This window comes from Enhydra lutris, unplaced genomic scaffold (genome assembly GCF_002288905.1).
Source record: "Enhydra lutris kenyoni isolate GAN:26980312 unplaced genomic scaffold, ASM228890v2 scaffoldscaffold22, whole genome shotgun sequence".
Lineage (NCBI taxonomy): Eukaryota > Metazoa > Chordata > Mammalia > Carnivora > Mustelidae > Enhydra > Enhydra lutris.
The window spans coordinates 9466278-9520283 of NW_019154106.1; the positions used below are offsets into that span (position 1 = coordinate 9466278).

The 54006-nt window shown below is 48.0% G+C and overlaps 1 protein-coding gene across 1 annotated transcript; it reads right to left on the reverse strand.

The window, feature by feature from the left end:
* Positions 1–29076: 29076 nt before the first annotated feature.
* Positions 29077–52401, reverse strand: LOC111150026 (inner centromere protein-like). Its single transcript, XM_022507342.1, has 19 exons — positions 52255–52401; positions 48962–49112; positions 48458–48571; positions 46762–47561; positions 41149–41200; positions 40550–40604; positions 40364–40466; positions 39386–39437; positions 38787–38940; positions 38563–38697; positions 38036–38047; positions 34243–34352; positions 34024–34144; positions 33677–33799; positions 32480–32655; positions 32188–32272; positions 31904–32032; positions 30965–31115; positions 29077–29470 (listed from the first exon to the last, which is right to left on the reverse strand). Exons 2-19 carry the CDS (start codon positions 49099–49101, stop codon positions 29256–29258), a joined length of 2727 nt encoding a protein of 908 aa, XP_022363050.1. The 5' UTR covers positions 49102–49112; positions 52255–52401; the 3' UTR covers positions 29077–29255.
* Between the last annotated feature and the right edge of the window lie 1605 nt (positions 52402–54006).

The window sequence follows — 54006 nt, forward strand, 5'->3', positions numbered from 1 at the left end:
TTTTTTTTTTTTTTTTTTTTTTTTTTTTTTTTTTGCACTGGTTCTTTTTGTACTGTCATCTATAATGATCTTTTCTTCAATTCTATTGCCACTTCCTCATCATCTCTTATCTGGACTTGCCTAGGAACCTGTGTCTCTCTTTGATCGTCCCTTGACTGGGTGCTCCCTCTGACCGATTCTTATATGAGGGTCTTTCACTCACAAACCTCTTGTTGAAATTGCATTTTGTAGGGGTCAAGGGCAAGCTGCCCTCAAATGTGACACTTTGGCATATTGATTATTTTTATTTTCTGTAAAGAAAATTCTTTTCAGCTTTATTAAAGTTTAACAAAATTGTCATATACATAAAGTGTACAACATGATGATTTGATAGATTATTATTTTTTAAAGATTTTATTTATATAGTTCATAGAGACACAGCAAGAAAGGGAACACAAGCAGAGGGACTGGGAGAGGGAGAAGCAGGCTCCCCAATGAGCAGGGAGCCCAATGCAGGACTCGATTCCAGGACCCTGGGATCATAACCTGAGACGAAGGCAGACGCTTAACCAATTGAGCCACCAGGTACCCCATAGATTATTTTCAATAAAAGTTACTTGAGAGGCAATCAGTGCATAAGGGCACTCAGACCACATTCTGTTGCCCTGAAAGCAGGAAAAAAATCTTCCCATGTAAGGTAAGATCTCTGTGTCAGGAGAAGACATCCTTATCACCAAAGATAGAAAATGTGGACCTAGAAGGCTATAGAATCCTTGTTACTTTTTACTACTTTACTACCCCAGTGGAATTCTGTTTAGAATTTTTACATTTTGTAGCTCCCAAAGTTGTCTTCTTTGTCCTGTAAATTCCTCAATGATTTATTGTCTCTTTGTTTAAAATTTATAAAAACTGTCAGCCGTGGTTATTCCTTTAGGTCTCAATTTTATTACTGGGTGTTATTTATTCCACATATATAATAAAAGTTTGTTGTTTTTTCCCCTGGTAATCTGACTTAAGTAAATTCTATTGTCAGCCCAGCTAAAAGACCTAAAGGGAAACCATATGATAATTGACTCTCTCTGCTTGACTTATTTCACTTAACATATCTGGAAGAGATTATGCTAAGTGAAATAAGTCAAGCAGAGAGAGTCAATTATCATATGGTTTCCGTTACTTGTAGAGCATTAAGGAATAACATGGAGGACATGGGGAGATGGAGAGGAGAAGGGAGTTGGGGGAAATCAGAGGAGGAGACGAAGCATGAGAGACTGTGGACTCTGAGAAACAAACTGAGGGTTTTGGAAGGCAGGGGGTCGGGGGGTTGGGTGAGCCTGGTGGTGGGTATTAAGATGGACACATATTGCATGGAGCACTGGGTGTGGTGCATAAACAATGAATTCTGGAACACTGAAAAGAAATTTTAAAAAATAAATAAAAAATAAAAAACATATTCATGGGAAGAAAAAAAAAAGACCTAAAGGGTAGAGGAAAGATTTTCCTTCCCTTCAGTTTCATGTCAGCACTGTTTCTGGTATTGTGGTTACCTCAGTAAAGGAAACAGGCAAAAATCTGTGCCCTCATGAAGCTTTTATTTTATTGAGGGGAGAGAAAAAATATACCAAATAAGGAGATAAAATAGATGGTATATTAGAAGGGAGTAAGTGTCGTGGGGAAAAATTTAAGTAGTGGTAAGGGTCGTGATTTTAATTGGGGTGGACAGGAAAGGACTCACTGAGGAGATTAACTTTCATCCCAGATCTGCAGGAGGTGAGAGAGAGAAGGTGAGGTGTCTAGGAGGTGAGGATTCCTAGTTGAATGACTCCACAGGGTCTGGCCAGACAATTCTCTTAGCTCTTATATAAACACATATTGTCCTTAATTATTCTAGGGAACAATATTCCTAGTTACAACAGAACCATTCTGCTCTGTTAACCAACATATGGAACAACTATCACAAGACCCTGGAGAGTGTTGACTTTTCACCTTCCATTCACTCCTCATCCAGAAGCAATCTGACTTCCATTCTAACTATTTAATTGAAACTTCTAATTTCTTACATTTTAATCTTAAACCAGTTCCATTTTTTTTACATCATAAGAGGTAGAAGTCATGTTTTCTTTCTCACAGATAGATATTAGCAGTGTCTGCCCCAAAGATCATTTTTTAACTATTTAATACAACTGTTTATGTTATATATTCAGTTCCCTGTACATGTGGGTCTATTTTGTTTGCACATTGATCAAACTATAAATTCAGTGGATTGACATTTTATCTACATTTCTGTTTGTATTTGACAAAAGGACACAAAGTTCACCAAAAAAAAAAAAAGAAAGAAAAATACCATGACATTTTGCAAAAACAAGAATGAATGAGGTAGAAGCAGCCTTATCTAATTAAAAAACCATGAATCAAGTTGCTGTCATTGGAACAGCTTAAAAATAGAGAACCAACAGGTTATGAGAGAGTGTCCCCAAATTCTCCAGATCAGAGATAACAGTGGTATTCAAATCATAGGGAAGAGAAACCTTATTCACTAAGTGATGTTGGGAAAATGGGATCCAATTTTGAGCTCTCCATTATGTTCCACTTTATGTTTGTCTATTTCTCTGCCAACAATAACCTGGATCAAGGTGAGTTCTTTTTCAGTAGGTTTCAGTATCCAATATAGCAAATCACCACTCAGTGTTCTTCTTAGTCTTCTTGGCCATTTTCAGACACATATTCTTCCACATGAATGTTAAAATAATTTTATTCAGTTTCTGCTAAAATTCCAGTGGAATCCAGATTTAAATTACATTACTTTTATATATCAGTTTTGGAAAGATTGACATTTTTATAACCTCGTCCAAAGACATGGTATATTTACTTATTAGATTTGTTCTTAGGTATCTTATGATTTTGTTACTTTTGCAAATGGGGTATCTTCTTCCATGTAAAATTCTTACGCATTCTCTCATACAACATATAAGCTGTTGTATTTTTATACATTGAGTAAGTATCCAGCCACTTACAAAGTATCTCATCATATTATTTTAATAATAATTTAATAAATTAATTATTTTAATAAAATTTATTTAAAATAAAATTAATAAAATAATAAAAATAAATAATTTTAATAATTAATTTAATACATTTTCCAGTGGTACTTTGTGAGCATGTCTCATGTCTTCTGGTGAAAGAATTGCACTGTCTGCAAATGAAAGTGTTTTATCTCAAATTTGGAAATATTTATGATCATTTTGACTTCTTATTTTAATTGACACTTAGGACTTACAAATCAATGTTGACTAACAATGAATATATCAGGCATTTCTGTTTTCCTGACTTTGATAGAAGTATCTTTAGAACTCATTATTTTGGAATGATGTTTGCTGCTGACTTTGAAAATGGATTTTTTTGGTTCTAAATAGTTTTCTTCTATTCTTTCTTTACTTAGAAATTTTACTAAGAGCTCACCAGATTTTATCAAATAACTTTATTGATATATCTATGAGGTTTTCTTTATTCATTTGCTGAGTAATAATAATAAGGTTAAGTAACACTTTTGTGTTCTTTCTGGAATCCTCTACATGGGCTTAACCTTTGAAGTTAAGAGTCCTCTCTGGCTTTCACTTTTTGATAGGCAGAGGAGAAATTTTACCATATATACGCACACATTTACATATTGCAGTGCTTCCAGGAACTGCTAAGGGGACCCCAGCAGTCTTTCAGGGATCCTGGTAGGAAAACCTATTTTAATAATAATATTAAGATTTCTTTTCCCAGGTTACTCTCACTCTTTCACAAATGTACAGTGGAATTTTTCAAAGGTCCCATGACATGTGATGTTGTAACGTTTAAGCCTGAAACAAATATGTAAAACCAGCTGTCTCCTATTGAGCCAGACACAGAGACTTGTAAAAATCTAAAAACCCTATTCTTCTCAGTGAGAAAAAGGCATTTGAATAGAGACCAAAGAAGTGAGAAAAACTGAAGGAAGAGAAAAAGACGATTTAAGAATCACGATACACTGCATAGTCCTATGTGTTAAAAATGCAATAAAAGTAATTCTTAAAAACCATTATTCAGTTGTTGGACTGTGTATTTTTGGAATATACATTGTTCGGAATTAGGGCCAAGTGGCAATCTATTCCATTTGGTTGCAGAAGTAATTTCTGAGTCTCTGATCTTCCTTTACCTCCAAAATACAAATATACCTCCATTTCCTGTTTATTTTTTTTATCTCAGTGGATTAAAAAATAATGGGTTATTATTAATATATCTCAGTGCAATGTAGTTGGCCAGAACATGGGTGATGCTCCATGACGCGCTGGAGGTGGAGGATGGTATGGGGACACAGGTGGGGGAGTGTTCCCATGAGGTATGGGCAATAAATGGGTACAATTTTTGTGGAGAGTTTTAAAATGACAATGAAATTGAATAAAAGTCAACTGCTTTGAATGATCACTATGAGCTAGTTTTTCTACATGACATCACGGATAACATGCCCCTCCTTGCTGGGAATCCTAAATAATTGTTACACTGACCCTGAGCAGGGTGTTCCCAGTGGCCAGTCCATGACATATCCTGACCACATCTGGTCATTCAGGAGTCCTGGCTTTTCCCATTGAGTGGCTCTGTCATCTCTAAGGGACTTAGAGTTCTGCTGGATCTCTGCATTCAGTGGCAGAAATTCTGGAAGAGTCAAAACAATGGGGACATAAAAAGAACTGTCCTTGGGACAACTGGGTGGCTCAGTCACAGAGTCTGCTTGTCCTTCTCTGCCCCTCCCCCTGCTCTCTCTTTCTCTCACATAATAAATAAGTAAAATACTTTTTTTTAAAAGGGCAGCAGTTGTCAGAGGCCTGGGAGAGAAAGGGAATGTATAGGCAGATCTCAGATGATTTTAAGTATAATGAACCCTTTGGTACTATAAGGGAGGTGTTCATCACATACATTTCACAAAAGGCATAGACTGTTCAACACCATGAATGAACCCTAATATAAACTGTGGAATTTGGGTGATAAGGATGTATCCATAGATGCTCATCCAGTGTAACGTACCATCTGCTGGGGACTGTTGTTAGTAGGGGAGGCTGGGCATATGTGTGAGTAGGGGATATGTGGGAATTCTCTGCACTTTCTGCTCATTTTTGCTGTGAATCTAAAACCACTCTAAAAATAAACTCCAGTCCCAGGGTTCGACAGGGATCGAGCCCCACATCAGGCTCCCTACTAGGCGGGGAGCCTCCTTCCCCTCCTCTCCCTCTGCCTGCCTCTCTGCTTACTTGTGATCTCTGTCTGTCAAATAAATAAACAAAATATTTTTAAAAATTAAATTAAAAAATAAAAATAAAAATAAACTCCATTAAAGACAGAAAATGAGGAAAACATCCATATAAGAAAAGCAAAATAATGAATAGGTCACTATTTATAAATAGTCGATCAACTGTCAGGGAAATCTAAGAGAATCTACAAAATAAAACTGGTAGAACTGGTAAGAATTCATAATATTAACTGAATATATGGTCAACTATAAGAATCTACTCCTTTCCTACAACCTAGCTATTACCATTCTGTGACATTATGGAAAAAATGATGCCACTGCCAGTAGGAACTACAGTAGCAACATAATACGGACATGTACCTATCAGAAATATGCAAGCTCTTTTAAGGGTAAAATCAGACTTAACGCACAGGTATCTGAAAGGAAATATTTAAAAATTTATATGACCGTGGAATTGCACTACTGGGTATTTACCCCAAAGATACAGATGTAGTGAAAAGAAGGGCCATCTGTACCCCAATGTTCATAGCAGCAATGGCCACAGTCGCCAAACTGTGGAAAGAACCAAGATGCCCTTCAACGGACAAGTGGATAAGGAAGATGTGGTCCATATATACTATGGAATATTATGCCTCTATCAGAAAGGATGAATACCCAACTTTGTATCAGCATGGATGGGACTGGAAGAGATTATGCTGAGTGAAATAAGTTAAGCAGAGAAAGACAATGATCATATAGTTTCACTTACTTGTGGAGCATAAGGAATAACATGGAGGACATTAGGAGAAGGAAAGGAAAAGTGAATTGGAGGAAATCAGAGAGTGAGACGAAGCATGAGAGACTGTGGACTCTGAGAAACAAACTGAGGGTTTTGGAAGGGAGGGGGGTTGGGGGGTTGGGTGAGCCTGGTGGTGGGTATTATGGAGGGCACGTATTGCATGGAGCACTGGGCGTGGTGCATAAATGACGAATCTTGAAACACTGAAAAAATAAAATAAAATTTTAAAAACTTTAAAGATGTCAATTATTTTTAAATTATTTTAAAAATTCAATGCTGTCCCAACCAGAATCATAATATGATGGTTTTATGTTCTGTTTTGAATCTAAAGTCCTATTTGGATCATTCTAAATTAGAATGTTGTCATTTATTGAGTCATGGGGAGGAGGTCAACTTTCAGCCCAGACTACCTGGGTTCAAGCTCAGCTTTGGCATTTTCTACTTGTGGGGACCTCAGCAAGGTGGTCTGTGTGAGGATAAACAAATTATTACAGGAAAAATGCTCAGCACAGTGTTTGGCAGTAAATGTCAGCTATTACACTTGTGTAAAGAAAGGGGGAAATAAAAGTAGAATGTCAAACAAAGTAGATCACCTCATTCCCAAAATCAAATATGAAACTGATTCTAACTGCTTCTGCCAACAAGGAATGTTTATTATTCCAAATGGTAACAGAGTGTGCTTCAGTTTCAGACTCCAGGTCAAGCAGACGCCTCTCACTTAGGATAATTACTTTTCTTTTTTTTTTTTAATTTGAATTTAATCAGCCAATGTATAGTGCATCATTGGTTTTTGATATAGCCTTCAATGATACATTACTTGCGTATAACACCTGGAGCTCATCCCATCATGTGGCCTCCTTAATGCCCATCACCCTTGTTACCCCCCCCCCCCACCCACCTTCCTTTCCACAACCCCGAGTTTGTTTCCTGGAGTTAAGAGTCTCATATGGTTTGTCTCCTCTCTACTTCTTCCCTTTAGCTTTCCCTCCCTTCTCCTATTGTCCTTTGGGCTCTTCCTCATGTTCCACATGTGAGTGAAACCATATAATAACTGTCTTTCTCTGATGGACTTATTTCACTACTTTTCAGTCACTTAATTCACTGTTTTATGGTCATGTCTAAGTGGCTGTTATTGTGATTTTTAAATCCTAAATGATGACTATTGGAACTAAGGATACAGGAGGGTGGTGGGTGGGATTAGATATTAGTTATCCACAAACCCCACAGAGTCCCTGGTCTCCTGTCCTCAGCAGGAAATGCTGGTCACACATGTCCCTTCTGGCCCAGGTTGAAATCCCAGGGATTCTCTAGGACTTTAGTCTTCAACTGTCAAGCACCTACCAGCGGGATAAGACTTGTAATGGTCACGTCTAGATCATAACGTCCATATATACTGTAACCATACACATACATGTGATCACCCAGACCCTCTTTCCCACATCCACTTACATGATCCCTCCTGTTTCAATTACCAAAGGCAGAAGACATATCTTTATCCATCAAAATCTTCATATAAAACCTGGATTGTGCCTGTGCAAATCTGCAGACCTAAAAAAACCCAAACAATTTAAACTATTTTGTGGACGCAAACATTTTTATATATGAAATTGATTCTAATTCTCTGTTTTTATAAAATCAAACCTAATTTAGCTGGGACTGAAAAATCATTAAAAATAATTTTAAGTGCTATATTACAGTGGCATAAGAATTCAAAGGCGAGAGTGCCATCATTTCCACAAACTCGTTCTTTTCACATCTGCGAGAAGTGGTGAGTATTTTCAGAATTTACATTTATAAAGATAAAAACTGTGAATAAAACCACCTCGTTTTAAGAATAAATGATATTCTGCATAGACACATAATATCAAAGTAGGGCTTTTTCTGCTCAATAAGGGAAGAATTTATCAATAATGTTTATATCATATATTTAAGAAAAAGAAATTTACCTTGGATCTTTATCCAAAGGTATAAGCATCTCTACTGGCACACATCATACTCTATGTTATAAACTCCTCAAAGCCATTTTGTTACTTCTTCCCTTGCCATTGTGCATGGTGGAGCCTACATGTGCGATTAATCGCACTAAATCTGCGATTTTATGTACCACCACTTACTACTTAGTGAAGACCACGTACCCATAATGCATACTCAGACTTCCTGCTGCAAGCTGTGACCTGCAAAGGGAGGTCCATGACATGGGAAAGTCCATTGGGCATCAGAGACTGTGGGTTTTTTCACCTTATGCACCAACACTTGCCATGAAGTGGTAGTCCCATGATGTCTCCATGTCTTTTCTGTGTCCTAACCTAGAAGGAAGGTAGGAAAATATCAGAAATACTTGGTTTGCTCCTGAATTTTCCATAACTGTTTCTCATTGTGTGCACTCCCCTACTTGCACAGCTCATAATGCTAGGAATCCAGCCCAGGTACCATTTGGGACACAAGAGTTTGGGGAGGCTTTGTCTACCTGTAAACTGACTTCATATATCATCTCCCAACAGTAGGTACTTCCATGGCCCAACTATGTCATGTACACGCTCTGGATGGCCTAAGGCCTCCATTCCTGAAAAGGCAGAAGCTGTGTTAGACACAACACATTTTGCCTTAGGAGCACAGTTTTCCTTTTGTATTTAGAAATAACTTCAAGGGGCACCTCGGTGGCTCAGTTGTTAAGTGCCTACCTTCAGCTCAGGTCATGATCCCAAGGTCCTGGGATCGAGCCCCATATCGGGCTCTCTGCTCAGCAGGAAGCCTGCTTCTCCCTCTCCAACTCCCGCTGCTTGTGTCTCTCTCCCTGTCAAATAAATAAATTTAAAAAGAAATTTAAAAAAAAAAGAAAGAAAGAACTTCAAACTTACAGAAACATTGCAATGACCTATCCACTGGAAGAAGACCTTTCACCTTTGCCCAGATCCTCTTATTTTTATATGTTGGTCCATTTATTTTAGTAAACAGTCTTTTCTGGTGAATTCTACTCAACAATGACTCAGGCTGGCCTCAATTTATGGGGCACATTTCCCAATAGATATGCAAAGTCAAACATCAATTTACATCCATATATTCCACCCAGCTCCAGAGCTCTGACAAGGTCATACACAAACCAATGGCAAACAAAAACTAAGAAAATTGCAGTGACCAGGCCTAATGTGGTCTAAAGCCCTCTCAATGTCATGATGGCATGCAGGCTTCATTGAAGTGACCGCAGAGCTCTGTCCATAGGAAATTGTCATGGGCCCATGAGACTTCCCTCCAGCGATTTTCTTCCATGAAAACACATTTGAACGTCGAGGACTCTCCTTTCATCCCAAGTTCCTTTTAAGATGGAGTCAAGGCTACCAGACCAAGGTGAGACTCATGTCAATGCATCTGTTCTTCCTTGGGAACTGTTTTCACATAAAGCAATTCCAGTGGCAGGGGCCTTGTCGCCCTCAAGCCAGGTGCTAGCAACTCTTCTTGACCATCCCCAGAGTCAGGCAGGTGTGTTGGTCCATCCCTGAGGTACATGCTCTTCACTGGAAGTCAGGCCCACATGTGAACAGGAAACTTGAGGACAGCAAGTCACAAACCCACCAAAGGTACCTCTTAGTCAGGGGGTGTTTGAGTCCTCTGCAAACACTCAGGTACATGGCACTCAGATGCCACTTAGGATGATGTCAGCAGATTTAGTAAGCAGATTTTTTCCCATCTCTAGCCTAGGGAGGAAAGTAGTTACCCTGTGGCATCAAGTTGTGTCTAAATTTTGGAAGCCTTGCATGAAGAAGGAGGCCAAGTTAACCTCAGGACTTCAGAGGTGCCAGGAAGCTAATGAGCAAATACTCACCATAATGTCCTCAAGACTCTTTATTTGTCAAGTTGATTAAGTTTGTTTATCATCTATGGGAACAAACTATTAATATTAACTCTTTGAGGGATCGGACAAATGGCTTCCAGCAGGCTGGAGATAATAACTCTGTAGATTAAATCACTGTGTGGCAGATAGTCTCTATGTCTTCTTCTCTTTTTTTTTATACTTTTTAAAATATTTAATTTTTTAAGTAATCTCTACACCCAACATGGGGCTTGAACTTACAACCTCAAGCTCAAGAATCCCATGCTCTACTGATTAAGCCAGCCAGGTACCCCAGAGATCATCTGTATTTTAAATATTTGTAACCGTCTTCAGAGCCTCTCCAAGGCATTGTACCACTTCACAATTCTGACAGCAAAATTAGAGAGTACCTGTTTGCTACTTGATTAAAAATACCAACCCCAACCAATGTGATAGCTCTTTTTTTTCTACACATTTATTTTTTTACAATTTTTTTATTATGTTCAGTTAGCTATGTTTTCTTAGTTCCACAGTTGCTTTGTACTACTCGTGTCTCTATCGCTAGAACCGAAGGCCTGTGAGTTACATATCCCAGTCTCTCTTGCCAGTGCTGCCTCATGTCGATTCGATCTCCAATGGAAGGCACGGATGGGAATCCGAAGGAGGGAAGAAGGCAGAAGGCAGTGTCTGCAATGGTGGCTGTCATGTATGGGCTCCTGAGTTCTCACTTGGTAACAAAAAAAGGAGCCTACACTTCACCTGAAGTCATGAGGTCTGGGCAACACCGTTTTTCTTTTTCTCTTCCAATTCTAGGTTTGGAAATGTCTTCCTGCAATTTTCAATCAATGGATACTTTGTATTCCCTACTTTCTTTTTTTTTTAAATTTTTAATTAAGTTTTTAACCTTAATTCCAATTAATTTTAATATAATTAATTTAATTTAGTCCAATTAATTTAATTTAATTAAGTTTAATTAATTAAAATGTAATTGATTAAGTTTTTAAAGTTAATATAGGGTGTTGTATTAGTTTCAGGTGTACGATATAATGATTTAACAATTCTATACAATACTCAGGGTTCATTGTGATAAGTACACACTCTTCATCTCCTTCACCTATTTCTCCCATCCCCCACCCACCTCCCCTCTAGCAACCAGCAGTTTGTTTTCTTTTTTTTTTTAATTTTTTATTTCTTTTCAGCATAACAGTATTCATTGTTTTTGCACCACACCCAGTGCTCCATGCAATACATGCCCTCTCTAACACCCACCACCTGGTTCCCCCAACCTCCCACACCCCTGCCCCTTCAAAACCCTCAGATTGTTTTTCAGAGTCCATAGTCTCTCATGATTCACCTCCTCTTCCAATTTCCCTCAACTCCCTTCTCCTCTCCATCTCTCCTTGTCCTCCATGCTATTTGTTATGCTCCACAAATAGTGAAACCATATGATAACTGACTCTCTCTGCTTGACTTATTTCACTCAGCATAATCTCTTCCAGTCCCATCCATGTTGCTACAAAAGTTGGGTATTCATGCTTTCTGATGGAGGCATAATACTCCATAGTGTATATGGACCACATCTTCCTTATCCATCCGTCCGTTGAAGGGCATCTTGGTTCTTTCCACAGTTTGGCGACAGCAGTTTGTTTTCTATAGTTGAGTGTTTTTTGGTTTCACTCTCTCTCTCCCTCTCTTTTCTTTTGCTCATTTCTTTTGTTTCTTAAATTATGCATAACAGTGAAAATTAGCGAAATCACATGGAGTTTGTCTTTCTTTGACTGACTTATTTTGCTTAGCATTACATCCTCTAGTGTCAGTCATGTTGTTGCAAATGGCAAGATTTCATTCTTTTTATGGCTGAATCATATTCCATTGTATACATATATACCACATCTTCTTTAAGCATTCATCTATTGATGGGCACTTGAGCTGCTTGTATAATTTGGCTAGGGTAAACAATGCTGCAGTAAGCATAGGGGTGCATGTCTCCCTTGGAATTAGTGTTTTTGTATTTTGCGGATAATGTATTCCCTGCTTATTAGTCCTTCAAACACCTTTATTACCAATTCCTGGATGAAGTTCTCTTTATCCAATATACCTAGAATGCTTTCTATTTCCTTTATTGGATACTGAAAAACACTAGAAAAGTCTATTTATAGCTAAGTGATGTATGTGTGAAAATGTCTAACTTGCAGAATTACAAAGGTAAGAGAGAAACTCCATCAAGAACAGGACTATGGGTCATATTGAGAAAAAAATTAAAGTGTCAACAAACTCTAAGGTCCCAGTATTCTACATTTTCTTCATGAATGCTCTCAACATCTTCAAAAGCATGTGACCAACACCATTACCATTGGCCAGAAATTCTGCTAATTCACGGGTCATTGGAAATTGATCTACACAATATTTTGTGATGTTGTATCACTTCAGCCTCCTCAGCTGCCCTGGTAATTAATGTACCTAAAGAAAATCTTTACCTAAAGAAAACTGTACAACTTTTACTTCTGTCTTCTCTGGTGAAACACCACATGCTGGACAAAGACAGAGAGAATGGATGTGAGGTAGTTGTCCCATTCTGGTCATGTGTCTCTACTTTCATCCTTTCCTATATTCTGCTTTAATAATTATTCAAATCCTACTGTAAGTCTTGATTCCTCATTTGTACAAAAAGCACCTCACTCTACAGGGTTTTTCTCCAGCACGCGCTTGGACTTCGGGCTCCTTTGAATTCATTTCTCTGTAGACTTTGTCCTATCTTCTCTCTGTTGACCAGGATGTCTTAAAAACTTGTAATCAAACATTGTCACTCCCCTCACGCACACTGTTGAGTTTACTGCTTTGCTCTTTTGTTATTTTAACATCATTTTTGTTATTTGGGGGGATTGTAAAGGATAGGCAGTGATTAAATTCACCCTCAGTCTGTGTTTTTGATCCAATTTCAGGTGATGTATTTGATTTCCATTATGGACAGTGCTTTGACTGAAAGATGAACTTGGATGATCATAGGCTTGTGGTGACAGAGTTGCTTTTTTAAAGCCAATATAACTCCTTGACATCTGACATTTGTTTTTGTACTGAGAAATCCTAATTTCTTATGTTTGATGGTAGTGACAAAGATAAAGATAATTCCAGGGAAAGGAGTATAGCAACAACAGGGAAATAGTTGGGTATTATTTAAGAGAGAAAAGTGGTCCATCATTACAATTTTGAATCTGTCTACCTGTGAGACAGCCCGACCTGGGTGTCCTGATGCCTTCCCAACATCACGAGGCAAGATGCAGTGAGACTTGTGAGTAAATCAAGGATTTGAAGCATGAATCTACTTCTCCCACTCTAGGGTTTATGGACTATGTTACCTTCGGACAGTCATTTAATCTTTTTAAATTTCAGTATGTGGAAACCACTCTTTCTTTAAAAGAAAATTATAGAAATTAAATAATAGTATCCATGTAAAACATGAAGTATGGTGTCTTATTCAGATCACCCCTTTAAGAGGAACCATAGATCCAGACAGTGTCATTCCCCTCCAAAAAGGGCACTTTGAGTAATCTGCACCTCCTCCCTAGCTTTATTCCCTAAATCTCCCACCCTCTTCCTTCCACACACCACCGAGACGATCATTTATCTATTACTTCTACCTTCAATAGTCAACCCTCAACTTAAGATCTATTCTGGGGCTCATAATTTCATGTCCTGCTCTGTGGGTGTAAAATCTGAAGAGATGGTCATTAAATACACCTGGCATGACTGTGTAGAGCCCTCTTTTATAAAAAGAGTTGCTTAGTTTTCATGAACTAGCACAAATCCGACTGAATCTCACTTTTAGTCACTTGGATCACTGCATCCGGGAATCACACATAGGGACTCATCCTGGTGGCCAAAGGTATTCTGCAAATGTTCCGGGAGATCCCAGATTGGACACAAAATGGCACCACCTGAAGTTTCAAACCTTAGAGTTGTGTTTAGTTTAAGAAAATCTCACTGATCACTTCCTATATTATATGAGAGTCCCACCAGTTGACCTGACTGTACCACTCCTTGCTCTGTGGTCAACTTAAAAAGTTTAACATGTGAATATTTATAACCCACAAGGAAATGAGTAAAAATAGTGGCATAATAAATATTTGAAATGATAGTCCGTGAGAAATTTCCAACATGATGAAAGACATCAAGTTTCAGAAGAAAAGTCCTATGAACTTTCATTCCTACCTATGATGGTATAGCGTTTAGAGACCAACACTTCCTCCAAAAACAAGTAGGAAATCTAGATAATACAGAAATCGGATGTTTGAAGGGGTTGGTGAGCAACCAAAGCAGTATGACCTGAGGGTCAAGATTCTAGGAAAGGGGGAGCTACAGAGAAATGAGCATAACATTCTATACCATGTTTCCCCTTCAAACCCTTGACAGTTTCCAGAAAGACAAGGTATCAGATGTCGAAAAGCCAAGCAACATGATGCAGAGAAAGCCAGTTCCAAGGCAGAAGTGACATTGGCAATTTCCGCCGAGCACATTTACAGACTCAGACTTGTGTGGTGAATTAAAAATTTTAGGGAGATCTACACTGATGCCTTATTAGTAAAATCGTGTGGGCTTCTGCTTGAAGACTCATTGACTCTACGCCATTTTCAACCAGACCTTTTGCTTCCTCTGCAGCAAGGTATAGTCAAGTTTTTTATTCCATACACTATTTTTCTATTGAAATACAATTTAGTTAATATATAGTGTTTTATTAGTTCCAGGGGTAGAATTTAGTGATTTATCAGTTGCATATAACACCCAGTGTTCATTACATTAAGTGCCCTCCTTAATGCCCATCACCCAATTACCCACCCCCCAATCCTCCCTCCAGTAACCCTCAGTCTGTTCCCCAGAGTTCAGCATCTTTTATGGTTTGCCTCCCTCTCTATTTTCATCTTATTTTATTTTACCTTTCCTTCCCCATGTTCATCTGTTTTGTTTCTTAAATTCCACATATGAGTGAAATCATACGGTATTTGTCTTTCTCTGATTGATTGACTTATTTTGCTGAGTGTAATATCTCTAGTTCTATCCATGTTATCGCAAATCGCAAGATTTCACTCTTTTTGATGGGGTCATCAGCTCCTGGCGTGAAGCTCAGCTTAGGGACAGAGCCAAGTCTCTCAGACTGTGTTTACATTGTTGTAACAACTGAATTGGAATTTGTGATAGAGAAATGTGCAGGCCACGGTGATAAAGAAAGAAGATGGTGCTCTGCCCTGGGTCCCAGGCCCAATGTGATGCAGCCCCAGGGAATTTTTCCAACTCTGCATGACTAATACTTAGTGCTTACCACATGTATTAGTTTCCTATTGCTGCTGAAACAGACTGCCACAATTACGAAGTTTAACAACATGAAATTATTACCCTACGATTCTAAAATCAGTTCTGCTCAGCTAAAATCAAGGTAGCAGTAAGCCAGCATTCCTGCTGAAGTCTCTAGGGAAGAATTCATTTCCTTGCATTTTCCAGTTTCTAGAGGCTGCCTGCATTCTTTGCCTCTTGGCCCCTTTCCTCACATTCCAGGTCAGCAGCACTGCTGTTTCCCTCCTCTCTGATCTCTGTTTCTGACCTTATGGCTCTTTGACTATGATGCTCCTGCTTCCCTCTTGCAAGGATCCTTGTGATCTATTGGGTATCTGGATAATCCAGGATAATCCTTATCCCCAAACCCTTAACTTAGTCACATTTGCAAAGTCCCTCCAGCCTATAAGGCAACATAATCACAGATTCCAGGGATTGAGACATGGACATCTTTGGGGGACCATTATCCAACCTGCCACACCACATGACAAACTCCACTTGAATATGAAGACTTCAGTAAATTTCAATTCCTCAACTGGCTAAGTTCAGGTGCCCTGTTATATACCTTTGGTTCACATAGTGGAAAAAAAACAAACTAGTGGGTGGGAGCCAAGCTATGGAAAAGAAATGGAGCACAGTGTATGTTTTCCCATCAGCCACTTAATATATCTCTTTTGAGGAACTCGTACAGTCTGGGAGGAGAAATCTGTGGCTTTTCTGAGACACACAAGGATTTGGGGAGTTATAAGTTATAAGTGCGCACGCACACACACACACACACACACACACACACACAGAATCTGGTTGGATAGCATTCATTGAGTCCTTACCTGAGTCCAAGCTTGGTGGCTCCACTGGGAACAAGAAACATACTTGACCTGTCCTGAATCAGGGGAGGGGCTCTGAGAACCCAGTTTTCCTTTTCCCCAAGCCCACCCTCAAGACTGACCCACACAGATTCACCTGAATCCCCCTCCCTCCTAACCTTCTCCCAATTAAAAAGGCAAGAAAATGGAACTCACCAGTTGGTCCCTAAATGTCTCTTTTGCATCATCTAAGAAGCCCTCAGGCAGATTAAGTCAGTCTTCATGGCCTGTTCAAGCACAGAACAGACGGATTGAAGAATCGCCATATCAGGTTGAATAAATTCAGAGCAAATGAGCCAGTAAAGGGCAGTGGGTAGCCATATCTTATCGCTTCTGAAGAAAATCCCTGCGTACACTGGGCATATTAGCTAGAAGATTAGCGGGCATGCATACACACACACACACACACACACACACACACACAGTCACCTACATGCATTCAGTTGAGAGATGGAGGAATCAGATTTCTTCAGAACTTAGATTTGGAAAAGGCTCTACAGACATCTTGTTTTACATCCTTGGTTAGGAAATAAGTATTCACAGAGAAAAGAAGTGACTTGCCAAGGCCACAATGCCACTTGGAGATAAAATTAGGACCAGGAGGCAGGATGCCTGGTTCCTGGTTCAATGCCCTTTCTACAGCTACCTCCCTTGGTGGGTATTGTTACAGAAGCCTTGGGGCCAGGACACACTCTCTGCCTGTGCCCTCTTCTCTCACCAGCCCCACGGCACACCACACCTCATGGTCCACCACAAACAGTGCCAGGCCCTCTGCCCTGCAGCAGCACAGACCTGGCCCTGAGTTGGCTCCTGTGGTGGCCCGGGTGAGCCCAGCCCTCCCTTCCAAGGAGGCATGAGCAGCAGGGCTGACCAACAAGAGAGCTACCAGAAGCCAGCCCCAGAGCCATTGTCAGCTTCATCACTGGGTAGGTGGCAGTTTCTCCAGGCGTCACAGGGCAGCTGCAAGAGGACACTGAACTGGAAATGTAGACTCAGACTGAGTTAAACTCTTAGAGCTTCCCTGGGGCTCCTCACAGAGGAGCAGGGGAAGGGGCCTTCCCTGAGTGAGGCTGGCAGCCAAGTCCTTTTCCTGTTTCTATGAAGAACCTGAGTGTGTGTGTGTGTGTGTGTGTGTGTCTTGGTATGTCTGTGTGTGAACCTGTGTGTTTGTGTCTACATGTGTGTTTGCATGTATCTGCATGTCTGTGTCTGAGTGTATGTGTGTGTGTGGGAAGGGGACGCTCACAGGTGCTCAGCAAGCAGATGGGGTCCAGGAAGATAGATGTGATGGGGCGCACTGTAATTAGATGGTGAGCCTTGGGGGAGATTGGTCAAGGGTGGTAACCACAGCGATCCATGTGCTCATGGGCTGATTCAAGATTTCTGGGTTTTTCTCAGCCTCAGGCCTAAGATCTGAAGATGAGACCCCCAGCAAATCAGACCCTCCAAGCCACGTTACTGTCCCATGTGGATGGGGAAACAAGGTACAGTTTGTCAGAAGCTGAGGCCTCAAGGTACCAGAAAACAAAAAATGGTGGGAAATAAATGCTAGGAACAACACACCTCCCTGGGTCTGACTGCCAAGAGCCCTGTGATTCTGTGGAAGAGGTCAGTCAGTGTGACCCTGCTGAGGGATCTCTGGGCCAGCGTTGATTTCTGTGTGAGTCCAGTGCTCTTGAGCAAGATTTAATCATAGCGCCAAGCTCAAGGGGCCAGCCTGCTCCCCATGGCCTGTACTCAAGAGGGGTTGACACAGATGCTGCTCTCCTGCTTCTCTAAACAGCCCCCTCCTGGTTCCTGTGGTCCAGGATGCATGGCCAGTGCAAAGGAACTTCATTGCTTCATGTTGGTTCAGAGTCCAGGGGCAGCAGGGCCCAGTTTTCTCTCCATCTCTCCATGTCTCTGCTCTGTTTTCTTGCCATTGCCTGGTTGTCCCACAACGTCTCCTGTTCTCCCACGATAACCCCGCAGCTCCTTCACCTCTGGCAGTGTTTTGTCCAAGGAGAAAGTCTTTCCCAGGAGCTGAAACAAAATGTTACAAGTGAGTCCCATAGACTTCATCATGCATAGTGCCAACTGACAATATGATGCTCGAATTGGCCAGGTCTGGGCCAGGTGCCTCTGCCCGCCTCCCCCTCCCCTCCTGGAAGCCAGTGCTGGGACTGAGAGTGTGGGTGGGGCAGAGGGTGCAGATCCCCGCAGGAAACAAAAATGGCGGGACCTATCTCAACGCAACAGCATCTCAGGATGTCCTCCTGCCTCGTGTCCTAACCCACTCTGATACTGTGCCTGTATTCTTTGATTCACCCTACAGGATTAATAGAGAACTTTCCTTGGGCCGCCCCCAGGAGGCGGTCCTAAGGATACAGAGATGAATGAAGCAGACCTGATCTCTAGTTTGATACAACTTATGCTTCCGGGGATCACCTCTCATCTGGGCACCCCCTTTTTCCAGAACCTATAAAAGTATTTGATGCCTTTATTCATCAAACCCAAATACCTCTCCCTGGCCTTCAGACCACCATAAGCCATGGATAATACAAGTGGCCACACTGCCCACTCTCTTCAGTCCCTCAGGTGATCTACTCTCCTCACTCCCTACCAATTGCTATGCCCATGCTTATCCCACACACCCACCCCAAATGCCCTCATCCTTGTTGCTGCCACCAACGCTCCTGTTCCAGTAACTCGGCCAATATGGTACACCATAGTGAGTAGGAGCCTGGGTTTCAGAGTTGGCCAGCTGCTGTTCAAATCAGCCCATACACACTGTGTGACCTTGACGTGTCATCCAACTTTTCTGGGCCTCAGTTCCTTCACCTCTAAAATAGAGATGATTATACCAGAATCCCCCTCAGAGGAGCAAATGTGATGATGATAGGGTGTGTTATGGGCTGAATTGTGTCCCCTCAAAAATAGATGGAGTCTTGGGGTGCCTGGTTAGCTCAGTCAGGTAAGCATCCAACTCTTGATCTTGGCTCAGGCCTTGATCTCATGGTCATAAGTTCAAGTTCCACTTAAAAAAAAAAAAAAACACGGGCCACCTGCGTGGCTCAATGGGTTAGGCCTCTGCCTCTGGCTCAGGTCATGATCTCAGGGTCCTGGGATCGAGTCCCACATCGGGCTCTCTGCTCAGCGAGGAGCCTGCTTCCCCTCTCTCTCTGCCCATCTCTCTGCCTACTTAAGATATCTCTCTCTCTCTCTGTCAAATAAATAAATAAAAATCTTTTAATAAAAAAAAAAAAGGTGATGGAGTCCTAACCTCCTGGTACCTCAGAATGTGACCTTATTTTGGTAATAGGGTCTCTATAGAGGTAATCAATAATGACCTTTGTAGAGGTCATAGGACATTAGAATGGGTCCTAATCCATATAACTCGTGTCTAAAAGGAAAAAATGTTGGACACACATACACACACACAAGGGGAACCTCATGGGAACTGAAAGCAGATATTGCAATGAAGCAGCACAAACCTAGGATTCTCAGCAAGCTACCAGAAGCTGGGAAAGAGGCACAAAGCAGATTCCCTCTCACAGCCTCCGAAGGAATCAGCTGTACTGACCCCTTGATTTCAGACTTCTGGCCTCTAGAATGAGGAGACAAGACATTTCTGTTATTTAAGCCACCCAGGTAATAGTACTTTGTTATGGCAGCCCTGAATCACCAGCCTCAGCAATGATTTCTTGGATCTGACTCCAAAAACAAAGGCAACAAAAGCAAAAATAAACAGGTGGGACCATACCAAACTAAAAACTTCTCCATAGCACAGGAAATCATTAACAAAATGGAAGGCAACCTACTGAATGGGAGAATATATTTACAAATCACATATCTGATAAGAGATTTCCTATCTAGGATATACAATAAACTCCTATAGCTCAGTGGCAAAAATAATAATAATAATAATAAAGTAATTCCTTTAGAAATTGGCAGAAAACCTAAACAGACATTTTTTTTCCTTGAAGAAGACATACAGGTGACCAAAAAGATGAAAAGATACTCAACATCACTGGTCACCGGGGAAATGCTCATCAAAACCACAATGATTTATCACCTCACACCTATTAGGATGGTTATCATCAAAAAGGTAAGAAACAACAAGTGTTGGCAAGAATGTAGAGAGAAGGGGACTCTTGTGCACTGTTGGTAGGAATGTATATTGGTGCTGTGGAAAACAGTATGGAATTCCTCAGAATGTTACAGGTATAGCCACCATGTGATACAGTGATCCCACTTATGGTTATTTATCCAAAGCAAATGAAAGCACTAACTTGAAAAGATTATCTATATCCTTGTGTTCATTGCAGGATTATTTACAGTTGTCAGGATATAGAACCACCTAAGAGTCCATTGATGGATGAATGGATAAAGAAATTGTGAGAGGTCTCTCTCTATCTGTTCCAGATAAATATATAAATTGGAATATTACTCAGCCAAAAAAAAGAGTGAAATCTTGCCATCTGCAACAACACGGATGGATTTTAAGGGCATCATGCTAAGTGAAATAAGTCATAAGTCAGAAAGACAAATATTGTATGATTTCACTTACCTGTGAATCGGAAGGAAAAAAAACCACTCATAAGATACAGAGAACAGATTGGTAGAGGCAAAGGTGGGGGGTTTGGAGGAAAAGGTGAAGGGGATCCAAAGGTACAAATGTTCAGTAATAAAATAAATGTCATGGGGAAGTAGCGTACAGCATGGTAAATCTAGCTAGTAGTACTGTATTGCATATTTGAAAAATTGTTAAGAAAATAGACCTTAAAAGTTCTCACCACAAGAAAAGAAGTTTTCTAACTGTGTATGGTGACGTGTTAACCGGATTGTGGTGGTCATTTTGCAATACGTACACATATGGAATCATTAGGTTGTCCACCTGGAACTAAGATCATGCGAAATGTCAATTATACCTCAATAAAGAGATAAAATACTAACACATGCTATGCTATGACATGGATGAGCCTGGAAAACATGCTAAGTGAAAGAAGTTGGATACAAGAGACCATATGGGGCCTGATTTCACTTATATGAAATAATCCAGAATAGGAGACTTCATAGAGACAGAAAGCAAGATAGTGGTTGCTAGAGCTTGAGGGGTGATGGATTTCGGTATGAGGTTTCTTTTGAGGGCAACGAAAATATTCTGAAACCAGAGATAGGTGATGGTTGCACAGCATTATTTTTTCTTATTTTTTAAAATGTTTTATTTTTTATTAATATATAATGTATTAGTAGCCCTAGGGGTGCACAGCATTTTGAATTCACTAAATGTCACTGAATTTTACAGTTTAAGTGGCTGAATGGTGGGCCACCTGGTTGGCTCAGTAAGTAGAGCATGGGATGCTTGATCTCAGGATTGTGAGCTCAAGGTCCACATTGGGCATAGAGCTTACTTTTTAAAAAAATGGGTGAATTGTGTGGTACGTGATTTGTATTCCCCAAAAGCTGTTTAGAAAGAAAGAGGGAAATCCTAAAGAAGGGGAAGGATTAGATTTACTACACACCAGAACAAGTGAGGCTGGGTTAGGGTTAGGCATGCCCCTGATGATGGCATCATTAAATGTTCCTGGTCACCCCACGGGATTTCATGGGCTCTGGATTCTCATGCTCATGGCTGCGATGAATAATCATGATTGCTTGGGAATGTTCTTGTCATTCCCTCAAAATTGAAAGTCTTGGATGAGAGCATGCCCTTGGCAAATCTAGGCCACCTGCCTCGTGTCTAACTAAGCACTCTATGCCAGAGAGCAGGAAACATGACCCTGTCACTTCTCAGCTTCCAAAAGGGGAGGGGGAGTGGGTCTTGTCACCCACCTGTGTTCAGATTCCTATCAAATAAGAAGGGTCCAGATGCTGAGCAGCCAAAAAGTGACAATTGCTGACTGCATATGGATGGCCCTTCTGAGACCCTGGAAGTACCCCCAAACCAGAAAGCAGGAGCCCCCACTCCTCAGATTCCAGATCCATAAACACTGAATGAGCAAAGTCCTTGATGCTGAGCTCTACAGGAAGCATGGTGATGGGATTTCACTTAATTCTCTCTGTGAGAGCGCTATTCTTACATTCATCTGACAGATAAAGCTCACAGAGGTTGCTTGGAGGGTAAGGAACCACTCCTATATCCCTCACCCAATCCGCTGTGCAGGTCAGAACCCCTGTACACCTGCAGGCTGCTCCCCACCTCACCTACCTGACCCACTCCGATGCATTCTTCAAGCTTCCGCTCAAGGAACCTCCCCAAAGCATGCCTTGATTTACCCAGGTAGTTTGGGGGCAGGGAATAGGACACAGAGGGTAGGACTGGCCAACCTCCCCTTTGTGTCCCCACTGAAACCTATAACTTGCCCAAGGCGTTGCACACACTATGTGACCTTGAACGAGTGACGAACGTTTTCAGTCTCACTTTCCGTGAGCTTAAGAGGAAGATGAAAATAATACCCGCCCCCAACTTGGGGAGCAGATGTGTTTGAAGAACATAGCCAAGTCCAAGCACCTTGCACTTTGCCTCACACACAGTAGGGGCTTTATTATCCACACTCCTACACTATTCCCCAGGAGGAGTTAGGTGAGACTGGATGAAAACCCCGTGTCCTTGGCCCCGACAGAGTGTGTTTACTGGATGAGTTACTGCCATGTTGTGTTCTCCACCCGAGTCTCTCTTGGTCTATTGCAGCAAAATGCGACACAGCTGGTGAAGGGGCAGTGGCACCCAGTCCTAAGGACAGCAGCTCCGCAGAAAATGCACCTCCCACTGGAGCTCCTAAGGCTGGTCCTGAGTGGGGACAAAGTCCTGCTCCCTCAAGGGTCACCATCTTCTCCTGGACACACTTCACTGCCACCTTTTCTCGGCTCCTCTCAATAAAAACACTGCAACTGCTTTCTTGGCAAGGCTCTTCCCTGCTGGGTTCTCCCACAGAGGTGAACCCAGTGAGGGTTGGGTGCTGCTGGTGGAAGAGCAAGGGATCTGGGTAAGAGGGAGAGGATTGGGAGCCACAAAAGTTGTCCATCCAGGGAAGATGGTAGGCACCTAGATCAAGCCGGGGCTGCCCACGTGGCTATTAAACTGGGTCCTTTTTAGCCCTGAGGGGAATCTCTGATGAAATGCTGACCGAATGAAGCTACCGTCACTGCCCAAGCTTGTAACTCCCTGCGTCTCCTCAAACCTCGCTCTCTCGGCCACAACATCCGCAGTCCACTTTAGTCCAGTGGCATCATAAACATGCAAATAACATCATGACAAGTTCCCCGGGGCGACAGCCTTCCAAGCTGACGTCTGTTTTCCTGCATTCCTTCAGAACTGACTGAACCTTCAGCCCTTGCTGCTACCCCAGCACCTCACGGGGCTTCTGAGTTTGAGCAGCTAGAGGAGCCCTCACAGGTGATCCTATGCTTGTTTTGTTAGAGTCCCAGGGATCCCAGGTGCACGTGTGGTAAGAGCCCCTCAGAGGGCCGCTGCCTCTGCTACTCTCAAGTTGCAATTCAGAGACAAGTACACTCCTCAAGTTCAGATCAGTGGAACTATACGGAGTCCAGAAGGAGAACTACACACAGCTGTGGGGAGTCGTACATTTAGGCTTATGATGTATCATGAATTAAATCTGATATATGGTGTGAGGAAGGGTTGCAGATTCTTTTAACATATCCAAATGCTCCAACACAATTTGTGAAAAGATTTTCCTTCCCACACGGAATTGCTTTTCCACTTTTGTCAAAAACCAAGTGATCATATGTGTGTAGTTCTGTTTCTGGACTCCGTATTTTTCCACTGATTTGTCTATCCTTACACCAACACCAATACCGTTCTTACCACTGTAACTGTATAGTGAGTCTCGAAGGTACGTATGTAATACCTCCAAATTTGTTCTTCCTTTTCAAAGATGTTTTGGCTATTGTAGGTCCTTTGCAATTAAATACACATTTTGAAACTGAATTTTTCATAAACTTCTGCCCCTCCAAAAAATCCAATTTGGGCTTTGAGATTGCATTGCATTAAATTTATAGGTCAAATTGGAGGAAATTGACATCTTAAGAAAATTGCTTCCAATCCACGAACATTATGTATGTCCCATTTAGGTCTCCGTTAACTGCTCTCAGGAAAGTTTAATGTTTTAATGTATAGGTCTTTCACATCTCTTGTCATATTTATTCCTAAGATTTTGATAATTTCTGGCATTGTCATAAATTGCAATGTTTCTTATTATTGATTTCTGATTTTGCAAGGTAAGTATACAGAAATGCATGTGATTGATTTAGTAAATGTTTTGAACATTATCAACAATTTTGTTTTATATTACAAAACAATATTTGCAAAAATACTATTACATAGGGGCGCCTGGGTGGCTCAGTGGGTTAAGCCTCTGTCTTTGGCTTAGGTCATGGCCTCAGGGTCCTGGGATCCAGCCCCCACATAGGGCTCTCTGCTCAGCAGGGAGCCTGCTTCCCCCTCTCTCTATGCCTGCCTCTCTGCCTACTTGTGATCTTTCTCTTTCTGTCAAATAAATAAATAAAATCTTTAAAAAAAAATACTACTACATACTTTAGGGGAAAAAAAGTTTCACAGTGGACTCACTGTACTTATTTTATAATTTGTTGTTGTTTTTTTTTCTTTTCAGATATCTAGGGTAAATTTTCATGGTATTTCATTATTACACTTGGCTTATCTGACCTTACACTTAATGGGCCATATGAACTATTTCCAATTAAACTGTTGAACTTAAAAGAAATACATGCGGGGTGCCTGAGTGGCTTAGTGGGTTAAAGCCTCTGCCTTCTGCTCAGGTCATGATCCCAGGGTCCTGGGATCGAGCCCGGCATTGGGCTCTCTGCTCAGGAGGGAGCCTGCTTCCTCCTCTCTCTCTGCCTGCCTCTCTGCCTACTTGTGATCTCTGTCTGTCAAATAAATAAATAAAATCTTAAAAAAAAAAAAAAAAAGAAATACATGTAATTTTTCATATTAATATTGTATCCTACAACCATGCTAAACTCACTTATTAACCCTGGTAGACACTACCAGATTTTCCACAAGTCATCTCTGAACATAGTTGTAACCCTTCCTCTCTCCTGCCTCTTTTTCTGTCCTATTGCACTGGCTAGAACCTCCAGTAAAATGTTCAGAAGTAATGACAGTGGACATCTTTGCACTGGATCTGTTAGGAAGACATTGACCATGATGCTTGCTGGATTTTTTTTTTTTTTTTTTTTGTAGATATGGTTTATCAAACTGAGGAAGTTCCTTTTAGATTCTAATTTGCTGTTTTAATTCACTCACTCATTTATGTTTTGAGATACTTTAAGTCGTATCATCGACCATACCTTCAGCTTGGGCACAGAATTGAACAGGATACCCCCAAAATTTGTAATTTGCTTAGAGCTTTTATCACAAATTAGCACTGAATTATCAGATGCACTCTGCGTCTATTAATCACACAATTTTCCTCCTGTATTAATATGGCAAATTACATTAGTTGACTTTCAAATGGTAAAACTACTTTGCATTCTTGGGAAAAACCCTATTTGTTTGATATGTATTATTGTCTTTATAGAACTTGTGTTTAATTTGCTACAATTTTGTTGAGAATTTTTGTGTCGAGGTTTATGAGGGATAGGTGTCTAGTTTTCCCTTCTTGCAGTGTCTGTTTGGTTTTGGGATCAGGGCAATGTTGGCCTCATTGATGGAGGGAGAAAGTATTCTTTCCTCTTTAATTTCCTGAAAGAGGTTATGTAGAATGGGTATTATGTCTTTCTTGAATATGTGGTTGCATTTACCACTAAAGTGACCTAGGCTAGAGTATTCTTTGTGAGATTTTATTTTTTAAGATTTTATTTATTAGAGAGAGAGAACATGAGCTGGGGTGGGGGTGATAAAGGGGAAGCAGACTCCCCACTGAGCAGGGAGCCCATCATGGGGTTGGAGCCCAGGACCCCAGACTCATGACAAAGGCAGATGCTCAACCAACTGAGCCACCCAGGCAACCCCCTTTGTGAGATTTTAAATTCAATTTCTTGAATTTTATTTATTTTTTTTTTTTAAAGATTTTTTTATTTATTTATTTGACAGAGAGAGATCACAAGCAGGCAGAGAGGCAGGCAGAGAGAGAGGAGGAAGCAGGCTCCCTGCCGAGCAGAGAGCCCGATGCGGGGCTCGATCCCAGGACCCTGAGATCATGACCTGAGCCGAAGGCAGCGGCTTAACCCACTGAGCCACCCAGGCGCCCCCAATTTCTTGAATTTTAAATTGATATTTTAAATTCAAATTCTTTAAATTCAATTTCTTCTTACAAATTCAATTTCTTTCATAAGTAGGGCTATTTAGGTTTCTATTTCTTCTTGAATGAACTAAAATAACTTGGATCTTCCAAGGAATTTGTGTTCATCTAAATTGTCCAATTTATTATAAATTGCTTGTAATATTCTGTTGTTTTACTATCTATAGACTATACTGGTTTGTACCTCTTTCATTCCTGACAATGGCCATTTGTTTCTTCTTTTTCTCCAGATCAATCTAGTTAAGAGGTTTATGATTTTTTTTTTTTTTGAGCTTCTCAAAGACTCAGCTTTTGGTCTAATTAAATTTTCTCCATTATCTTTCTTTCTCCAGTGTCATAGATTTCTGTTCCACCCTTGTTCTGTCCCTTCTTTTGCTTATACTTTTATTTGGTCTTCTTCCTCTAATTTCTTTTTTTTTTTTTTTTAAGATTTTATTTATTTATTTGGCAGATAGCGAGAGGGAATACAAGCAGGGGGAGTGAGAGAGGGAGAAGCAGCCTTCCCGCCTAGCAGGGACCCTGATGCAGGGCTTGATCTAGGACCCTGGGATCATGACCTGAGCAAAAGGCAGACGCCTAATCACTGAGCCACCCAGGTGCCCTTCTTTTTCTAATTTCTTAAAGTGGAAGCTGAAGTTATTGATTCAACACCTTTTATCTAACAGACATTTAGTACTATAAATGTCCCCCCACATACTGCTTTGGTTGCATCACAAAATACAAGGTCAACGCACAAAAATCATTTGTATTTCTATATACAGGAATGAACAACTGGTAACCAAAATTAGAAAAACAATACCATTTACTGTAGCTCCAAGAAAATAAAATACTTAGCTGTAAGTTCAACAAAACTTGTACAGGATCTGTATGCTGAGACCACGAAACCACTGACGGAAGCCCCAGATGCAAATAAACGGAGAGACAAGACACATGACGGTTTAGAAGACTCACTATCATATGTGAATTCTCCCCAAATTTATCTATAGATTTAATGTAATTCCAATCAAAGTCCCAGTAGTGCTTTTGTATAAATAGGCTCATTCTAAAATTTAGATGGAGAGGCAAAATTGATGGACAAGTCAAAATAATTTTGAAAAGGCAGAATAAAGTGAGAGGAGTCACACTAACAGGTTTTTAAGATGGATACAAGCTACCATAACTTTGATGATGTGGTACTGGTAACAGGAGAGACTCACAGATCAGTGGAAGAGAATACAAAGTCCAGACATAGACCCATACAAAAACGGCTAATGGACTCTTGACAAAAATGCAAAAGAAATTCAGAGGAAAACAAAGTCCTTTCAACAAATGGTCCTGGAACGACTGAACATATAACCCTATGCCCCCAAAACCAAATACACCAAAAACATAATCCTCACACTTCAAAAAAAAAAATTAACTCAAAGTAGATCATAAACCTAAATGTAATATTGGTAAAACTATAAAACATGTAGAAGAAAATATAAGGGAAATCTTTGACAACTGGGGCTAGACAAAGATGAAGAAGATGGAACACCAAAAAGTTCAGTCCATAAAAGAAAAAAGTTGATCAGTCCTAGGTAAAGACACACTCGCCAACGGACTCCACACAAGTTTCTAGTCCAAGAGCATATGGAACCAATTTGGGCTGTGCGCCATATTTGAATGAACCATCAAATGTTATCTTTTTGTTTTTTTAAATGGGTGGAGTCCTTTTGAACTTCAGTCTATTGTGTCTGCTCACTATTTCCTCATTTTCAAGTACTCTTGAATTTAGCCTTTATTCAAGGGGGTCAGCAAAGCAGGGGTCCTAGAGCAGGGGTCACCAAACTTCCTGTAAAGGGCCAGAGTATTTTCAGCGTGGGGGGCCGTAAGGCCTCTATTACAACTATTTACCTCTGCCCTCAGCAGAGCAGCCAGAGACAACAGATATTTGTTTCTATTAGGTGGGTTCCAGTGAAACTTTACAAAAACTGCCTGAGGTTTTATTTGGCCCATGAGGCCATAGTTCACTAACCCCTGTCCTAGAGGCTGGAGCGACGAGGAGCTGAGCAGGCAGCTCTCGGGCACAACCACAGCTGCTAAGCGTCAAGCACTAAGCAATGAACGAGCAGCTGCCTGGACTGTTGGAGAAACCTCAACAGCATGAAAAACCTCAACAGCGTGAGAAACCTCAACAGCGTGAGAAACCTCAACAGCTTGCAAGCACTGGTCCCAACGTGGTTTCCCGAGACATCTTTCTAATCAGAACTCCCGCTTTAGCAGTGTGCACACCTTGTCAAGTCCTTTGACTAACCACGCAGCAAGGGTGGAGCCTGTGGGGCTAGGTGGTAGAGCTGTGTCAAGAGCCCAGTCCTCCTGACCTCAACCTCCACGTCTTTCCCACCGAACAAGCCTCCCTTTACAAGGAAGGAGCTCCCCAGAAACTGAGAAAGAAGCTTCACCTGCCCCATCGTGCAGGTAACTGACTTGAGTCTCAGCATTGCTCAAGGACAGGATCAGAATCACCCACTGCGTCAGCATCTTGACATGGGAGACCCGGCTGACCTGGAAGCACAGCCCAGGAGAAGAAACAGTGCCTTGGCCCCCAGCCCACTGGTGGCCTGAGACACGGGGCGGCAGGGCCAGGGTCCAGGACATTCTGCCAAGGCCCCCCATCCCCATAATACCCACAGCAGGCTTGAAGGAACAGACTTTATTATTCTAGCTCTCGAACACTAGAGGCTAAAATTCCGCTGAATTCTACCAACCTATTTACAGAGTGCTGTGTGCAGGCCAGGCGGGGCTGGGCTAGTTCTCCCCCCACCCCCCACCCGTGCAGCCTCCAAACAGGCCTGGGCCCCGTTCTGCCTGTAGCACACAGAGGACATTTATATACACACGGCAAACCCCCGAGACAGGACACCAGGCAGGATGGCACCGAGCGACAGAGGGGCGGACAGGCAGACACACACACAGGGGCTGAGACCACTGAGAAGGCCCGGGGGCCTCAGTACTTCTTCAGGCTGTAGGCCAGGCTGCTGGGGACCCTGGCACCCAGCAGGGGCGGCGAGTTCCAGACAGCAGAGCTGGTGCGCTTGTGGTAGCGGGGTTTGCTCTTTTTGAAGATGTCCTCCAAGTCCAGTGGGAGGATGGTTCCAAAGAGCTCGAGCAGGTTCAGGGGGTGGTAGTACTGGTGGATGATGGCCTGGCTTAGCTGAGTGCCTGCGGGGGGACACGGAGGGTCAGGTCACTGCCTTGGGGCTCCTCGTGAGTCTCTCCAACCCCCGGCCCCTTGTCGCCTTCTCCGCCCCAGCATGACCCCACGTCTGCCACACTGGCTCCTCTCTCAGGGCCCTCGTTCCCTGAAAATGCTCTTCCTGCCTGTTCCCACCGCCATCCTCTGGAAGCTTCACCTGAACACAGGTCCCCAGGTGCTCACGTGGGCCAGGCCCTGGGTCACTGCATGACCTCATTATCCCCACAGCCACCAGGGAGGCCGCTCCTTCATCCTCCCCGTTTGATAATGGTGAGACTTGCCCAAGGGCCCACGGCTAGTGACTGGGGGGAGCTGGGGTCTAGAGACCAGTCTAGCTCCAGAACGTAAGCACATACTGCCATCCCCGACCGCTGTGCTCGGGTGCTTCTCCCCCTGCACTGCCACGTCCCGTGGCACAGGGAGCTTACCAATGGAGCCCCTGGGCCAAGGCTATGGGTGGCACACAGCCCAGTTAGGGAGTCCCTGGGGGGGCATTAGGAAGTGGAACATGTGCCTGGCACTTATAAACACTAACTCACTTCATCCTAAATAACCCTTCTCAGCAGGCATCACCCCCACTTCACAGATGAGAAAACTGAGCCAGGTTAAGTTGGTGAAGGTCAAGCACCATTAGGGGGCCCCTCGGGCATGCTGACCCCCATGCATGCTGCCACCTCCCAAATGACCTGATGTCAGACGTTAAGGAGACTAAATCAGATTCTGGCCAACATGGAGTTCAAGCAAGGTGACACCAAAGCAAGCTGTCTTCTGGAGAGAGCTGACCCCTATGGGGCTCTGGGCCCTTCTCTCCGGGCAGTGAGACTGCATCCCACCCTCAGCCCAGCTCAGCTCACTCGATAAAGTGCCCATGGTACACACGGGCCCCGCCCCTTTCCCAGTAGGCCTCGCATCCCGGTCTTCAGTGGCCTAGTCACCCCCACCCACGCTCCTGTTTAAACATCGCAGCTTGTCTACTCCGGGATCAAATCCTGCTCAAGCGTCCCTGCCTCAGACGTTCCCCAGCTGCCCAGAACTGCCAGCTCCAGTTCTTGGGTGCTGCCTAAAACCTGTTAGCCCATCTTGGTGTTACTCCTACCCGAAGCTGCTTATTTGGGTCTACCTCCAGCTGGCCCATTGGGTAGGGCTCCAAGGGGGGGGCACAGAGCCAAGCGGGAACAGCCAGCACCATGCCTGCGGGCAGCCAGCCATAATTTAACTCATTTCTTAAGAAGAGAGGCGCCTCCCACCGTCCAACTGGTCCTCAGATAAGCCCACTGGCCATACAGTGCCCGCCCTCCCCTGGCACATCCCAAGGTCCACCACAGGCTTGTTGGGCCGAGTAGCCAGCCCGTGAGTACAAGAGCCTCCTGGCACCCACAGCTGGCAAGCCAGTATGTCCAGGATCCAAGATGTCACAAGAGAGGACCTAGGTCTTCTGGGGAACTCTGAGCCCTGCTTACCTCTAGCCCAGGTGGGGATAGGCTTCCGGGGATGGGCCTCGTCATCGGTGGAGTCATCGCTATTCAGGTCCATCCCGTAGTTATCTGGGTTGATCTTGGGGGGGGCCCTGTGGCCCTGTGGCGTCATCTGATAGGAGGTACAAGCTGGAGACTGGAGAAGACGAACATGGCTGTCAGTTCCCCCGGCCCGCCTTCTTGCCTCTCTCACCGCCGAGGGCCGCTAGGGCTCTAGTCAGCACCCCTCATTTCATGGGGAGTAAGAAAGGTTCAGGGGCTCACTTTTTAATTTTAAAAAAGTCATACCATAATGACTGTATCTTCCCTTTCTTTTTTAAAATTTTTTTTCATTTTATTTTATTTCTTTTCAGTGTTCCAGAACTCATTGTTTGTATCTTCCTTTTCCAAGTTAAAGTGCTTTGCAAACATTCTTCCTGGTCAATGTGCCACCAGCAGCCAGGGATATCCCCCTGGGAGCCCCATGACTGGTGCTTACTTTAACCATCTGTTATAGATGAACATTTGGCTCCATGCATCCTCATAAGCTATACTGCAATGAAAACCCTCCCACGTACGTTGTTTGTAAGAGCATTATGCTGTTACAAGGGCTCGTTACAGAAATTCTGGTACAAGGGGCATCTGGCTGCCTCGGTCGGTTGAGTGTCCAACTCTTGATTTTGGCTCACGTCATGAGCTCTCTCCTGTAAGGGTACCTTTCTTTCACTTTATACTCTCTAAAAGAATTTAGTTTCTTCTTCTTTCCCTTTTTTTTTTTTTTCTTAATAACAAATTCTACTTTTAAGAATAAGAAAATGGTAAAAACAACTGGGCCACCTGTATCCTTCCTCTTTCTTCCAGTCCTAGTACATAGTCTGTGCCTCCAGCTACTGGGAAGGGAAGGACCAGAGACCAGAGCCTCTCCACTCGGGTGCCCGGCCTCACCTGCACATCCACAGTCACATTCAGGCCTTTGCTGGCCGCTGCCGCCGTCGCCGCTACCGCCGCCGCCGCCCTGGCTTTCCTCTGCTGTTCCTCCTGCAGCCTCTCCTCGGCCAGACGCTGCTCCTCTTCCTGAGGCCGGTGTCGGAGACTGAGCATGTCCTCACCACCCCCCACGCCAACCCCATGCAGCCAGGCAGGCGAGGCACCTGCTGGGCCAGCGACCCCCAGGTCGGCCCAGAGCTTGGCACGGACCCCACGGGAGCCCCAGGCCCACTCCCCTTTACCTTCTTTTTCTTCTCCTCGAGCTCCCTCTGCAGCCGCTCCTTCTGCAGCCGCAGCGCCTTCTCCCGCTCCCTCTCCTGCAGCTCCCTGAGGACCAAGCGAGAGCCTGTCAGGAAGCTGAGTCCTAGCCCAGTTCCCAGTATGAGAAGAGTCTGCCCTTTCGCAGACCCCCAAGTGAAGGGGGCAGCTGCCTCCTGGTGACGGCTCTGCATGTCTCCCTTCCACACGCCCACGGAAAGCAGGTGGCACGATGCCAGGACGCCGCCTGGGCCAGCGGGGGAGTGGGCCCCTCACCTCTCGGCCTGGAGCCGCTCCTGCTCCCTCCGGCGCTCTTGCTCCCGCTGCTCGGCCAGCTGCCGCTCCTGCTCCCGCTGCTCCGCCAGCCTCTTGGCCTCCGCAGCTCTGCGTAGCCGCTCCTGCTCCTCCTCCTTCTTCTTCTGCAGCTCTTGGTGCCGCCGCTCTTCCTCCTCCTGTGAAGGGAGAGCAAGGTCGGGGGCCTCGGGCCAGCCTCAGGCAGGCGAGGGGAGGGGGCTGCAGAAGGGGCTGGAGAAGGAGCGAGGACAGGGTGGGAAGAGAGCTGCTCCCTCCCAGCGGCGAGAGCCAGGGCAGAGCTCCACCAAGAATCACCAGGAAAAGTGCCTGTCGTGCAGCAGCAGAGCCGGCAGTCAAGGGCAGAGACTGGAGACAGACTCCCCTGCTGTGTGACCCCAGCCAAGTGCCTTAAGCTCTCTGGCCTCGGTTTCCTCATGGATAAATGGGAACAACAGTAATACCCACAACCGCAGGAAATTGCTGAGTTCATACACCGAACGTACTTCGGTGTCTGGCACGTAGCAGATACTAACTAAATTGTAGTTATTTGGGGCACCTGGGTGGCTCAGTGGGTTAAAGCCTCTGGCTTTGGCTCAGGTCATGATCCCAGGGTCCCGGGATCGAGCCCCGCATCGGGCTCTCTGCTCAGCAGGGAACCTGCTTCCCTTCCTCTCTCTGCCTGCCTCTCTGCCTACTTGTGATCTCTGTCAAATAAATAAATGGAATCTTAAAAAAATAAAATAAAATAAAAAATAAATTATAGTTATTTGTACTTAACCCCCTAGTGACAGATTTGTGCTCCCTGTCGTTCATCCGCACACCAGCCCTATCAAGTAGATACCACTGTTACCGGAAGGACCTGAAGCCCAGCAAGGTCGATTGACCTGCCCAGGGTCACACAGCTGCCAAAGTGGCAGAGCCGAGACTGGAAGTCTGGCTCCGGGGTCTGTACGCTTAACTCTCGAACTGTCACCTCCACAGCAAACGGGAGGGAAGTTCCTGTCACCATCCACGTCTCCCAGGCATTTGCTGAACCTCCTCCGGGGCTGAAGCCACGGGAGCCCCCAAGACCAGCCCAACCAAGTGGGGTGCGCCCAGCCGTGCTGGGGGACTGAGGCACGTGCCAGCCTTCCCCACCCTTCCTGAAGCCCGAGCCCGTCGGCCCACCTGCCCTCATACCTGCTGGAGCCTCCGGAGCCGCCGCGCCTCCTCCTCCTGCTTCCGGCGCGCCTCCACCTCCTCCATCTTCTTGGCTGCTGCCTTCTTCCTGGCTTTCTCCTCAGCCAGCCGCTCCTCCTTGGCCTGCAGAGCCCACCCAGATGTGTCCATGAGCACACCCCTCCTCACTCAGCCCTGCAGAACGGGCGCAGAACTCTGCACCCCCTGCCCCTGCAAGACCTGCTTGCTCCCCACGGCCCAAGGGAGGGGCACCCGGAAGCCACGGCCCCCCCAGTCTGACCTGCTTGGGGCCCACCGGGGTGCAGCCCAGCCCAGAGCGTGGCCGCCCACCAGCCCGAGGCTCGCACCTTCTCAGTCTTCTCGTCGATCTGAGCAAACTTCTGCTCGATCTGCTTCTTCTTCTCCTCCTTCATCTGCTCCACCCGTTCCCGGGCCTGCAGCACCTTGCGGAGGCGCTCCTCACGCTTCCTGCGGGCACAGGGCAGTGGTGGGGAGCCCAGCCGAGTGGAGCCGAGGCCGAGGCCGGGGCCGGGGCCGGGGCCGGGGCCGGGAGGCAGAGCACTTACAGCTTCACCTCCTCCAGCCGCCGTCGCTTGTCTTCCTCCACCTTCTGCCTGCGGAGCAGCTCAGCCTCCTCCTTCCGCCGCAGGTTCTCGAGGCGCTGCCGCTCCTTCTCCTGGGGCGAGGTGGGGTGGGGTGGGGTGGGATGAGGCGGGGTGGGGGGGGGTAAGTGAGACCCTGGTGCAGTGAGGGTGCCCCTTGGGCCCCTGCCAGAGTGCTAGAGAGGCAGAGCCGCCCCCAAACGTGCCTCCCTCTCCAATCAGATTGAGGTCTGGGGCTACAGTCCTTCTGGGGGGGCCCTAAGGCCTCCTGAGTGCCCTTGACTAAACCCTGCCACATCGCAGCAGCACAAAAATCGGGCTCAAAATTGGATCTATGTTTTTTTTTTTTTTTAAGATTTTATTTATTTATTTGACAGACAGAAATCACAAGTAGGCAGGGAGGCAGGCAGAGAGAGAGGGGGAAGCAGGCTCTCTGCTGAGCAGAGCCGGATGCAGGGCTCGATCCCAGGACCCTGGGATCATGACCCGAGACAAAGGCAGAGGCTTAAGCCACTGAGCCACCCAGGCGCCCATGGATCTATGTTCTGGTTACAACCATGTTAAAGTGCACTCGCGAAGCGAAGGAAGGGTAAGACCGGGAAGGGACAGACTGCTGTAGAAGTTGCGGTTAACATTCTACCCGGGGCATGGTAGGTACATAATGTTCATCTGTTAGTACTAGGCTGTCACTTTTATGCTATGTGTACACACACGCGCGCGCTCTTGTGTTTCTCAATATTTGAAAAAAATGGAATACAGCCAAATGCTAACAAAGATTACTATAGGCTGGGGAGATAAAATTAAGGATGGCGGATTCTCTGTGATACAGGAACATTGTGATTTTTACCACTTTTTAAAAGTACTAGTTGGTTGTTCAGCAAATCAGTGCTGAGACCCTCCTCCTCCGAGTGCCCAGAAATCCCCAAAGGCACAGCAGGGGGCAAGCAGAGGTGGGGACATGGAGCATTCCCTGGCCAAGGACAAGAGCGGTACTTGCCCCCTGGCAGCTGGGACCTGGACCCCTCTCCTGCCTCCCATCAGACTCTCACCTCTGGGCTCGGCCACCCAGAGGCCCCTCTCCGCGCATGAGTGACTATCCATTTCCCCTTGGCCTCTGACTGCAGATTTCCCACCTAGAAATCTGGGCCCAAGGTAATACGGCCCTAAAGATGGAGAGCAGGGCTCCTCCTGGTTGAGAGCAGACACTCCGCGAAGCCTCTCGCACTGAACATGGCCATAAACGCCTGCATGGAGCAGCTGTGTGAGGGCTATGCGGGCAGACAGAAGGGGAAGAGCAGGCTTTGGAGCATCACCGAATCCACAGTAAGTTTATTATTTTTCCTCTCATCTAAACTCAATGAGGTCTGAAACCCCAAAGGGCCCTGCAGTGCAGACAGACAGAATGTGGGAAAGGCCCTCTCGTTCTGACTCAGGGAGTGGAAAGGGGACATCTAATGCTCAGAGTATGCAGAAAGCCCGATCTTGGTTTGTCCTTTTCTTCCTCCTCTCATGCCCCAGGCCACAAAAAACCCTGTGACAGTGGGGACAGCCGCAGTTAGAAGAACCTGCAGTGTCAAAACCCTGAAGGAGGAGAAGCTTCCCCTCCCTACTGCGGGGCTGTGATCCCAGAAGCTTGAGACAAGGCTGCTGCTCCTTCCTCTCCCGCCCAGCAGCTGACTCCAGATGTGGCCGTGTAAGCGCGAGGCAGAGCAGGGTAATAAAGCCTCAGCTTCCTGGCTGGGGGACGGAGAGGGAGAATCGCAGAGACAGGAAACGTACAGTATAGATGGAGAAAACAACACTGTCGGGTTGTGTGCGAATGCCGAGGCTCAGCTGCGAGGGGCAGACGCATACACAGGACCCTGACTATCACACCGCTATTCTAAAAATGTTTCGACAGTAGTCACGTTCTTGAGACAACTGGCAAAACAGAAAATCTCAGCAGACAGAAGATCCAGAAAAAAAGTAAATTGGAAATTTGAGAGCTCAAAATACAGTAACAGAGATAAAAAAAACAAACTCAGTGCCTAGGTTCAAGAGCAGAATGGCAAAGACAGACAGTTATCAATAAACGTGAAAGTAAGTCAATGAAACACCATCTGATCCAGAGAGAAAAAGCTACTGAAGAGAAACGAATGGAGCCCGAAGGACTGCGGGACACACAGGAAGGCCCGCCGCCAGCATGGGTGTCGTCGCCACCCACGATGGAGAGAAAGAACTTAATACTAAAAACTTCTTAGCAACAGTGGCTGCGGACACTCCACATTTGGTCAAAGATGTAACTCTGCAGGTTCAAGGTCACCCAGGCAGAAGTCAACTCCCACCCCCTGCTGTCTGGTGAGGAACACACCTGGGAGGCAAAGTTCACGTGGTACCTGGAGCGCCCACCACCCTGTGTTCCTGCCCCAAGGGCTGAGCGGACTCCTGCTTCCCACAGGGCTCAGCAAAACTGGTTTTGTTCTGAAAGTCTGAGTGCTAAAATTTCCCAACACAGGCCAGGGAACCTGTCCTGGGCATTGTGAACTTTACAGGAGAAAGCAAGAATTGTCCGTGTCATAGAATCCATGTGTGCCCTTTGTCCCAAGCCTCCAAGGTGGGCTGGATTGTCCCTGCTTCCCAAAGGCCGCACTGAGGCCAAGGCAGCAGGTGAGAAAGCCAAGCTTGTTGAGCCCCTTCTGTCTCCAGGAGCCTCAACCAAGCAGTCTCTCTGCCTTTTACTCAAAATCACTTCGTACCAAGCCCTGTGCTGGGTGCTTGGAACGCAGGACTTTGGCTCATCCGTTTCTATGAAACGACCTTGATCTCATTCTGTAGCCAAAGGAAACTCAGCCAAAGGTTAGGAAAGGAGTCCAAGATCCCGAGGTCCCTGTGACCCACTTATGCCCTCTGTCTCCGAATGGAGAAACGGCCCACCAGCCCCAGATGCTCAGCTGAAGGGGACCAGCTTCCTTGCAGGAGAGGCAAGTTCAGGGCCTACCTGTCTAACTGCTGGGAAGCCCCCTGACCTGTCTAGCCCGAGGCCCTCTGCTAAGAGGTAGAAGCCCTCCTAGCAGTAGGCCCTTCAAAGCACCAGTGGGAACCAAGGAGACCCCAGGAAGCCAAGACTCCAGGCTGAGCCGATCCTGGCTATCTGGGGCTCCTTCCTCAGGGCCCGTGGCCCGGCTCAGCTCTGAGGTATCTGGGAAGAGAACAGCTTCCGTGGCCTTCTCTCCAGAGGCTGCTATCAGCAGTTCCACTGCTACGCCCACAAAACTCAGCCTTGAACCCTGGCTTCCCCCACAGTTCCGCCCCTCAGGGCAGTAGCGAAGGTCTGTGACCCAATCCATCTTGGTGGCTCTGGGGTTCAGAGACAACTTATCTGTTCTCTTCACAGCCCCAAACCCTGAGGGGGAGCCCAGAGCTGGGGAGTAGGGAGGGAGGTGCTGTGGGGAAATCCAAGCTGTGGCCCCCGCCAATGGGCGCAAGCCGCACCCCTTCTGCCGCCCCTGGCTTCAGGGAGGTTCTGAGATCAACATACATCCTCCCGGGAGCAGAGACAAGGGCAGAGAGGATAGGGCCCGCATGGGGAGGGCACCCGGAAGGGCTGGGCGTCTCCAGGCAGCCACCCAGCGCCTCCGGTTCCCCCACTCCCTCGGCCGCACCCCTCCATTTCCCATGTTAGTGCTTCTACACACGCTGGTGGGTTTGCAGGAGCAGGGCTAACCAGGTAAGTGCTAGGGGGAGCTAGGTTACCAGGACAGGAAAAGGCTTTACTTACAACGAAGCTGCACTGTGGGGAAGAGGAGACAAGGAAAAAGCCAGGAGTTAATGGCAGGCTGGAGGACGCCCTGAAAGCCAGCCACCCTCTTGGCCATGCCAGCATCGGTGTGTGGCCCGCAGCCTCTCATCAGCAGCCCCCCGCTGCCTGCCAACTCAGCAGCCCCCACCCCCAGCAAGCACAGCATCCACGTGTGTCCCTCACCCTAACTACTCAAGCCCCCAGAGTGGGCGTCGGGATGGACGGTCATGGCCTTGGCCAGCTAGCCATTTCTACTACTTCTCAGCCCAGCGGCCAAGGCCCAGGTGTCACGGGCAGCCAGCCAAGCCTGTAAGCCGTGGTGCAGAGCCCAAGGAGCAGGGACAGTCCTCCAGTGGCCATAGAGGAGGGAGCTGGCCCTTGGCCAGGGCCAGGTCACGGCTGCCTTGGTCCAGACCCATGCTCCTCCTGGCAGCCGAGGGGACTGGAGCCTCCGGCCGCACCAGCCGGCTGGAGCAAAGTTTGGCCAGGGCCATGGGCTCCCTCACCTTAGGGTCCATGCGCACGGGAGTGTTGCGCTTGATGAAAGACTTCATGACACTGCTGCGGGGCGCCGAGGTCGGGGTCATGAGCATCTGGTTCCTCTGCACGGTGTGCAGGAAGGTCCGGAGGGGCCGCACCACCTGTGGGAGGGGACCAGGGTAAGGACAAGGCCACAGGGGGCGGGGCACCGAGGGAGGGAGGGCGGGCGGGCAGGCTGGTGCCTGCTCACCTTGCTGGCAGGGCAGGGCGGGGAAGGGGTCTTGCTCCTGGGGGCCTGCGGCTCCCCGTCCTCCAGCTGCGGCTCCCCGTCCAGCTGCGGCTCCTCGTCCAGCTGTGGCTCCCCGTCCAGCTCACTGACCGCCTGCTTGTAGCTGCGCTTCCTCCTGCCGCAGCGGGGCCACAGGCACGGCGCAGGGCTGAGCCCAGGACCCTCCCCAGAGCCCCAACCTCATCCTGTAAGAGGTCCCCCATGAACAGAAGTGGGCCCAGCAGAGGGCTCCCGACTAAAAAGCTCTGCTGAGGTGGGGTCTCCCTGACCGACTCTCTGCTGCCCAGAGGAAGGGAAGTGGCCTGTCCCAGGTCACACAGCCAAGAAGGTGCAGAGGACAGGGTCTGGGATTGGGTTATCCACTCCCAGACCAGGTCTGTGTCATCGCAGTGAGCCAGCTCCTTCATTCAGCCAGAGTACTAGGCTCCCCTCACCTCCTGGCTGAGAGGAAACAGAGGCCCCCAACCCCATGCCCACCCTCCCGAACAAGGACTCCAGGTTCATGCCCCTCTGGGCCCCTCAGAATTGTTGCCTGCAAGGCCCCCTGCCTGGATGCAAACCTGACACTCTGGGGGCGCTCCTTGGGGCCATCTGCTTGGTCAGTCTTGGGCTCTGTGAAGAGAGCAATTTTGGTGAGGCTGCAGGAACAGCTTGGAGGGGCCAGGGTGCCCCCCCCACCCCGCCCCAAGCAGCAGCCACGGCAGGGGCAAGGCTCTCTTCCTGGCAGACCCCAAGGTGGCCAGTGGCAGACACCATCAGCCTCAGCCCCGAATGGCTTCAAGCCATCTGGGGACATCCGGAGCCCAGCATGCTATGCCCTGCTCGTGGACTCCCTCAGCCCCCAGCCTGGCCCCGTGACAAGAACGGCAGGACAGTCCTATCGAGGTGACCCCAACCATGTCTCTCCACCAACACTGAGAGTTGGTGGGGGTGGGTACCCTTCAGGAGCAGAAGCCTGTGGAAACTGGAAACTCTAACAGACCCCTCACCCGGCTTCGAAACCGCACTCCTATAGGGCCTATGGGCTGGGGCCGGCATGACGGGAGGAGGGAAGTGCTCCTCACACGCGGTGTGGGGGTAGTACCTTCTGTTTCACTGCCCTAGGAGAGCATGCATCTCCCCCTCCTGCTTAATACTCTCCCACAAAGGGACCTTAGAGTTCACCCATGGGCTACAGGGCTGGCATGGCCCTTGTCCCTGACCCCCGCACAAAGCTGAGAAGCCATGTTCAAAGACCTCATAGTTCTCGTGCTCTTCCCACTGAGGAGACATAAGCTAGGCCTTGGACGCCTGTGGCAGCTAGTCGGGGGGTGCCAGAGCCCAGAGCTCTCCTGTCCTCTTCACACAGGGGACCCACAAAGGTGAGAAGTGAGCCAGTGGCCGAGACATAACAAGGCCAGGTGTTCACACCCCAGCTCAGGGTTCCTCCCACTGCCTCCAGGAGGGGGGGCACAAGCCTCTGACAGACAGACAGAGTCAGGCCAAGGCCACCAAGGCCAGCGCGGCCCTGGTCTCAGTACACGACAGGTCAGACTCACCTTGCTGCCCTTCAGAGGGCGTTTCCTGGCCACCAGCCACAGGCCGCGAGGCAGGTGTGCTAATGGCGATCTTGGTGGCACTGCGGGATGCGCTCTTGGGGACCTGGGGGAGAAACCAAGGCTTCGGGGTCTCACCTGGGACTCCCAGGCCCTTGAGCGCTCCTCTCCCTGGCCTGCTCGCCTTACCTCCGGATCAGCTGCCTCCACGGGCTCAGCCTCCTTGCCGGGCTTCTGCTCAGGGCTGAAAGAGCAAGAGGCATGTGGGACGTGCCCAGCCGGCCTGGGTCCTCCTCACAGGAGCCCTTCCCCACCCCATCAGATGCACTGGCCTGGGTCACAAACCCACAGTGCCAGGCAGGCCAGGAGGACAGTAGCCAGAGCCAGCAGCTCCCCGGAGTGGCTGCCGCCTGGGCAGACGAGGATGGTCAGCTTCCGAATTCAGCTGCATTCGGGATGTCAGCCCCTTCCCGGCTCTACCCCAATCCTGCATGCCCCGATAAGCCACTGTCTCTCGTGTCTTGTGAGACCACCTCTTGATTCACAGAAGGGCCAGTAGACCCTTTGGATTTGCCAACCCATGAAGCCCACGCCCCCCAGGGTAAGGCTTGGAAGAGTCAAGGCCAGGACAGGGCTGACAACTGTGTGCGGCTATAGTTGTGGGCAGTCCCCACCAGGAGGGAAAGCTCGGGCACAGGAAATGCTTCTAGCCTGGAGCTCCCGTACACAGGAATCCATGCGCCCTGCCCAGCCCTGGAAAGCTCCCCAAGCCCTAGAACTGAACTCACCCTACTTTCTGGGGCACCTCAACATTCAGGAGCCTCTCCAGGTAACTGTGACCTGAGGGGAAACAAATGAACGAATGATGCCTCAGAAACTGGCCAGGTGCCACTCCAATAGGCCCAGAGAGCCAGGTGCTGGTTGGGGCTTGGCCCCCCTTCACCAGACCCAGACCCGCTCCACCCCAGAGACCCCTCCCTTCACCAGACCCAGACCTTCCCCACTGCAGAAACCTTTCTCTTCACCAGGCCCAGGCCCTCTCCACCCAGAGACCTCTTTCTTCACCCAGGCCCTCTCTACCTCAGAGACCTTTCTCACTAAACACAGACCCTCTCCATCCCAGAGATCCCACCCTTCATTGGGCACAGAGGTCCTGAGCACATTCTCCCTGCTCCTAGTGCCCTCAGTAGAGCTGTTGGCTTATGTCTCCTACTACTCCCTAGCTGGCAACCTGCCCATCTGAGGGCAGGTCTTGGCTCCTTCACAGGGCTATGAGTATCTAGTGAATATCTGATTCCAGGCCCCCAACATCCAGCATGGGGCCCAACAAAAAGCAGCTCGTTCATTCAGCAATTATTCTTTGAGGGCCTACTATGTACCAGGCCCTGAGCCAGGCCCTGGGGACCTAATGGTGAGCAAAACAAACAGAGCCACTCTCCGGTCTATATAACCATCAAACAATGTAGTGAAAGACAGGTGGTATGTGTGATGACAGGAAAGAGCAGAGGATTTTGAAAGACTATAAGGGGGCCAGGACCTGAGCTGGTCTAGGGGCTGGGTCATGAAGGAAAACAAGGACACAAAGGGGCAGGGTTGGCAGGGAGAAGGATGTCCAGGTCAGTGGTTCCCAAAGCGTACTCTCAGATTCCTGGAAGTCAAGTGCCCAACCCTTTCAGCCAGGATCCGTGAAGTCCTGTTTCCACTGCAACACAGAAACAATTTTCCCTTCTCACTGTGCTGGGATTTGCCCTGAAAGAGCAAAAGCAATGCTAGGTGAGACTGCTGGAGCGTGAGCGCTCGACAGAAGTCACAAAACCAGCTGTACGCCACACTCAGCACAGAAATGTCGTTTCCCTTAAGAATGTCCTCAATGAAGGAGTAAAAACTATTAATTTTATCAAATCTAAACTTAAGTGTGTGTCTTCTGAACCTCTGTGTAGAGGGTGGAAAGTTTGTGCAGTGCCCTCTGGTGCACAGCCATGTCCCTCGGAAGGTGCCCATGTTTGAGTACCCAGCTCAACTAGCCACTTTTTCACGGAACTATTTTTCATTGAAAAGGCAACTGGCAAACAATGGCTATTCAGTCTTGGATAGTTGGCAGTACCCAAGTATCTTAAAAAATGAAGTGAGCCTGTCGCTTCATGTGAAACAATAAATATTTGTTGCCAATAATTCAAAAAAGGAGGCCCCCCCAAAAAGGCCAAAAATAGAATTTTGAAAAATATGTATGCACTATCATGAGCTTCATAGCTTCCCAATACCTAAAGACTTTTCAGGTAAGATCAGAAAGCAAATGTGCTCCTTTTAAAGAAACAGATGATGAAGGGTGTCGACGTTTAGAAGATGCACGTAACTCAGTAACACATCCAAATAATCGATGCACAATGCTACAAAATCAAACATGGCTAAAAGTTCCATTCAAAGTGAAAGACAGACCAGGGTGGGATCAAGGATAGTTTCTGATTCTACACTGCAATGAGCTTCTAAGAAGCCACCACTTGTGTTAAGAATGCACAAAATTGGGGCGCCTGGGTGGCTCAGTGGGTTAAGCCTCTGCCTTTGGCTCAGGTCATGGTCTCAGGGTCCTGGGATCGAGCCCCACATCAGGCTCTCTGCTCAGCGGAGAGCCTGCTTCCCTTCCTCTCTCTCTCTGCCTGCCTCTCTGCCTACTTGTGATCTCTGTCTGTCAAATAACTAAATAAAATCTTAAAAAAAAATAAAAAAATAAAAAATAAAAAATAAAAAAAAGAATGCACAAAATTATCTGGAAAAAAAATGATTGTGCACAATTATCTGAAAAGACTTTTAAAGTACTCCTCTCTTTTCCAACTACGTATCTGCGTGGGGCCAGCTTTTCTTCATATGTTTTAACCCAAACAACATAAGCCAGCAGATGGGAGTACAGAACCCAGATGCATCTTTTCGAGCCACACATGCAAAAGATCTGCAAGATGTAGAGCATGCCCAGTCTCCTCCTTACAGTTGTTTTAGAAAAGAGTTACTTATTCTATTCATTAAAAAAAAAACTAACGTTAATCAACAATGGGTTTTTTTAATATCAAAGTATTGAATAATATTCTTAATCTTTACTGTCGAAATAAGTAATAGGACTACAGAGAATATTCAATAGTACTGAAACATTTTACATCCCTCAGATTTAGTTTCTAATATGGTAGCTATCAATGGAAAGAACCCTCATCATCAGAAGCTCTTTGGGGTCCTCCTTAATTTTTAAGACTGGAAGCAGCTGTTTAGACCGAAAGTTGAGAGCTGTTGGTCTAGGTGGAAGGAACAGCACCTGCGAAGGCCGCGAGGCAGGAAAGGGCGGACTTTCCTGAGGTGACGCTGAGAGGCAGCTGAGGTGAGGCCATGCAGTGTCCATGGGCATAAGGGAAGGCGGGAAGAAGAACAAAGGGCTGGAGCAGCAAACTTGAGGCGCAGAGAGAAGAGCAGCAGGACCCTGCTTCCGGGAGTGTAGCGGGGCCTGGGGCAGAGCCCGCCCACAGTCACAGGTGGGGCCTGCTCCCACCTGCGGGGGCCAGCAGCCTTACAGCTCCCCTCCTCGTCTCCCATCCCAGCTCAGCGCTCGCTGAGGGAGCCGAGGGATGAGGAGACACCACATGACCGCACCTTCCGCCAGTGCAAGGACTCCTCCGGAATGTTAAGTGCCATCTCCATGCCATTCGGGCCTCGGGCCAGGTGTGGTGGCAGGGAGATGGCGTCAGTCCCGGCAAAGGGACGGATGGGCTGTTTCCCAACACAGTGGTGGTTGGGGGGACCCCAAAGAGGAGCCTGGCCCAAGGAGCAGGACCCTTCAAACACGCTGAAGCAGGCTCTGCCTAACAACGTCCCAACCCACCCCCCTACCCCGCCGCCAGCCCAGTGGCTCCCTCTGGCCAACGCGCACCAGGCCAAGAGTGCAGGGAATGAATGCCCCCGCCCGGCAGCCCCTTGCCTCAGTGCCCCACCTGACTTCCAGGGGTGCCCTCCACCCCGCCCCCCACAGCACCAGGCCCCTTCACGGGCAGGCCTTCCTGTCTCACTTCCCCACGACCCTGCTGTAGGCGTTTCCCACACCTCCAAAATTAACAAGCTGCACTCAAATCCTGACATCAAGGCTGCTTCTGGGGGAACACAAACTAAGACACCCCCCACCCCCAAGTTGCCTGTCAGCCAAGACCCAGAGCCTAGGCATCAGGAAGGCCTCCAGGAGGCCTGTCTCCCTCACTGTTCCACATCCTTGCAGCCCAATTCAGGTCAGGGTCAGCCTGGCCACGACCAGACGGAGCTTCAGGAACACAGGCCTTCTGCGGTCTTATGGTTTAAGACTGATCGAGCCGGTACCCTCCCCTCGCACTAAGATGAGGTCCAACACTCAAGGCAAGTGTTCTCACCATTCAACGGACGGGAAAACTGAGGTCCTGAGAAGGGTGTGCCCAGGTCACCGAGGCTCTGTGTGACTCCAGGGCTTAACTGCCAGGTTTTACCATCTCCCTCCTTTCCCTCCTCCTTCCACCTCAAGGTGGACGAGCCCTGCACTCAGAGTGAGGAAGACTTGTCTAGAGTCTCTCCCCCGCCCCCGCCCCGGCTCTAGAGCTCCAGGCTCAACCACTCCATCAGACCCCTTCCAAGGATCAGATTCAGGAGTGAGCTAACCAACGAGGCAAGTCAGACACCTCAGCCACTCTGAGAATCCAAACACGGACAGTGGGCCAGGTGCCTGGACTGCGGTCCTCAGGCCCCATGACCCGGAGCAAGTCCTTCCCCAGGGAGGGAAGAGGCCTGGCAAGGGGAGACGGCCTTACCTGCCGGACTGAACCCCACTCCAGGGCTCTCCACAAGGCCTCCTCAGCCAACAGCCTGCCATTCCAGAAAGGTTGAAAAGGGCTCAAGCCCGTTTCCCAATCTTATAGATTAGGTGCCTGCCATAAGCTTCGGGTTCCTTCTCTGTAAAGTGCAGGAATTCTAACAGGCTAACAGTGTTGCTGCAAGGGCCAAATGACAACCTAGCGTTTCACACATCAAGAAGCGCCAGGCTGACGTTGATCCCAATTGTGAGACACATTCACTTAAAACCTGGCCCTTCTTCTCCATCAGTCCCACTGCCTCACTGTCCTCTGGCTAGACCCTGGCGGCAGCCTCTTCCCTAGTCTCCCTGCCTCCTTCACTCCCTTCCTTTTGGCCATTTTTCACACAGTGCCAGGGGCCGTTCAACAACCATCAAGGGATGACATCCTCTGCATCAGTGGGGTCAAGCCCAAGCCCCTTGTGTGGCACATGAGCCCAGGATACCCCATTACCTGCCGTGTTATTCCTCTGGGTGTTTGCACAGGCTGTTCCCTCTGCCAGGGATACCTTGCCCCATATCTTTTCCCACCTGCCAAAGCCCGGGCACCCTTCAAAATCCTCCCAGGTGAGACCCCACCTCCTCCAGGCAGCCAGCCCAGACTCCTCCCAGCTGCCCGTCCTCCTCTGTGGCTCATAATAGCTGCTCCCACTGGAACAATATCCCCGAGCTGGGACCAGATGATGATAAAAATGACTAACGCTAAAGATGCCTAAGTGGCACAGTCGGTTAAGGTTAAGCATCTGACTCTTGGTCTCAGCTCAGGTCGTGATCTCAGGATCGTGGGATGAGACCCATGTTGGGCTCCACACTCAGCAATGTGCTTAAGACTCCCTCTCCCCCTCTCTCAGGCCCTACCCCTTGCGCACACACACTCTCTCTCTCAAATAAATAAATAAATCTTTAAGAAAAAATGGTTAACGTTAACCGTGGAGGCCCACGAAGAAGTTTCTGAAATCTGTTTAAGGTCACAGGGCAGGTAAATGGCTGAGTTCTCTGTCCCGCCAGAATGAGCCTGCTGCGGTGAACAGCCCAGTCTCTTCCCCTCAGTATCCCCAGACCAACAGTTGTGCTATCAGGAGGTAGCCTACAAATGCGGTCAGTCTACGTGAGCCTCTGTGGGAAGAAAGTGGAACACACTGGCCCTGGATAAAAGACCTAGGTTTGAACCTCAACATTGGCCATTAATCACAGGGACACTGTGGCCAACCTCCCTGGACCTCAGTTTCCTTGTCTGTAAAATAAGAGTGTCGGACTAGATTTGCGCTTTCCAGTACGGTAGCCACTAGTTTAAATCTAAATTAAGTAAAATGTAATAAAACTAACAATTCAGTTCCTCAATCACACTAGCCACTTTTGGGGGAGCTTAACAGCCACATAGGGCTAGCAGCAGCTACGGTAGGGGACAGCAGACAGGGCACATTTACTCGGCTGAGGAAAGCTCTAGGGACGGCACCTTGCTAGATGGTTCCCCGGAGCTCCTCTGGCTGAGCCAGGCATCAAGAACCCTCCACGGCGCCCCGACCCACTGCGGATCCCCGCGCCCCAGACTCACAGATGATGCGGGCCGAGGCGGCCGGCTCTTCAGCGGCTTTCTTGCCAATCCTTCTGCTAGACCTGCGGATGGGTTTGTCCTTTCGGTCCACCAGCGAGTACTTCTCGGCCAGCGACACCTGGCGGCCAGGGGAGGATGGTGCGATCAGGCTGCGCCGTACTGACTGCGGGTCCACGCGGGTGCCCGTGGGCGTGGAGCAGTTGTCCGGCAGGATGGGAGCCAGCACCCGCTCCTGCCACGGGGACGCAGGAGAGCCCAACAGGTCCTGCGGGCCCGGGGAAGCCTGCGCGATCCTGAGCTTGGAGGCTGACCGGCTTGCTCCGACCCCTCGGCCCTTGGAGTCCTGGGGTGTGGCCATTAGGGAGGTCACGGTGACAGATTCCAGTCTCCTGGCCTCTGGCTTCTTGGGGGTTGATTGCTCTTCCGACATCGACATGCTAGGGGAGGCAGGAACTGAGGCTGGAGGGGACGGAGCCCGGGAAGGCGACTGGGCGGACTTGATCCCGCGGAGGTGCTGCTCGGCGCTCCGGCGCTCGCTGACGCTGATCTCCACCACCGGCACCAGCGGGCCCTCGGCCAGGCTGTTCCGGGGCTTCTTGGTCAGCGCTGTGGGAGACTCGGGGCTGGACGAGGGGGCAGCGGACGCCGCGGTGGCCGCCACAGCTGCGGCCGTGGCGCGGGTCATCCGCCGCAGGACAGAGCCGTTTTCCCCCACCACCGTGGCCAGCTTCTCCACCTTGTCCTTGCTGCGGAGGTGCCGGGAGCTCAGCTGGCTGCTCCGGGTTTTTCTGCGGGACAACCTGCTGGAGGCAGCCGGAGCAGAAGCTGAGACAACCCAACACGGCAAGGGGCATCCCACAATCGAGCAGGGGCACACTCATCTCCCCAGGAGCCACTAGCTTGCATGGAGTATGACTCAGAGGGCTGGCAGGGGGAAGACCAAGGCCAAACGCCAGCCGAGACCACCGGCTGCTCCTCTCTGAGCCTCAGCCACCTTACCTATAAAGCTGGGACAATGCCAGACCGGACAGAACTGCTGGGAAGATTAAACTCACAAAAAGCTCCCGCTGACTGAGATTGCACGGTGCAACGCATCTAGTCATGCTGAGGAGGCTCTAGTCATGCTGTCGCTAAGTCCACAAGAAGACCCTGAGAGGTGGGGACCACCCTCCTCACCTTAGAGACAAGCAAACTGAGGCTCAAAGGTGGAAAATTAACCCAACCGAGAAGGGGCAGAGCTAGGGTGTGTGCGTTAGAGATTGCCTGACCCCAAGACCCAGCCTCTCTCCCCCAGTACTCTGCAATCCACAGTCATTTCCATGGACATCGTCAAACCCAGCAACAGGAGGAACCCTGGTGCACACCTCTGGTTCCTTGCTCCCAAGCAGAAGTTTGGATTCTCTTTTTTCTCCCACCTCTGGAAATCCTTCCAATCCCCCAAGACCCAGAACACACACAAACACACACACACACACACACACACACACACACACACACACACGCTCTGGACTCCACCATCTAGGGGTCTTCGGTCACGCTTTATTTCCCTGGGACATTCTACCCCTCAGCATGGCCCACATGGTATCCACCACTACCCCTGCTGGCCTCTGCTCCCCATGAACGCCCGCGAACCAATGCCTCCCGGTGGGCGCCAACCCTCCACAGACCCCACCTGCCCAGCTGACCCTCCTCACACCTTTTCCGGATGGGGTCTCTGTTTTCATCTTGAACATAGGAAACCCGTCTTTTCTTCCGTCGGTTCTTCTGAGAAGGTGTTTTGGGCATCAGCTCAGGCTCCTTGCTGAATTCTCTGTTTGGTACAAGGACAGTGATGTTCGAAGCTGCCCCAGAACCGCAAGCCTGCTCCCTGACCCAGCCTGGCCCCACCCCTCTCCTGGCAGTGACAGGTCGAGCCCGGATGACCCACACCAAGCTTTGAAGGCCACATGCAAGCCCCCTGCCAGGCATTCGGGGCTTCGTCCCAGAGACACAGAGCGGAGCAAGGCTCCCACGCGAGCCTCTGCAGCCCCATCCTGAGGCCCGGCCCAGGACCATCTCCCCTTCTTCCCATTATCCGGGGGGAGCCGCCAGCACACCTTGCACTCTGGGGGAACCCTGGCAGCCTGTCCTGCGGGTCAGGTAGGGGATGAAGGCTGCTGTGCTCCCAAGGGACCTCCTGCCAGCACACGCCTGCCTTTACCTGGTGAACATGCGCTCGGCTTCCTCCTCGATCTCTTCCAGCCACACCAAGTCCTTATTGTCCACATTGCAGATGAACTCCATGAGCTTCTGGTCACATAGCTCCAGCAGGTGAATGGGCCCTGGGGCTGTCGACCCCATGGTGGCTCTGGCTGGTGAAAGTGAACAAGAAGCCCAAGGGCTCAGGGTTGGGGGCTAGGACTTCCCCCAGGGGAAGAGCCTGCCAGGGCCCAGCTCCCGTCCTCAGCCACAATCACCCAGTAACTGAATCAGATCCCCTTCCTGCTCACAGCCACCCCCACAGGGGCAAAATCCCAAATGCCAATCCACTAACCACATTTTGGCAAAAAGGAGGGCCCCGCCTTCTTGCTGTTCAAATGCCTTCCCAACTGACCCCCCAACCCCCAGCCCACTGTCCCCTTAAGTCCACACTTCCCAGCCAATTCCGGTAGCAACAGTCCTTACAAATGGCCTTTTCTGGGGCTTAAAATGACAAGACATGGCCAACTGCTTTCCTGGATCAGGGAGAAACTGCAGGCAGCACAGGACCCCTCTCTACCTGCACAATCTCAGGCCTGTGGGCTCTCCTCTTACTACCTAGGGGTGAGCAACGGCTAGACACAGCCACCCTGAGCAACACACAAGCTGACCCTTGGCATCAGGCCAAAGAACATCAGCTCCAACAGCTTCTTCAAAAGGTCAGTGAACAGAAGGTTCTGCATTCCAAGGGAGTTGGTAAGAAAGTAGGGGTTCAGAGACATGCTCCTCTCCAAAGAGCCCCCTACCACCTTCTCCCTTAAACTGAAATGCCCTAGAAATGAATGAGAGAGCATGAGGGGAGTGGATAAACAATGTCTTAATTTTCAGAAAATACAAGAAACACAAAATCAATATCTCTTCATTTCTAAAACAAACCAGCAACTCAGGTATCCTCTTTAAGGCTGTTATAAAATCATCATCAAAGCCCCAGGCCAGGAAGAAGAGTTCATTACAGTCACAGCAGGAGCTTAATAAATATCCTTAGAGGGGAATGAATGAGTGATGGACGTCAGCCATCATAACAGACGGCATGTCACATACCACAACAATGACCCACCACCCTGATCTACACCCCTAAAATCAAGAAACCGCAGAGCTCAGCCTCCCACTGAAGATGGAAGCTCCTGGTTGGGACGCCTGGGTGCCACAGTCGGTTCAGTGGCTTGATTTTGGCTTGGGTCATGACCCCAGGGTCACTCTGCTCTCAGCTGGGAGTCCAGAGTTTCTCTCTCCCTCTGCCCCTCCCCCACTCTGCACAAGTTCTCTAATAAAAAAAATATTAAAAAAAAAAAAAAAAAGATCGAAGCTCCCGGAAGGAGGTTCTAAATCACTGATCCCTTGACACCTTATAGAGCTTAACACCAGGCCCTGTTGCAGCTTCACAAGACTTCATGGGGCCTGATTTCCAGGGCACACTAGCCTTTGTTCCTCAAGCAAGATCTGCCCGCCATCTGGAAACTTCTGTCTCCGATTTGCACCTGGATCTCAGCAACTCAGGAAGGACCTGACCACCACCACTATACCATCTATAGATTTCAGTTCTCTGCATGGCACTTGGGTAACTGTGTATCTATCTGTTCACTTACTGCCTGTCTCTGCCCACTAAACATTTGCTCCCCCAGGGCAAGCCTTTTCTGTCTTGCTTGCAGATGAAAGCCCAGAGCCTGGCACAGTGCCTGGCATAAAGGGACTACTTATTGAATGAATTAATTCATCTGTCAGTTCTACACCTAGAAATAAACATCCTATAGGTACCTCTCCCCCCAGGCAACACACAGGGACACCATTCTACACAGGTTAGGGCATGCCATACACAGGTTAGGCTCCTGCTCTTAGATGCCAGAAGCAGCCCTAATCAGGATAGGGGCAGTTACAAAGGACGGCAGAAGCTTTGGGCAGAGACAGCTCTGAAGCCAGTCAATCACAGGCATGGCCTCTGTGCTGCCATCCCTCCCCTCAGACCCTCTGTCCCAGAGCTCAGCCCTGCCAAACGGCAGGACCCCAGTTCCAGGCCAGGAAAGAGAAAATTGTTTAAAGAAGCCAAAACCAAAACAAAGGTTCGCTGAAGAGCTACAGCAAGCAACACTATACTATCTTTTTTCTTTTTTAAGTAATTGTTCAAAATAGCAGAGTTGGTGAGAGCTTCTTTCACAATGTACAAAAAAAGTGTTTATTTAGGCTTCTTCCATGATAAAGGTTTTTTTTGTTTTGTTTTGTTTTTTTGAGACCTCAGCTTGGCTCTTTAAAAAGGGTCACTATAAGTTAGAACAGAGAGATGACTCTAAGAAAGGATCAGTGTACCACAGAGGCTCCTGGAAAGAACAGTAAGAAAATCTCTTCTGCCCGTGAAGAACCTGTGTGCACAAATCAGGACAGCCAACATCCCACCAAGGGAGAAGGGAGCGCACCTTCCTCTCCCAGTACTTCCCTCACACCACCCACGAGACCGGGGGCCCGTTTATTGAGGTGCAGGAAGTGGAGCACTTAACCGTCTACCACACCTCAGCGAAGGTCTGGTCGCGATCATAAATAGCTGCTCCCACTTACTGAGCCCTGCCTCAGTGCTCAGGTAGAGCATCGTCCCATTTACCGCCCACCATGATCTCAGGGACACCCGTGTGCAGATGAGGAAACTGAGGCAAAGAGAAGTCGAAGTCCCCCACTAAATCAGGGGCGGGGCCTGGATTTAAACCGTGCTCCTGACCACAATCTATGCCGCCGGCTCGATTTCAGTCTCTGAAGGGTGGGCGCCGGGTTTGGGCCTGGGCACCCGCGGGGAAGACCACGGCGGCGGGATGGAATCGAACCGCTCGCTGACTGCGAAAGTCCTTGCGGAGGGACAAATGAGGGGCGGCCCTGGCCTCCGGAAATGGTCAATTTAAAACGTTGCTCAGCTGGTGGGGGAGGTGTTGAGCGAGGGTTAACTGTACAGAAATGCCATCTGGCATAATCCCGGGTTGCTGTGCGTTTCATGTGCGTCCAGGTCAACAAAGGGTCTCCCAGCACAAAACAAGGCACCCGACCGGAAAGGGAGAGGAATATTATTCTTTCGGAATCTGGTGACCTAGGCGGAGGATAAGGGGTCATCTCAGGCCCCAGGACCAAGGCAGGTCACCTCGCCACCTGGAAGAAGTGGCCCGTGCATTTCCAGGCCGCGGGGCGAAGCGGGGGGTGTCACGCCCCCGGTCCGGAGTTGGCGGGAGGGTAGAGAACCGCCAACCACCCCCAGCCCCGCCGGCCGCCCCGCGCACTCACTCGACTGCACCGCGTCTGCTAAGTGCTGCTCCGATCCAAGTCCGGCGGCCTCCCTAGCAGAGCCCCCGGCCGGCCCAAAACTCTCGGCTCTGGGTCTCCAGGGCTCACCGCTTCGGAGACGCAATGGGGCCGCGCAGCTCGGCGAAACCTCCGAAATTTCAAAACTGATGATTCGACCAATCCCCGGCGAGTTTGTCTAGAGCCTACAAGACTCTAAACCAATCAGATAAGAGAAAGCGCGAGCCCGGCCACCTATTAGCTACGTGGGTTGGCCGTCTGCGGGGCTAAGGGGCGGGGAAAGGAAGGGCTAAAACTTTAACCTGCTCAGCTTCCGGGAGCGACAGCAGGCGGCCGAGGGAGGAAGTCGCGCCCGGCGGTGGATGCGCGCGCACGGCCCCTCACGCCGGAACTGCAAGCCCCAACATGCACTGCGAGGCCCCGCGGGAGGCGGGGGAAGTCGTTGGGGAGGGGCGGGGCATCGGTGGGGCCGGACCTCAGAACCCTGTTTACCGCGGGAACCTTACGCTTTGCAGTTTCTTAGTCTGGCTCTCTTCTTCGTACTGAATGGCATCTATCTGACCTCTGCCATTTTTGAGAATTAAAAAGGATATTCTTTATAGAGCGCGCCAGACTTTGTGTTACTCCAGAGCCCAGCAGCCTGGGTCCCACAGTCTAAATGTTTATCAGTTGATGACTGGATAAAGAAAATGGGGCATAGGCATACACTGGACTATTACTCAGCCTTGCAGGGAAAAAAAAATGCTGTCATCTGCTACGACACGGGTGAACCTTAAGGACACGATGCCAAGTGAAATGAGTCAGTCACAGAAAGACCAACACTTCATGATTTTGCTTATAAGAGGTATCTAAAGCAGTCAAACTCTTAGACACAGAAAGTAGAGTGGTGTGTTTGCCAGGTGCTGGGGGAGAGGAGGGGAGAGGGGAATTATTCAATACAGTTTCTGTTTTGCGAGATGGAAAATTCCGAAAGTTTTAGGAATCTGTTGCACAATAATGTGCTTGTAGTTAATATACTGTAATGTCCATTTAAAAATGGTTAAGATGGTAAATTGTTATGTTTTGACCAAGATTGGGAAAAAAAAAGTTAAGCTGGATCATCTTTCCAGTTCCTATGTTTCTGTGGCATAGCTTTTTTTTTTTTTAAGATTTTATTTATTTATTTGACAGAGAGAGAGAGAGAGCAAGAGAGGGAACACAAGCAGGGGGAGTTGGAAAGGGAGAAGCAGACTCTCCACAGAGCAGGGAGCCCAGCCTGGGGCTGGATCCCAGGACTCTGGGATCACAACCCCAGCAGAAGGCAGGTGCCCCTGAACCTCCTACCCAGTCTAGTTCCACTGCCACCTTTCACAGGGGAATAGCAATGGCCTTCACCCCCAGATGCCTTTTTGGCCCCCCACGTTTGTCTTACTTAGCCTCCTTTACAGATGTCCTGCACTGCCCATTTCAATGCCCCAAATCATGTTAAAGCAAACTGAGAGGCGGGAACGTGAGAGTAAAGTGTGTGTAAGAGAAGTCTTATTCTACTCCACCCAGCCCTAGAGGCCCGTGTCTACCTTGGAACACTGCCCTGTGGAACACAGGGAGGAACAACTTACCTCCAAGTAACAATAACAGCGGAAACTTACCTCCAAGCTACCATTTCCTGAATGCCCACTCTGCAACTGTATTCGTTCCCGCACTCTTCCATGCATTATCTCCTCACAACAGGCTGTAGAGTTTTATCCCCCTTTT

Coding starts and splice junctions, on each gene's coding strand:
- LOC111150026 (XM_022507342.1), bottom strand. CDS start 49,101: ATGGGGTCGACAGCCCCAGGGCCCATTCACCTGCTGGAGCTATGTGAC. Junction 40,467..40,549: donor TGGAGGCAGCTGATCCGGAG/GTAAGGCGAGCA, acceptor TTTCTCCCCCAG/GTCCCCAAGAGCGCATCCCG. Junction 33,800..34,023: donor TCGACGAGAAGACTGAGAAG/GTGCGAGCCTCG, acceptor TGGGCTCTGCAG/GCCAAGGAGGAGCGGCTGGC.